The sequence below is a fragment of the Hippoglossus hippoglossus genome, chromosome 22 (genome assembly GCF_009819705.1).
Source record: "Hippoglossus hippoglossus isolate fHipHip1 chromosome 22, fHipHip1.pri, whole genome shotgun sequence".
NCBI classification, from domain to species: domain Eukaryota; kingdom Metazoa; phylum Chordata; class Actinopteri; order Pleuronectiformes; family Pleuronectidae; genus Hippoglossus; species Hippoglossus hippoglossus.
In genome coordinates this window covers 14,653,068-14,705,872 of record NC_047172.1, presented here as the reverse complement: position 1 = coordinate 14,705,872, position 52,805 = coordinate 14,653,068, and the positions used below count along the sequence as shown (strand labels likewise).

The 52,805-nt window shown below is 43.0% G+C and overlaps 1 protein-coding gene across 4 annotated transcripts; it reads left to right on the top strand.

Annotated features, from left to right (window-relative positions):
* Positions 1–2,743: 2,743 nt before the first annotated feature.
* On the top strand, positions 2,744–50,859 carry LOC117755632 (regulator of G-protein signaling 6-like). Of its 4 annotated transcripts, none has more exons than XM_034575599.1 (17): positions 2,744–3,176; positions 5,902–5,999; positions 33,265–33,364; positions 34,185–34,235; positions 34,337–34,443; positions 36,776–36,827; positions 37,315–37,379; positions 39,554–39,630; positions 40,505–40,586; positions 40,928–41,002; positions 42,224–42,325; positions 42,459–42,631; positions 42,769–42,894; positions 44,285–44,471; positions 45,727–45,816; positions 47,998–48,060; positions 48,335–50,859. In XM_034575599.1, the coding sequence occupies exons 2-17, from the start codon at positions 5,916–5,918 to the stop codon at positions 48,383–48,385; spliced, it is 1,485 nt and encodes a 494-aa protein (XP_034431490.1). In that variant the 5' UTR covers positions 2,744–3,176; positions 5,902–5,915; the 3' UTR covers positions 48,386–50,859. The 4 variants fall into 4 exon arrangements, 3 of the variants coding, with proteins under 3 accessions (XP_034431490.1, XP_034431491.1, XP_034431492.1); XM_034575600.1 differs by having other exon boundaries at positions 2,745–3,176; positions 48,001–48,060; XR_004612636.1 differs by lacking the exons at positions 47,998–48,060; positions 48,335–50,859 and adding an exon at positions 46,000–46,125 and having other exon boundaries at positions 2,745–3,176; positions 45,727–45,888.
* The last annotated feature ends 1,946 nt before the right edge of the window (positions 50,860–52,805 follow it).

Here is a 52,805-nt window from a genome sequence, read left to right as displayed (position 1 = left end):
AATGCTAAGTTAATGGGTCATTAAAGTACTGGACAATTTAAAATCCTGCCATGATGGTGAAATGTTGCACCAACACCACAGACTCGGCCTAAAGGGACCTGAAGGAACATCTGGAGTTTATCACCTCCGCCTAGAGGGTTATGTTTTTGTCTGCGCTTGTTTGTTTATTTGTTTGTTGGCAGGATTACGCGGAAACTACTCATTCAATTCCCATGACATATCCTGGAGGGGTGTAACATGACACTAGGAAGAAACCAATTAAATTTTGTTGCGGATCCAGGATTTTCTTTTTCTTTGCACTTTCTTTGCCAAACTGGAATTTGGGACGAATAAGACTGTTACTGGAAATTACCGATTTAATTCAACTGTTTGTATGTTGATCTGCACATTTTGTTATAGAATGTATCTCTTTACACATGTAAATTATAAGACATTATAATGTGTGATCAGCGAGTAATAAGCATCTGTGCCATTTGGTTCAGTCCGCTGAGCTGGAATTGAACTCTTTTAGAAAGCTATGCGTAGGATCATTGGCGATAAAGGAAAAAAAGGTAGAGTTACACACAACAATAGAATCGTCTCTTTATTTTCATTGTAAAAACTCCATCATTTAACATGAAATGTACTCACAGCAACAGTTTGCATGCTGTGACTTTACAGCAACACATTTCACATCTTTGGAAACAAAAAACTTAATATTTTGAATAGGTACATCACAGATTGTGTTTGTATTCAATACCAATACAACTGGGGAAGCACATCAAACTCAGCTGAACTCCTGAACACATTTTCGACAGATTTGACCTCCCCATCTCCCATATTGGAGTTGCGTCAGGACGGCATAAGGACGCCCGATGGGGAGAGAAAGAGGAACGTTAGTGCAACCGATGCATCTTTCATCACACATGTTGGGCTTGTACACGTCGTTCTAAAGCCGACTTCAAAGATCATGAATTTGCCCTTTAAATAATCTCCTGTGCATCTACACATGCTCAGATGCAACCTCCGCCTCACTGTATGTGTTTGTTCAGCTGATAACGACGCACGAGGCCTTTTCAATCACTTTGCATGCAGCCGGATCTCTGTCCTGTGTGTGTGTGTGTGTGGCCGGTGGTGTTTCTGTCTGGTCGTGGTGTGGCTGATCAACAGGCTGTTCAATAATTTAGCATTAATGCAGATTATAGCGTGGCTGGCCCCCTTAAAGCAGATTAGAGAAGTCCCTGTCTGTCTGCCTGTCACCTTGTTAATGACGGCCCTCCTTAATGCCAGAGCAGCTCGTGGGACAGGACGATATGCTGATCACAGGTCACTGCCGTCACTGTGGGTCGAGTGGTTGTAACCGGGGGGGAAGGGGGGGTGATATCATATTGCTTTATGGTTGATGCACAGAGGTATAGTTGTGATAGCAGAGCTCTGATAATCGGGGGATGGGGGCACATAATATGAAGTCCTGCTCTTTTCCAGCTGAAAGAAGAGAGAAATGTGTGGAGTAAGCACCGTGGGCCGACGAATGGTTTCACACTCTAATAGGCACGCCACCGCCAACCGTGACCTCGGTTTCCCTTGGTTACCACTTTTACAGAGAACAGCAGTTTTGAGTCGCTCAAATTTTAATCTGCCTTTTGCCTGAAGAAAAAAAAACAAAAGCCAACATTTTGTACTTGTATTAGTGAGAATTGGGCCTCGCAGCTTGATTTAGAAAGAAAATCAGCTTTCAAGGTCTTATCTGTGTGTGTGCAGAATATTTGAATCGCCTCAGATATTTTTCAAAAGCTGTGAAAATGGGGGGTTTACAGAGCCTGGACCTCCTCAAAGATAACAACACATGCACTGCTGGAAGAAAGGAACATGCAGTGTAGTTCTTTGACGACTGGTGAACTGGTTCTGTCAACACAAACATCTGTCTGTGTGTGTGTGTGTGGGGGGGGGCTGTGTGCAATGTGTGTTCATGCTGCATGCATGCATTCACAAATTGGCCATGCCATGTATTTCTGGAGTATCTTCCTCGGGGGCTTTTGGGATCTCATTTACTGCAGGAAAAAAAAAAAAGCTTCATTCGTCTGTGTTGCCATTTAAGCTTGAGTGAGTCCAGAGTTTCCATGAAGAGAGAGGAAAGAAGGAGGGAGGAGAACATTGACATGCAGGAGTGGAGGAAACATAAGAGCATGTTTGCCATCCCCGAGCACGGAGATGGATTTAATGGCGACGTTAAAAGATATAAGCTCCCGAAACACAAATACAAGTCGTGGGGGGAAATTGTCTAAGTTGGGATCAGAGGCTGCTTAAGAAAACAAGCTGCTTGCACATGCAGCTTTGAATGGGAACTTGAAAAAGTGTTTTCTCTCATTTATTTATAGTGTGCATGTGTGTGTGTGCTCAGTAACACTAACTTGTTTTTAAATTAGCATTTCAATATCCGTCTAATGAAATGTTTCTTATTTTCAGCATCAGTGGGCGCTGCTGCAGTGTGCATCTCCCTCTGTCCTCCTTTCCTCTCCACTGTGCATTCACTGCTCTCTCTATCGCTCTCTCTCTCGCACACACTCACACACACACAAACACACACACACCCTCTGTGCCTGTCTTTCTCCTCCCTCTGTTTTCCTCTTTATATTCTCTCTAGTTCCTTCATCCCTCCTCCTTTCACAACTTGATCTACCCCTCTCTATTGCACATCATCCCTCCCTCTCTCTCTCTCTCTCTCTCTCTCTCTCTCTCTCTCTCTCTCTCTCCCTCCCTCCCTCTCTCAACTGTTTCGCTCTAACTCAGACTGGAGCACATGCAGACAGAGGGAGAGGGGGGATGAACGAGGAGGTGCGCACATGTGAGGATCTCCTGAACTGCCGGGGCAAGGCAGGACTGGTGAAAAGAGAAGAAGAAGAAGAGAAGGAGGAGGAATAGAGGAATACTGCAGTGACCAGCCAGACTCTCTCTCTCTCTCTCTCTATTTCTCTCTCTCTCTGTTTCTCTCTCTCTCTCTCTCTCTCTCTCTCTCTCTCTCTCTCTCGCTGCTTCACTGCTTTCATCCCCCCTGTCTTCTTCTTCTTCTTCATCCCCTCCTCACTCTCTCTCTCTCTCCCCTCCTGCCAATTATACCATGAACCTGCCTGCTGCTTGTTGCTAAGGGGGAGCCAGCCGGGGGAGCAGAGTGGACCAGGCGTTATTTTGTTTCTAAGGTAATGAAGGCTTCAGTTATGGCAACTGTCAGGTGTCACAGATGTTGCATTGCACCGGGCTGCTCGCCTACTGAGAGTGAGTACAGGGCTCTGGGATCCACAGTCTCAGTGTGGTTCTCGGGTGGATCTGGAGCACGGCTTTGCTTTGTGCATGTTTGTGTGTGTGTGTGTGTGTGTGTGTGTGTGTGTGAACTCTTTGCCAGTTTGTTGCAGTTGAATGGACGCTTGTGGGGTTTGTTTATTTGGGCCATTGCAGGGGGTTCTGCCCTGCGAGTATCTGTGTGTGTGTGTGTGTGTGTGTGTGCAACCTCCTCGTGAATTGAAATGTGCAGTGTGCATGTGCAGGGACACAGGGATGCACTGTACATCAGGGCATGTTGCTGCTCTCCAGCCGCCTTTCAGCAGCTGTCAGTGTCCGTATCCTCACCGGTTCACTCTAACATCTTGCACGGGCCTTGTGTGCACTTTGATTTGCATGCCTCAGAAGCTCTATTTGGGAGGAAGTTGTTGTGTGGAATTACAGCTTCCTGTCCGCGGTGGGACCTATTGGACCTTTATTGTTTTCTTTAAGCAGGTGCTATGCAATCCATAGTCTCCTGCCTCTCTCTATATGGTCCTTGAGGCGCGCGCAAAGATTATCTGTCTAATGTGCTCAGGCTCTAAAAAGGGCACAGACGTGTCAGCCAATGGGGAGTGCTGCACACCGCACTTCTGGTGGCGATAACAAACAGTGAGGCGAGAGCGGATGATTACTTATTCACTCATGCGCATCACCATGTATCCGCGGTGTCACAGATTGAAGTGATGAAGCCACCTTGCATGTTGTGCAAGCCGGCGTCACGCTTACTTTTAGCTCAATTTTCATTTTCCTCTCTAATCTGCAGTCGCTCAAACTTGTAGCACGGCTGCAATTCAACTTCTCCTGATGCAATGCCAGCGTTCAGCCCTTGGCAGCATGCTGTGCCACCTATTCAGTTAATGTATGAAGATTTCATATTGTGCCTCCTCATGTGTGCCTTTCCTGAAAGGCTGTCTGTATCCTCTCTCTCCCCTCAATAGCTCATCACGGCTCTTTTTTCTAAAACACAAAAAGCTGTTGATGTGAATAGTGAGGCCCAGCAAGCCGTGTGATTATTATTATTATTATCTTTCCTGGTAGCTTTATCCTCTCGCACTTTGTCTTTCATGAGTACCAAAAAATTATGAATGTGTTGAACTGTGTAATCCCCCCCTTCACCCCTCTCTCCTCTTCACGAATAAAAGGACTAACAAGAGCTTTAACCCATTTACTACACATGCAGGGGCCCTCAATGGTTGAGGATAGACGGGGCCGAGGGGGGGCGTGAGTGTCAGTGTACGGAAATCCTTAGTTACACAGAATTAATTCTCCTGAGGGGGGGAGGCAGGGAGGGAGGGAGGGAGAAAGTGATGAGGACTGCGTGGAGGTTGTAAATGAATCCTTTAACAGCGGCTCTTAAACTATGAAGCCTGAGGTGGGGGGTGGGGGGGTTATGTGGGGAGTGCAGATCGGAGGTAGCCATCGTATGATTGCAGTTAATGGAGTCAACGTAAAAAAAAAAAAGAACGCAGCGGTCAGCATCAAGCACGGTTAGACCATCGGCATCAACCCACCGAGGTTTCATTCATTATCAACGTCTGTTTCATGTTTCATGTAACATGACTCATCATCTTCACTGCAGTGGTTCACCACTTTTCTTATCAGATCAGAATTTGGTTCTGGCCAATGGTGACACTCTCTAGAGAAAATACTGTATATAGACAATATAGGAAGAGTGGGGACAGTTGCAACACGTATAGCATTCCTCCCATTTATCTCAAAGACTATTTGGACTAGAACACATCATACTTCTGTATATTCTACTTACCTCCGTTCTCTAATCATCCATTGAAAGATAACATATCATCGATATATCACAATGTTTGTTTAAATGGAAGAAGTCCGATTTTGCAACATGTTGGAAATATTACAATTTTCACTGTTTAACTTTGCTTCTGGCTCAATAAGAACAGTAAAATGAAAATATGAATGGTTTTACAATAATATTATAGCATTATCTTTTAAAGTTAATATTGATCAGGTAACATTTATGGAGTTGTTTGTTTATGCGTCAAACAGACCTGTACTTTGAGTCATGTGCAGATGTTACAGATGCTATTCAATCTCTATATTTCAGTGTGAGAAAGGTAGAATGGAACAAAATCTTTTATTCACTTAAAATATTAATTGTGTGAAACTTAAACTTTAAAAATATTTCTGCATTTGTTTTCTATATAGCTGCTTAACAAGTTGTTGCATCAGTTCCACCCTATCCACAATAATAGGTCATATCAAATAGTTTTAACACTCAATAAACAACACATATTCTTCACGTTCTACATAAATACACATTTTCACTGTTGTATTTTATGATCATGATTTCACGTCATAGCTTTGTTATTATTCAAAATTCATCAGTGTGTACCTGTGTTTTCTCCTTTGGGACAATTGGGGACCACTGTGGCAGACGCCTCCTCTCCGAGACAGCAGCGTACATTTTAGCAGCTGAATGTCACGTCGATAAAGGGCCGGGGGATTTTTTGGGCTGCCAGGGGATAAAAGATAGATGATGCTGACTGATGTTTATTAAATTGTCATTTTGTGTCGCCCCACTGTCCAGGGGTTGTTGGGGGCTGTGTTCACGTGCTGCATCCGTTTCTTTCACAGGACCGAGTGAAACCATGGCCGAGGGGTCCAAAGACCAGGGAGGCGCGGGCACCACTGATCCTGAGGAGGACTCCCCCAATATGATCGTCTACAGAAAGGCAAGGTTCACTGTGTGTGTCTGTGTGTGTGTGTGTGTGTGTGTGTGCGCGTGCGCGTGCTGCAGTTTTTAAGCTATAAGGGGCTGCAGAAACATTTGCTGAGGAGTAATGACCTCCAGACAGGCTGATGACAGTTCACTGGTCTACTGTATATCAGTGTGTATCTCACACGCATGTTAAACTCATGTGTCAGTAAGCTTCTCTTTCAAACGTCTGCTTTACGTCACAAGGAACTCTGCCTGCCCTGTTGCAACGCCCCTGGTCCTCCCACTGTATCCATCACAACTCTGGCAAACTTCATCCCTCCAATGACTTAATAAGCTCTGAATCCCATCAGCGAGGGGTCCTTTCAGTGTCAAGGGTAATTACCTTGTCCCCATGGCACCTCACTTTCAATGGCTGCTATTTGATCGGAGAGGTCGAGCAGCATTGCTGGCTAATTATGTGGATGTTGGGCTTGGGAGGAAGTGGCTGATTCTCCAGGGCTCGGATTGGGAACAGCCAATGAGGGGGTGGTTATTACTCCTCGGCCGACGAATAGCTTGTTATTTCTGCTGCAGCGCTGTGACAGCCCACTCAAAAGACAAAAAAGAGAAAAGAAAAAGCTTCCTTTGATCAGATTTAAACCACGGGATCCACTGGCGCTGCTCAGCCTGCCGTCTTGATTATGGTAAAAAGTGCGGCGGCAGTTGACAGATCCCGTCCCACTGTCCCAAATCTGTTGTTTCATCCCGCTCCTGATGGTTGTGTGTTCACATAGCTATGTAAACACATTAGTGGGGGGAAGGCAATAAGGATGTGAAATAATTGCTGACAGTGGCAGCTTCGGTTGGTAAATCTCCCTTTTTTACGTGTGTTGTTAAGTGTGTTGTCACCGCGTACTGTGACATGCTGAAGAATTCCTACCTCCATCTTTGTGAAAGACACCTCCAATCCGCAGCTCACGTGGAGGAACTGTCACGACCTCCTTTGTGCTTCGAGACTTGAGAAATCTCTCGCGCCGCGTCGGACTGGGATTGTGTGCGATGAACAGAGTGTCACACGTCAGCAGTTGGCAGCACAAAGGGAAGTGGAAGTGCATCGACAGCAACAATTCACTGGTCCATTGTACAATATATACTGCCCCTGTTAGGGAAGCAGCGAGACTCACTTAAAGCCTCTGCCGGGAATCCAGGAATGATAATCAATAATCAAATTAGAGCTAGAACAGTCACAAGAGAAATCTCTCTCTGAATCTTAGATTCATGTCAGACGTCACATTACTGTCCAAAAATATTTGGATGATGCGTCCAGGTGCGTTTGATGTCGTGCTTGGTAATGCGTTCATCATTTATGCAGCATTGTCATTATCCTCCGTGTTTTCTAAGAAGCTGCCGCACACAGAGAACACAGTGTAACTGGGTGTATTACTAGGTTTCTTCATGGATTTCTTCATGGATTTAACTGTGCAATCTTCATTATGTAACAACATGCCTGGAGGCCACGCGTTTACCAGGCTCGTTGTTGCTTGTCAGGCCGCCGCCGCAGGGAATATTCATCATTTCATGTTTTAGTCATACGGAGCGACAACAGACAGATGATTCCGAGAGTGACGGGATATTTCTGCACTCGCTGCTTTGAACATTTTATTCATCCAAAGCTTTTGATGGAGAAAGCTGAGGATACAATGCAGATATGCAGAAGTATATTTCAGATAGAAAGAAATAATAATTTGAGCCACAGTATTTCTCTTTGATATTTAATTGCTGGGATTGCTGCACAAATGCAATCTCACTATCAGTTGGTCTATTCATCACCATATTTATTTATTATTCTACTACTCAATACACACAAAAGGTGACATATTACTTGTATTGGGTTCACTTTAACGGGAAGAAAATCTTAGATTTCGAGTGTGATATTCAAAGGATTTTCATAGTTTCTCAAGAAACAATGAAATTAGCCAGATTTGATCCAGACGGAGAGAACTCCAGTGACAGTTTCTCCTTTCCCAATTTATTTTTATTTTACTCAATTTATTATGACTATTTTATATATCTAATTAAATAAGGGCTTCATTCTAGTAACATTGACTTTCTTCTGAAAAAACGACTTTATTCTAAGAGATAAACTAATTCTTTATTGATCCCCATGGAGGAAAGTCAGGATAAAGACTTCTAGAGATGCCAGAGATGGAACCCAAGCCTCATACATGCAAACGCTTGTGCTCTATCACTGAGCTACATCCCACATTGTGCCTATAATATTATGATAATATCAGAATTATATTTTTCTTCAATATGTCCCTCACCTTCCTTCATGAATCTTTGAAATTATTATGTCATCTAATCTAAAAATAGGACTGACCCCTATTTGACTCCATGCACTTCTTACACTACAGTTTACATCCCTCTTCTCTTTTTTGTACCATTTCCAGCTCTTCTATCTACTTTAAACTGCTTTTTCATACAAATTCAAGTAAGCAGCTCATATCAACTTCTGCTTGTGCAGACGCCAAGAAACCTCAGAAATCACACTTTCTCGTTTAATTGATGTAGTGACTTAATTTCACCTCAGTTCCAGTCACAGCCTGCAGATGTCAAAGAGGCCACACGATAGAGAGGTGCTGGGGCTTCGAGGGCAGAGCGCCCACAGCCTCTGGACCCGGTGGGTGGGTAGCTTGGCGCAGCGTGGAGGCGCCGCTCGCAGAGAGAGGCAGATGGCCGCAAATATGCTCGGCCGCCTGGGAAAACACTGGCAGCTCCATCCCAAAGGCCTGAGCCCCTGTCAGCTGAATTATTTATAAGAGTGGGACGTATCTGTTTGAAAAGTACGGAAGGTTAGGGTTAAAATACATCTACTTACATTGCCTTATATGTTTCTAAACTATCAAGTTGACTGTGTAGGCAGTTAGACAAAGGTGAACATGGTGTGTTGAGCCATTAGAGAGGCCAAGTGCTGTGGAGGGAGATTGTCTCATGTCCGTGCAGTGTAGGTGCTGCTGTGCGATATCGTTCCGTCTCCTCCTCCCATGAAAAAAAAAAAAGAGGAAGTGAAGCAAAACAATCCAATAACCGCACGCCGTCTTATTGCCTCGAGAACTTGTAGGGGAAATGTTGGTGGAACCCCCCCCCCCCCCCCCCCACACACACACACACACACACACACAGAGGAAGTCAGACACAACGATTCATGCTGGCTTGATGCACATTACCTGTTTTATTGTTGTGAGTTCTCAGTGCTATGTTTGGCATGTTTACGAGGGAATATGGTGGGTAGATGAGACATAAACAAAAAGAAAACGATGATGAGCATATAGCTGTGCAGGGAAAGGCAATTAAGCTGCGTTCAAAGCTCTGATGGGCTGAAGCTAGCACACTATTAATCGCTAATAACTCTCATCCCGCAGTGCAGGTGTTTGTCTTCCCCTTTGTGACGTTGGGGGCTGGGGTTTATCCGAGCTGTGGTGACCGCCTGGATTTTTGACACACACAGTTAATTGTTGCTGAAGGACTAAAAACCCTCCAGTCCCACCACCGCCGCCACCCAGTGGGAGCCGAAGCATTCGTGCTGCATCCCTTTCTGCTTTGTTGCTCAGGCTATTAAAAGTTCGATTGGATGATTCTTGGCAGTCGACTCACAATGGGCGGTCGGCGTTACATCCGTAGCATGTGTGCTACAGTAGCGCGCTACGTTGGTCCAGATGGGTTTTCGGAGCCACTGGCGTGTAAATACTAGAAATGAGCCAAGCCAGGCAGTTCAAAGGCTCTGCTCGCTGCCAGTGGCCCTCGGTTGTGTGTGTAAGCTTTAGCGCGCCATTAGCAGGGAGAACAGTTTTACTGACAATTGCAACTGTGTTATTTCTTCTGTAAATGGATGTCAGTAACGTGTGGTAATTGAATAGATGAGTAAATCTACTTCTCAGCTATGTTAGCAATGTGGCTATTTGCAGTATCATTCTGTCATTTGGTCAGTCCCATTGAATGTTTGTAAAGATGGATGACATGAAGGCTTCTCCAAAGTGAAACCAAAGCGTCTTGTTCGCCCCCTGGTGGCTGGCGGCAGTATAGGTCATAAATCTGACCTCCTCCATGTTGTGGATGGGACATGGACCAAAGTAAAATGTCAAAGTAAATGTTAAATGGTCTGTATTTATATAGCACCTCTTTAGTCTTGATGACCACTCACTTAACAGTACAGTTGCCATTCACCCGTTCACACACACATTCATACAGTGTATCTATGGACAGCAAATGTACAGTACACGCCATGTCCCACCGATGATTGCGTCCCTCTTCCGGTTGCCGTGAGGCAGATTTTCTTAGTGGGCTTCCAGTTGTCGGATGTGTTCGACAAAAATAAAAACAAGCTTCTGGATATGCTACTCTGTCTTTACTTCATGTGTGTTCATTTACACTTACGTTACCATACATTGTTGGAAGCAAAGGGGTATTTATACTTCCTGTTATTATTATTATTATGAGTTTTCTTTATTATATATCGGTGCTGTTCTTACTACTTTTCCTCTTCTTCTTCCACGTTCATTTCTTTTATCAGCCTTTCTTCTGCTTCCTGCTGATAAATAATTGAATCTCATTTCAAGCATCCCATCCTCGGAAAAATATCTTGTCCTCTGGGACCTCATACCCCCCCCCCATTCATTTATTCATATTCAGCACTTGGTATTTTTTATCAGTGTATGTGGTCTTAAACATGAATACGGGAGCACTTGAGGAGAAAAGAACAATGGATGCAGGGAAAAGATGCTCTAATGTCTTAATAGAACATTTCCACTCACACAGACAGATGTGATCACAGTGTTGTGGTACTTGTTGGTGAAGCTTTGCTCCTGTAGAAGCAGCTATGGGGTGACTTACAGCTGTTGTCACACCTGGGTCACCCCTTCATACTAACACACCCTGAGTGGTGGTAGAGGAGGAAATTACCGTCAACGCCAACCTTCACCTCCCACACTCCCTCATGAGCGGCTGTCAGCTGGCTGGGTTTAGGATGATGTCAAGTCGGGACACGGAGGGAGTTCTCTCCCATCCTACGGAGCGGATGATATGGAAATAAAGTAGAAAATTACAGCAATCACACTCCCAGTTAAACACTGACTCCCCCTTGAGTGGCAGGAGACGAGGACATTTCTGTAAATGACAAAAATCCCACATTCGCCTACCACCGACAGCTGGCAGGTTTAGAGCGCTGCAGCGGTCAGAAGAAAACTCGCCTGCCTGTCTTCTCTCTGCCGTCCATGAGTCACACTCTCTTCTCTCTCTTGAGTGCCCCTGGGGCCCACGGTATATCTCTCCTCTTTAACGGCTAAACCTCCATGCGAGGTGTCTACGGGCCACTATTCTCTGTTCCTCTGTGCACTTAAGATAGCACAGTCGGGCCGAATGCTCTGGATATCACCTCCGCAGCTTTAGGACGAGCTCTCCTGGCGCTTTATCATGTATGACCATTTTTAACACCGTCTCCACTTGCGCCATGGGAGCCTTTATCTGAGGCGCTGGTATGGGCTGAACTATCAGGGTCACGCTGAAGCCTGTGAGTCTGTATGCTAAGTGCCAGTGTGGGTTGCTTTCCTAGTTGGGTCAATAAGATAAAACAACAGTAACAGTGCAAAGCTCCATCTCTTATATAACCAACTCCTGTCTGTTTAATGTGCTGGCCTGTCTCCTCTTTCCAGTGAAACAGAAGCAGCCAACACATGAAAATCCTGGAAGTCCAAGGAAACATAATGGGATAATAATTCACAGTGTTTTGGCAGTCAGAGCTCTGTGTTGACAGGATTATTCACCTCATCCACCGAGAATCACTGTGGCTGCAACAAAGAGCTTTTTCTCCTGTGAGTAAAGTCCTTTCCTGAGCCAGTGTCTCTCCTGTTTGCTGACAGTATGCTCTTAAAGGAGCACATTTAACAATGCAGCCAGTGTTTCTTCTCGAGTCGATGCATGCTTAGGCTGATGTTAAAAGGGAGCGTGGTGTGAAGGGAGGGGATGGGGCATCGGCTGGCACCAGTGTGTCCTACTTCTAAATACCCTCCAAAGCCCCTGAGCTTCCCACTTATCGCTGGCTGAAAAGATTGCTTGGAATTGCACTAGAGATGCAGCGCGCCTTCAATGCCTCCTACTCTGCTGCGAATAACCTCAGCATCTCTGCAGGACACTGACTGGCGCTCGGCGCTTTCCTGCAGAGCAGATGATATGAAAACACAGCAAATATCTGTGAAATTGGGACATTTGAATTGGACGGGTCTTTGGACTGATGTAAGCGCCAGTGAATAAACCGTTGACCAGTTAAGCGCTTGTTTGTGATGCTGATGAAGAATAAACTCTCATCTCACCATGTACTGTAAATACTAATGGGTTATTGGAAGCCGCCCTGACATTAGTAAGTTAAAAGCTGCTGGTGCTCAGGGGCCTCGGGGTGACACTCGGACATGTTTGACAGCAGTGACTCGCTGGGCAATCTGCAGCCCCGCGGTACTGCTGACACACTGAATTAGTGAAAAATGGCATGTGAAAAAGAAAACAGGCTTTTACAGCCCCACATGGTTTTGTCACATTTTTTCTAAACAAAACAGCATCAGTGATTATAATTACACGCCTGTAATGCACTTTATGTCAGTGTACCAGTAACACATGAGGAGCAACGTGATGTAAAGAGATGGAAACATGAATCCAAATAAAATCATTCTAAAGTGGTGAAGTAATGGTAGAAATATTCCATCCTTCTATCCATCATTATCTATATCGCTCTTCCTTTAAGGGTCGTGCTGGGGCTGGAGCCAATCAAATATTAAAATACACCTCAGGAGCCTCAGCAGCCTGGACTCATACAGAAGTGAAGCGTCAGCAATGTATCGACCAGGCCGAGCCTTGCTTGTTCAGGAGTGATGCTGCCGACAGTGAACACAGAGACAAGTAGGAACCCGACAGGTCACATCTGCTGAATATTGTGGTTTCACAGCAGATTCTATTTAAAAAGTGGGATTCAGCCCAAACTAATCCACCAGGTATAGTCAATTTAACTCACATCAGCAGCTGTGCTGAACACTGCCATGCAGCTTCAAAATGAGCAGGACCAAAACATCTGCTGTTAGACGCTGTTTTTTTGGCAAACTTGGGGAAACAAGCCGTGAACAAAACACTGACTTATTACCACGGTGTAATTTTCACATCCATCGAATATGAAGCAACATTAGCGTTTGTGCAGTGGGTATAGAGTCACTACGAGCGATGCCTTTCACGTTAATCATTTTTATGAGAAGTTTTAGAAATCGGTTCTTTAACTGAATTTTAAGATCAAAATTCTGGCCATTATAGCAAACAGCAAAAAAAGCTATTGTTCCTTTTAGTTTATCTAAATGATGATGTTTGAAATTACTTGAACAGCCAATCAACGTATTGAGTATATACTGGCCTAGAAACAGTTATTATATATCATAACATTCTAGAAAAGGAACAAGCTAATGCTAATGCTAATAATGATCATAGGCCGTATATAAAGATGGATGACACGTATCTCAGATGTGAACGTTGCCGTCTTGCACTGAAAAGGTTATTTGGAGTCTGTGCAGTAGTGATCAGGGGATGGAGCCGTGGCATCAAGGTGCCACAGATACTGTCAATCATGATGTTTAACCCTGCATTTAAAGGATCTAATATCTAATTCAAACCAAATTTACAGGAGAAATCAACACTTTAACAAACATCAGTGTGATAAGAACTAACCCAAATGATAGCCACAATCTTTCAGAAAAATTTATTCAATGTGAACTTTGACTTTTAATTTGTTCCATATCACATCCACTTACATGGAGGAGGCAGGATGTATGGCCTAGACTACAGCCAGCCACCTGGTAGGAATTGAAACACGTTGGCTTCACTTCTGGGAAGAGGTCATGTCGTCCATCTTTATACACAGTCTATGATAATGATAGGATTGTAGGTTAGGAAAAAGCCATCAATGTCTTTCAAAATGTAAAATATATATTATAGGAGGTTAAGTTTCCTTTGTTTTTTTTTTTACAACCGGTGTTGCGTTATTAAGCCACACAGATGGATTCATGTTGTGAACTGATCTAGTTTTCAGGGACTGCAACAGTGTCCAACACCGATGAGCACAGGTCTTTTAATGGCTCTCTGAATCATTTGTGTGTGCAGCACAGTGTATGTGCAGAGTGAGGCTAAGTCTGCTTTTACTCAATTCAGGTGATGAAAATGTAACAGTTGATTGAGCATCAAGGTTGCCGGAGCACAGGGGGCGTCTCTATTGCAAAAATAACTAAGACCATGGAAAACCAATACCCTTATGATCAGACCTTCTACATTTATAGAGAGTGACTGACTGTGGTGACTGAATCAGATCATCTGGAAACTCAAAGGTTTCCATCTTTTAATCTTTTAGATAAAGGCATTGGAATAAAAACATCATATATATATATACACACATAATTATGTATAGTGTTCATTTTACTGGAGTGATAAATTGCATTATATATCTCACCCTACCATGGAAATCTCAGCACTGCTCCTCTTCCTCTTTTACTACTTCTTCAAGTTTTCACTTTTGGCTTCAACTTCAAACCTCAGGGATCATGATTCATGTCCTCACCTCCCCCTGTCCCATTTCCACCCTGACTACATCGCTAATCAAAGTGGAGTATTTTGTCGCTGCTGACACGTTGTTCCTTTTTGTCTGTGGTGTATTTTCTCTTTGTGTTGGCAGACCAGTCGGTGATGAGAATGTTTTTAATATGCTGAATAGGGCTGATAAAGTACGGTTTCACTGATGAACAAAAGCTGCACACCGCTTGTCCAATTACAAGATATTTCATGGTGTAATCTTTGAATGCTTCATTAGACGACCCTGTGTCTGCTCAGAAACTAGAAGAAGTTCCCAAAGAATGAGAAATGACAGAAGAATCTAACCTCACTCATTTGAAAGAACTGGTAATTACCTCTGACAAAGACAAAGAGCATAGCAGAGAAGAATACAGCTTCACACAATGAAGACTGTAAATGGAATACGCTTATCAACAGCGCTAGAGTTACAGTTACAGAACTGTCAGCCAACCGCCCGGTTTGTGTTGTTTACGGAGACGTCAGATAGGCTGATAGATAGAAATGAGTTTCCCCCTAAAATAGAAGTTCTGATGAGCAGGAGGCAGACAGAGAGGGACAGAGCGTCATCTGTGCACTATTGAACCACAGGTAACGATGGCGGATGGAGTGGCTGTCGCTGGAGTGGTGTGACGCTCCGTAATTGTCTCTGGGTTGAGGCTGAGGCAGGGATGAGTCACCCAGGCCCCAAATGTTAATCACCCTGGCCAACGTGTCGGACTAGACAGCCCTCGGTAAAAGACACCATCTGGCTCCACTCCAGAACGTGGACCTGGAACATCACCTCCCCAACCTCGGATGACTTCCGACCAACCTGACTCTGTCACTTAGGGGGTTTCTTAAGCTGCTTTCAGACAGGCACTGAAGACCGCACAATTTCCTGAAATTATCCGCAGGGGCTGTATATAAAATCCGGAAAATGTGAACCCATGTGAGAAAAGAGCAGCTTTTCGATTTTGGCAGCTGAATTTCTACGTCCTGCCTCCTAAATGCTCTACCCAGGCACCACTCCTCACCCAAATGTTCTGGAAATGTTCCTGTTGATGTAAACATGTCTGACCTGATTAAAGCTGACAATGTCCTACTGCGTTCATATGTGAAAGGCAATCTCCAGGAAATGTCTGGATCCAGTTTTCTGAACATTTTCCACAATTCACGACTGAAAGCAGCTCTTGTTGAGCTCGTTAAGCTTCAACACTGTCGCTGGTACTCCAACATTTAGTATTTAATTGGACAAATGTTGGCGTGTGTTTGTCCGATTCAGTCATAAAAGGTCTGAAGAACCCATTCATCAAAACGGTGGTGCTATCCTCTAACACGCAGCGAGACTTCAAACTGAATTTGTGATGTTAAGGGCGCTGTGCTGTCGGGCATTTTGTGAGTGGGTTAGATAATCAGCAGAAGATTTCTGCCTCTTCAGCTTGAAAATAATAGAATTGTCCTTGTGGGAGACCTTGCTGCGTGCCGACTCCCATTTCCACTCCAATTGTTCTGTCAATAACTCATATGGCAGAGGCCAAATCCATAACAAAGCCGTGATTACTTTCATCAGACTGAGTGAGTGAAAAAACCTCAGCAAAGGAAAATGCAGAGACCCGGAGTAATCTTTCTGAGCTTGTCTTTGTAAAAGCTGCACCTGCTTTTACACATTTATTTTGGCATGTTCAGATTCCAGGTGCAAATACAGAACACCAGAGAATCCTCTCAACCCAGTTTCCTGCATTTCCTCTACCAAAGCGAGAAACGTTAATTTATTCTCTCTTCCTCCTCACCGACATGTTTGATGCAACGTGAGTTTAATTCATTTAGACACCCAGCGATGAATTTAACACCCCTGCGTTCACTTAAAATGGAAATTGGTCCTCATCAACGGAAAAGAGAATAAGAAGGGAGCGCCGGAGCTTTTAAGCTGGTAATAATCATCCGGATCGCAAGGGGCTGAGGCCAGAGAGAGAGAAGGCAGTGATGATGCTGCAATAGGGTGGTAATATGAGATGGGGCTAACATGGTTATTCCCTGTTCCCTGACATGGCACAGCTGGTAGCAGCAAGCAAATGCACATTCATCAAGTGTGTGGTTCCTTTTTTCCACGGTAAAGGTTGTGGGTTTTAATATTGCAGTGATAAATGAATGAGGTGCTCCTGGTTTGAGTGTGACATACATGTTCTGATGGGACCTCACCCTGAATGCTTTCCATGAACTCAAAAGCCCAAACTCCGGAAGTGAAGTTACTTTACACATTTGAGTTAAAGTTTTCTTTCCTCTAGTTTGTTACATGTTTTTTTTTGTAGGTAAAACGTTTTGTAAAAAGTTACATGAACCCAAAGATCAGTGGGTTGCCATATGACATCCCAGTGGCCAATCAGAGTAGACTGGGCTTCAGACTGGGCTTCAGACTGGGCTTCATTAAGATGGGCCTTAAAGAGACAGGAGCTAAAACCAAGCGGCTGAAAATTAGTTACATAATCTGTTGAATGATTGTGCTTCTCTATAGGTATTGTTATCATGCTGATGTATGTCTTAATTGTCTTAATGTAAATGTTTCCAATTAGTTTGGTTATGATTAGTTATTAGATACTTATACCAAAATGGGGTGAAACATCATGATCAACAGCTAAGACTGACTCACGATTGGTCCAAAGCATGTTCATAGACTCTGGCTCCAAATGATGTCATCAGCGCAAGATGGAGACGTTTTAATTCAGGATATTTTGGCTTAATTTCTGGATATTAGGAGGAAGTGGAAATGCATCATCTATCTTCAAAGGATTGGCATTTTATCATAACCAGTGTGATATTTTTCACATTTACCACAGTCAAGGCCCTTCTTGCTTCTGATTGGTTCGATCATAATACCATGTTGACACCGTGAGCTGTACTAAGCCAGCATGTGTAAATACAGCATGTGTGTTCAGAAGGCCATGGAATCCTTTGAGCTGACTGTATCTCTTCGTGTTTATTTAACACTGACAGTCATATGTGATTTTGTCCATTTTACAGAAAAGCATCAGTTTTTGGAGACTCACTGTGATAAACTCAATCCTTATATACTTATTAACTGATGCTGTTAGGGAATCAATGAGTTATGACACTCAGCCTCAGAGAAAAAGTATTTTTGTTGCATGAATTTCAATCACATAATTAAAAAAATACTTTAAATCTTTTGAACGTTTTGCACGTCAGGATTCTTTAATTATAAATGCACTTGAATAGGGAAGAAGGACCATTAGCACATGTTAAATCTCTGTATAAAACAGGTCGTGTTTTTTTTTTTTTTTGTGATCAGCGCCCTAAGCTTTGAAGAGTTTCATCTCAATAACACAACATCATCAGATTTTTGAGGACAGTCTGCGAACTTCACACTGCTGTGGTGTGAGTTTTCCATGGGCTTTCACAATCCACTATTTTCTCCTTCTGCCTCTTTTGTAGAGATATTGCTTCATTCTGTGAAATATTTTATTCATTGGTTGTGATCGCAATATCCCGAGCCCAGGTCAGAGAAGTGCTTTCCATAGACAGTGCTGATGTCTTAAAGCAGGTGTGGCAGAGCAAATCACCGCCACAAGCGCTTGCTAAATTACAGCCTGCTGTCACGTACAGATAGCATACAGCCGGGGATGAAAGCAGAAAAGGACACTCCACTTCATTTTGAAATATGTTGAGAGGATATTAGATCACATACCATGGAAGTCTATTCAATAATTCAAGGGGGGTGTGATGGTTCGCCTGCAAATCCTGGCTTTTGCTCGACATAATAGATGGTTCATTTCTTGGTCCCTTGAGGTGAAAGAATAAAAGATTCATAGGTGAATTTTGGTCACTGCGTAGAAATGCATCAGCTGTCACTGAAGGTGGTCTGTCGACATCGCAGATAATCAATCAGCAGTGTGGAAGGATTTGAGGCCATAAAACAACCCTACTGTGGTGCTCAAGCTTCACTATCTATTGATTATATCATTCAGTCAATCAGCCATTAAGGCAACAAAACCCCTGGAACATATCCTGTTATTAGCTAGCCATCGGCATTGGGTCGATTAAGGCTAAGTGTTGGCTCCCTTGGCTGTGATCTGTCAGTGGCTCATCTAAGGTGAACAAGCTCCAGTAATGTATGTTGGATTCTGGTATTGCATCACGACAAGAGGGATTTGGGTTCGAATCCCAGTTTGCTTGTTTTTTGTGTACTCCGGCTGGGATGAGTTAATTTGAAGACTTTAGGTGTGAATGTGAGTGTGAATGATAGTTTGTCTCTATATGTTGGCCTATACGCTGGGGACATGTTCAGGATTGGCACCAGCTGCTGGATGGATGGACGGACGGACGGACGGACGGATGGATGGATGGATGGATGGATGGATGGACTTGGGCTGATTTTGACTGAGGACTGGCACATCATACTTGTATTTAGTCCAAGTGACCATATGGACCCAGAACAGTTTAGGTTGAGTTTTTTTGAGAGATCCTGGGTTGGGTCGTAGGTTTGATGTTTTTTAAGAGGGTCAAAGCTTGTCTGAATTAATTATTCAATTATTCAATCAGGTCTATTGCCTGAATCACAAAATTATGAAAAATTACTAACAGATAGTATATCATGAAAAAACTAATAAAATTATCTCTGCCAAGGGGATTGTTTTCACAGCTGTTTGTCAACAGTACTACGCAAAAAACTACTGAATGGATTTTGATTAAATTTGGTGGAATGATGGGGTATTTGTCAATGAAGAATCCATTTAATTTTGGTGCAGTTATGGACCAAGAGGCGTATACAGGATTTTTTTTTGTGAGATAGGGGCTCTTTTCACTGATTTTCCCGGGAATAATTTATGGATCTTATTGAAAAAATTTCAGCCACATTAAGGTTAGTGATATCTATTTGGTGGAGCTTTATTAAAATGTAAAGGGACTGTTGAGCCTTGTCGCAGGTGCCATTTTACTTTCGCTATTAAATAATGACTGGTAATGGTCATTTTTAACAATGAATTAATTCAATATTTGATATTAATTTTAGGATCATTGAAGGGGTTAGAGTTAATAAACAGTCTTTTTCCCTTTAATTAAACAAGGAGCTTCCCTCTGTCACTTTAGTCAGTTTCATTAAAAAATGATTAGAGGGTTTTAATGGGACAAGAGTCGCACGAGGGAGAGGATGACAGCGGGACAAAGGCCAGCACTGCTTACTTCTCCTCTGCCGGTCTCTATCATGGAGAGGAGTCACTCCTCCTAGGCCAGGGTGCAGCAAAGCACATTACAGGTGTGCGGTGCTGCCAGCTGCCCTGCGGCGCTGCGAGATGAGATTTTCCCTCCACATGTCGGCCCTGCCGCCCGAATTACATTACCTGTACCAGTGAGTTGGAAGTAACAAGGCTTTATTGCCAGCATTGGAAATCTGTCACCCAGCGAGAACAGAGTTGTTTTCATAGCACCTCGCCAGACTTGAAATGATGCTCGGAGAAAAATGTCCTGGAGCCCGGCATCACACACGCAGAACTGCCCGGCAAGTGTGCCGCTTGCTGTCTGACAGCAAGGTTCAGCTCGTGTAAGTTACAATGAGAGGGTCCAGAGGCCCGCGCAGACACACACACACACACACACACACACACACACACACACACACACACACACACACACACACACACACACACACACACACACACACACACACACACACAAACAAGTGTGTCTCAATGACTTAATGGGACATTACGTTGACTTAGATTGATTTCCTAGAGATTTACTCTGACCTTAATCATTTACACAACCACCTTGACTACTTGCCTAAACCTAAACCTAACCTTAACCTAAACTTAACCCTAACTTAAACCTTAAACATGTCTTCACCTTAAAATGTAATGATTTACATGACTGCATCAGAGGTAGGTCCCAACAATATGAGTAATGCCTTAACCACACACTCTCTCTCTCTGTGTCTCTCACATTGTCACACTCCTTTCCCTTAAAAGCCCGCCAGCATTCTCACACTGGCACAGGTAATAGGCTTGTAGGGGCTGGGGTAACAGCTGTGTGTGTGTGTGTGTGTGTGTGAGTGACAGGAAAAAAGGGAAAGGGATGGAGCCTAATGATGCTCAGTGGAGATATAAAAATCTCCCCTTATAGTAGCCATGACAGGAAATCCTTGAATCTTGAAAGGTCAAGGTCCTCTCTTACTCACTGATTGCATGCGAGCACGAGAGGAACAGAGCTGAGGAGCAGTATAACTCTGAGCTGAGGCATGAGATGTGCAGAGGACGGAAACGCACAGCGTCCCAGGAGTCAGGAGCAGATGGTGTTATAGCATCATGGCATGAAACGGAAAAAGGGAAGAGAAACATTACTTTAAATCAAGAGTTGACTAAGCTGATTAAGATGTGATGCATCATTTGGCTTCAAAGTGACTCTACACACACACACAAACACACACACACACGCACACACGCACACACACACACACACACACACACACACACACACACACACACTTGTCTCTATCTAGTTGTGAGACACTCATTGACATAATGCATTCGCTAGCCCCTTACCCTAAACTTAACCATCACAACTAAATGCCTAACCCTAACCCTAACCCTAACCTAACCCTAATTCTAACCCTAACCCTAAAACCAAGTCTTAATCCTCAAACAAGCCTTTGAATTTGTGAGGCCCAGCCAAAATGTCCTCACAATGATGGTATTGAACCAAAATTGGCCCTCATAACTATAGATAGACACGCACACACACACACACACACACACACACACACACACACACACACACACACACACACACACACACACACACACACACACACACACACACACACACACACACACACACACACACACACACACACACACACATGTTAAGCCATTCAACAGTTTACTAATGACAGGCTAAAGAACCATCTGTGTGTGTTGTAATGGATGGAGCCAAGCACAGATGGGAGAGGCTGGATCTGCCTACCACTTTTATTTTATTGTTACTGGAGAACACATTTTGTCATTTAAATAATCATCTCAGATGCAGCCTCAGTGTCCTCTGTGGCTGCGTATCAGGCCTAATAAATATCACGCATCAATGCCTCAGATACGAGGACGTAGATTAGGGAGCGAGGGGAAATTACTTTCCATGAATGGTGTAAACTATTTGTTTGGAAATGTATTATTTTCTTGGCCTGTGGTAAAGTTCCGGTACTACTTTAGAATTATCGTCATTAGTGAGTTCTCCTCAAACTATTCTACAGTAAAGTGTAATTTATTATTGTTTACGTGCTGGACTGTGTGACAGAGCTTTTTATAAACATTCTATGGTTCAGAGTGAAACTTTGTATCTATCCTACCTGGGTTATTTGCATTGAAGATTTTATAGTCTGTGTTTTTTATAAAATAAAATAAATTTACTTTATTACTGTTCACGTTTGTGGCTTATATGTAAATTTGAATGATTTTCTTAACTGCTGATGTTTTCTCACACATTGAACGTTGGCTATTTCAGAGGTTTGTCAAGCAAACGACACGATCTTCAAACCCAAGTCTGCACTGCACTTCCTCAGGCCATTAACAATACACATGGCAAGTGTGAAGCCGATAAGATGAACGGTTCATGAGTTATGTGAGCCACATACAGACAGACAGAGATTTCTGGAATTAGAAGATATTGAAAGGAAGGAGTTCTGAAGCATTCCTGACATGACTTATCCTCTCCTGCGATTAGAGTTTGTCTCCTGTGTCTCAGACATCAAGAACAGACTTGTGGGCCCAGTGAGGGCCGAGGCAAACCTGGGCTTGATGATGCTTCCTCTTTCCTCTCTCCCTCTCTCTCTCTCTCTCTCTCTCTCTCTCTCTCTCTAACCTAATTACCACCAGGCCTCAAGGAATGGGACCAGCAGGAGTGGTGTGTCAGGGGACGATGCCAACATCAGGACAGATGGTCCTGAGGTTTTACAACTTCAAACCAATCTCTCGTAGATATTATTACATGATTAGTTGGTGCAGTGCCCCACATAGGAAGCCAAGATGAAGACGTATTGATCACAAAAATGGAAAAGAAAGACTGAACGTGAATTCAGGATCACCTCTTTCTCACACAGACAGCAATGGTGAGTAAGAGCAGCTTCCATACAAGCTCTTACATTGGCTGCAGCAGGGAAAAATTGTGCCCAGTCTGAGGCCCCCATGGGGGCTTTAAACAGTGAGGATCCTCAAAATAGACAGTGTTATCCACTGCCTCTCACCTGACACTCACACCATTGTTGATTTCCACTTTCACATTTTAGCAGCTTACCCTCGGTCTTGTATCACAGTGAACACCCTGTGACCTTGAGGTGAGACTTAGATTGCTCTTGTAAGTGAGACTAAGGGACAGTGTGCCTGTCTAGAGAGAAGTTTAAATCTGACAATCAGGCAGATAGCAGCAGCAAATGTCATAGAGTCTCTTCTTTTTTACACTTTCCAGAATCATGCCAAGTCTTCGCAGTAACGATCAGGTGATGGAACCGGGTTAGCGAGGTCCGATCGATACTCGTGCTTGATCAATCGCGAGTCAGCCTCAGCTGAAAATCATGACGTTTCACCCCAACTTCAAAGCATCAAATAAGTTATTAAAACCAAAGCTACCGGAGAAATTAACACTGGACGGAGCCTTCTCCCCTTTGTTCTGCGTTCATTTAATTCGTATTTGTGCACATCTTCTAAAAGCTTACTGATACGGACGAAAAAGACAAAATGCAGCAGTACTAACAGAAATCATGGGGGGGCAGGGTAGCCAAGAGTTCAAGCAAGAGGACCATAGGATACAAGGAAGGAATCCTGACTTTGCAAGGTGGTAAAGAGGCACATAATCACAGTCTGCTCCATGTTGCCATGTTTGTTGTCGTCAGAAGCTCTTCCCTCATAATGGTTGCATGGATGTATGTTGGCAGTGATGGTTACATCATTTTAAATGGACATATCACTTTTTGTAAGTAAAGGGAGTATAAATGAGCCTTCACAGCTGGTGGGGCTTTTGACCTCTACTGCAGCCAGCCACCAGGGGGCGATGAAGATGCTTTGGCTTCACTTTTGTGGAGCAGTCACGTCGTCCATCAGTTTATGGCCAGGTGCAGTCTTTAAAATTCCTGTCGCATCCCATCATCCCTCCACATGTTAATACCCTTCCTTTGCTTTTTCCCTCTAATCACAGACCCGTGGCTGTGAGGACATTGAACCATATTAGAGTCTGAACCTTTCCAGAGTCCCACAGGCACTCAACATGCAGGTGCTGTGAGAGGTGTTTGCAGTGAACGTAGCCTCCCTGCATGTGAATTGCTGTTGGTGGATGTTTTTTTTAAGGTGAATTTTGCCGAGGAGTGAACTGCAGATTAATGCGATTCTCCCCCTCCGGAACAAAATGACCTTTTGTTGCTTGTAGCTGCAGCCGTGGTTCATTTTTGACATGTAATGAAAGCAGCACAGTAATAAACACACACAGTGCAGAGAAAAACCAGCCTATAAAAGCAACCCTCATTTCAGACAGCGTCTCTCCCCCTGTATCTGCATTGGCCACTTTGTTTTAGAGTGGACTATCTGTGCAGACAGACTCCGGTTTTTCCTGCACTCAGGCCCTTAGCAACACGTGGAGTATCTAACAACAGACATTTACAAGAGGGGAGATGATCTTTTTCTGTCCTCCTTGAGTCTCATCAACAGAAAGGTGACCTGATGAGTCACTGTGGCTCGTGGCTTATACTCTCCGGAGTGTAACCTGTCGTAGCCTCAGTCTTTCCATTTGCGGTTCGCTCACAAGAATCTGTGCCAAAGCTTTGATTTTTAAGCAACCAGGACGCTGTTTAATTACAGTAAATTCCTCTTTTATGTATTTATTTTCAAAGCGAGTCAAAAAGTCTGACAACAAGATTATTCCCTCCATCCAAAGAGCTCGAGCTGTTATTGTAATTTAGTCAAGCTGGCACGCTGCCCAAGCCGGAGCGGAACTTCACTAACTTTTAATTGCTCAGCACCTCTTGCCACTGTGTTGCCATGGAGATAGAGAGAATCTCTGACACACACACACACACACACACACACACACACACACACACACACACACACACACACACACACACACACACACACACAAACTTAAAAACTCCTAATTAGGACTTTGTATTGACTTCCATTCATTGTGGACAGCCGAACTAAAACTATATCCCAGGGGCGGATCCAGGTGCAGGCCGGGGGGGGGGGTAATGGCTCCAGCTGAATTCTGATTGGCCCCTGAAGTGCCCCTGTCTTGTCAGTAGAATTTAAAAAAAGATAAATTAGACAACTATCCCCAAACATTTTTTTTTATTTCTAAGCCTTCTAAGTTCACAATGTGCAGTTTGCTAAATAAATTAAATGATGTGTGGTTTTGCTCAAAGCTAAAGAACTAGGCGTCAACAAGGAATGACTTAAATGTGAACCTTACAGACTCAGAAGTGTCAGACATATATATGTCAGACATATATTTGTTAATGCGTTAATTGTGGCCACCTTCTGGCCCCTGATTCTTCCATTCTGCCACTGCTTATCCATAATCCTCACCGTGACCAATTCATGCCTAACTCAACCCTAACCAGGACCTTAGAATTGATGTTTTACCTCATTAGGACCTGACAAGCTGTTTATGCTGGAAATGGTCCTGAAGAGGGAACAAAAACAACGGACACACACCCTGTGAGGGTCCCTTCACAGTTACCATACGGAACTGGCTCAAACCGGCAACACTCATCATCTCTCTCTGTCCCAACATTTGGGTGCGCCTGCTTCAAAGTAAAGTGCAGCATCACAGCTGGACACCTCTGGATCTCAGCATGCCCCCCCCCCCCCCCGAGGAGCATCCAGCTCCTCATCAGGCTGCGGCTAATTGGACTCTCTGTACAGTTGTGTACCTCCGAGGCTCTTTGTCAGGACAGGGTCCGTATTGCGCTGTGACCACTTCAGCTAAAGAGGCTGTTAATTGCTGGTGTTGGATTAAATTAAACATGAATCCACAGGGCGACACCCGACATGAGGAAAGAATGTCACCGAACCCTTTCACTTAATTACAGGAGCTGATTGGCAGAACTGGATGAATATATGGTGAATGTCTGTGATGCATTATTTACATGTTTACCCACATGAAACCGAGAGCGCCTCCTGACCCTCGCTATGTGCGGCCTCATCCTTGAGAAAAACCTGAAGACTCCATTCAGCGGCTCAACACACAGACGTTGTCGAGCACACACTTAACCTTCAGCAGGTCGAGATGATGCCACTCGAGAGAGGCCAGATTTGACTGAATGGGATTTCCTCTTCTCCACATTCAAACAATCAATTTCAGTACATCTCCAATCCATTCCCACTAACGATCACAGGGGTCACATCTGAGAGGTATTGGCAGAAGAGGAAAATGGCTTTGCTGGAGTGGAAAAAAGGCATTTTTTCAGCTGCAGGGCCTCATGGGGAAAACAGTTGTTCATGTCAGAAAAGAAACAGCTTCTCCTTCAGGGCATTCCCGTGGAGATGGCAATTAGGGGAAGAGATGGATCAGCGAATGTGTCTCTTTCAGAGCCGTTAGCTTTCAGTTGATGCCTCACTGAGACGCAATATTAGACCTGGCAGGTGATTTGATGAGAATGGCCAAGAGCTTTTTTTTTGCATGTGTTCGTGTTTGAGGAGCAAATATCATTCACACGTCTCCACAGTGGTAGGTTTCCGACCACTGCACGCGACCGCTCGTTGGGGAGCTTCTCCAGTCCGCCATGTTGTTCCTTGCTCGGCCGTCGGTGTCTCTCTCCACCGGTGTGTGAGATCTCACCGCTCCCTCGCCGTGAGTTGGCATTTTAAGAGAGGTGGCAGAGGGGAGGAGAGGGAAGGGAGGAAGAGGGGGGTCCTCTCTATCTCGCTCTCTCTCTCTCTTGCCAGCAGGCTTTATTCTCACCTCGTTCCCCAGGGCTCCACACACCAGCTGGAACTCTCTTAATTATGCACCCAGTATGGCACAGAGGTCAAAGTGACACTGAGAGAAAAGTATTGTGCGACAGGTTGTATACTTGGGAGAGTTTAGTTTACGATGCGTCACCAGCCAGGACAGAGTCCATGCAGTGAATATACACAGAATATACAGTTCAGTCAGACGAGTCACGTTCAAACATTTATTGCAACAGTAGAACAGGTTATTGTTTAGAGTCTAGGCTCCGACTTAATCACTCCCCCAGATATGATTACATAGATATGCTGGGAGTGATGAGCAAATATTTATAACCCCCGTCGGAGCCCACAGGTGGATGCTGGGGTGGTGGAGGGGCTGAAGCAACTGGCAACAATACTGAGGCAGCAGTAGGGCAAACAAAGGGAGTGATGGGACATTTTCTCTGCTTAATATCAGTGTATTGTAGATGATTGTGGAGAGTGATTATGTCACATGATGTATGTCACATGACGAGTTGGCTGCCTGAACTTGCTCGCAGGCGTCGCTCCATATGTGTCACATTTTGCAGTATCATTTACAACACAAGTGGACGTGTAGACAAAACTACAGTAAATCAGAAAGATTGTAGGTTGTGTCCTTCAGTTAATTTGGTTGTAATTAAATGAGGAGAAATTAAATATTTTTAGAAGCTAAATAATCCTCAGAGGTGTCCATCTCTCCAAAAAGACAGAATAAAGCAGTTTCATTATAATAATGAATCTGTAGGGAACGCTAACATTTGCTCAGCTTATTTCTCTGCCGACTTCAGATCCAGATTGATCAAAAACCTCAGCTGTGGGATCGGTTCCGACCGGGCCCTTTGCTTTGTCTCCCCCACTCTTGTTCTCCATCCCACGCTTGAACGGTCCTCTCAATATTATCTAAAATGTGTATTGTAAAAACATACATTTGGATAAATAGGTAAATAGTAGGTAGTAGGTAGTTACTACTACCGTGCTGATGCATTTGCAAAGTGAACATAACATCATTGACAGGTGTCCAAATAGAATGGATTTCTGTAGGTGTGAAAATTGCAGGAAACAATTGGGATAATACACGTTCACAATAAGATATAAAACATAGGTCTAGTTGTAAATATAAAATGCACATACAATAAATATATCTGTTGAAACACATTAAACACACTTTCAAAGTAACAATCAAAAGTTGAATGCATCTGGAAGTTTTAATGAAATTGCATTTAAGGCATCACTTAGCATTCCAAACAAAATACAGGCAGAAAGAAAGTTTAGCTGCATGTTTTAGGCAATGAATTAATTTAAAGTATATAAAGCAGTTTGTAGCTGTAGGGCAAAGCAACACAGTTCATTTAGGTCTAAGCTGACACAGCAACGGATTTAAGGCCAATTAGAAGGCAATGCAAAACAAGTAGGGGACTGTAGGGCATGGCAACACTGCAGCTACAGAAAAACAAATACTCCAAGCAGAAAATGTACTAATGCAAACACATCAAGTCCCGGATTTGGAGTTTGAGTCCAATCAGACCAGTCAGCAACAGATCATCTGCTCAGAGGTTGAACTGGTTCATGCTGTTTCCACATTCTGGCTCCATACTGTTTGCCAGAGGTTTTGATAAAGTGTGTTTGTGTAAATTCAGAGGAGGCATCCTTGGTCAGTGTGGAGACGGATGTGGCCGTGACTTCAGGAGATGAAGCGATGGAGCTGCAACAAAGAGAAGCACAGGGACAGATTCTGTTTGTCCGATGAATTCCTGATTTGCCACTTCAGCACCACGGCGTCCATCGTCTCTGGCGTACGACACAACACAAATCTGATGATTTTTGTTTTCTGTCTGACCCGTTTGAAACTGGATGCTGAAATGTTCCAAACCTCTGTAGTTAGACTTAAGCCTATAATTCACACTACAAGTTTTTTTTAGCCCGATTTCCAGTTGATCTGAGTTGATTCAAGTCCAGAATGGAGCTTAATCTGCAGTCCCAGTCGCCAATCCCAGTGTGTAAACTCTTTAAAGACACAATTCACAGACTGGGGCTGGATATCATGTTAAATATCTGGATGTCTTGGCCACACCAACAGCCAATCAGAGTGCAGAATGGGGTGAAGGTGGTGGTTTTGCACATTTCTTTAATGTGAAGTAGATCCTACTTTAGAAATGAATTTAGTAGTAGACTGAGTTTGAGCCACACAAAGTATGAGTGTGTAAACATATTATGGGTTGGTAATCCTGGAAAAGCAAGAGTAGGCTATATTTTGATAATATGCAACTGATACTTCCTCCCACTGACAACTGCAAGAAGATGACTTCCATGACTCGCTCTCTAAATTCTGGTCACGTCTTTATCGTCTCAGCGGTAAATGTCTCCCCAACTGAAGACTCCTGTCATGAGCAGGGAGAGCACGGGCAGGCAGGTCGATTAGTGACAGACAGGTACACCGAGCAATCGTTTCATTTGGTCTGAATGAAATGATCGGTCGTGTTCATTTCAGTCCTGTGAGGAACACAGTTTTTAGTTTTTCAGACGACTTTATTTATTTATGGCAATCGGGACGTGAAGAGGATTTCAACAAATAAAGATAAAAAGAGTTTCGGAATCAATTTATCAACCATAACTTTAAGTTATTTCTCCTGGCAAGTTCAGACTACAAGTCATCAGATTGACATAGGACTGATGTAACGTTAAAATGTAATTTCTCATTCACCTTAACATTCTCGAAATCACTTCCCAAACTTGAAAACTTTTCAAAGTCTGACCACAATTCAATCTTCGCAGGTCCCAGTGAATAAAAAATGATCGTGTCCCCAGTCACCTGGACATCTGTCTTCTCCCTCACAGACCCCAACGTCTTTCAACAATGACAAGTCTGCCCTGCGATGACTGCTGAATCATTGATGACACTATTACTGCCTGATCCGTCTTTTAGAAGCAACGGTCTCATTTCTGAAGATTGGGACAGTTTTTAATAGCTTCATCTCGGGCCATTTTTGGAAAGAAGAAAAATAGAAAAGAGAACACCGTCACAGAGTTTCAATTAGGAGTGGATGTTTCCATCAGGAGCTGCCTACCAACATGTCACATTTAGTTTATGGTTATTTTTGTCAGTGATGCTCCCATTTAGATGGTGTTATTTCATTCCATTAAGTCCAATTACAAAACCATGAAGCAGGAAGTGGGGACATCTTGAGACATTAAGAGCGAACCGTCCTGACATTAATGTGGAGTAAATGTTCAGGGGTAGTGGCCTCTTGTTGCTTGTACATCCACATCCCCCCAGGCTGCATCCTCCCTTCCCCTCCTGCATGTGTTGTATACAGAGTGGCTGCTGCTGCCCTCTGAGCTATAAAAGATAAGACAGACAGATGACACACAGACAAATACACAGACGTGCTGTGCCACAAATTTGAACACACGTGTGCTGCAAATGCAAACACACGGTGGCAAGACACACAAGTGTTCTCCTGATAATCATTTATAGAGCCGGGTGCAGCGAGGGGCAAAGTGCTGTTATCACGGGCGAGCAGCGACGTTCTCCTCTCAAAAGCCCTTCACACCGAGCTGCAAACGCCATTAGCTTGTACACGCAGGAGATACAGTGTTCACTTTCTATAGTTGTTCCTAAGTACTTCTTGTCTGCCTTCATCCTATAGGCAGATAATGAGTCCCACCGTTCCCTCTGTGCCGCTATATAACCCGCCCAAGGTCCGTTTTTACATGGGAGCAGAAACAAAAGGACTTAATCCTCTCCATGTTGTTGTGTCTCAGGGGATTTGAGGAGTCCGTCACAGTTGCATCGAACTCAACTGATTTCAAAGCCTTGTCTCCATTGTTGTGCGTGGAGAGGTTTATCTTCCCACGAGCGATTGTGATGTTTCAGTGCTAATCTGTTGTGCACCTGATTGTTCTCGTGTAAAACTGCTCGTGCTCACATGTAGGCTGAAATACAAAGTCTTGCTCTCTCTCTCTCTCTCTCTCTCTCTCTCTCTCTCTCTCTCTCTCTCTCTCTCTCTCTCTCTCATGCCCTCCTGTGAGAGGTTTATCAACAGACTTGAAGCAGTAATTCTCCATAGCCGGTGCACGTTCAATAATTCATGCCAAGACGTTCTCTCAAGCTTATGGTGCGAGATTGGTAATTGTCTTGCCACGCACTGCTCTCCGTCTCCTCCCTGCTCTGCATTATGTGTGTTATTAAATCCATATACATCTGGCTGCTTTGTGTTGGATTTATGGGGCCCTTGTGCGAGTCATCCACTTAATGCTTTTCCCAGGTAGAGTGATTGCATTTGATTGTAATGGTGGCTGGCTGAGTAAATGTGCTGTAGTTGGATGCATGCTCCGCTTGTTGTTCTCTCTTTATCCACTTCTCCAAAAGAGTGTGTATAGCTTTGTCAGTGACTGTGACTTTAAAGCTGCACAATCCTGCAGGAACAAAGGACGACTGAGGATGAATATTACATTAGTTTACAGGTAAAAACACACAAAGAGAGGTACCGAGAGAAGTGCTGAGAAAGACACACAAACACACACACACACACACACACACACACACACACACACACACACACACACACACACTTCAAGACATTGTTGTCAGATTGGCCTTTAAAAACTTGACGCCTGACTTGACTGATGTGCTGCTACTACTGATTTCCAAGGGAATAATTCATGGTTCTAGATGGAAAAAATAGGGATATTTAGAGAGCTAATAGCTATGAGTGTGTGCAATTTGGTGCAGCTTGATTGAATTTAAGATAACTGTTGGCAGAGATGGAGTGTCATTCTAATTTTGGCTTTGTTGACAGTAAGAAAAACTTGAAATAAATAAGCCTTCATTATCTAAGAACATGTAAAAGTGAAGTAGTCACCAAATGTAACGTTGTTGGATGACAGATGAATAACAGATTAGGATTATGCATCAAAAAAACTATAAATCATTAACATAACCTCCCACATCTTAATTCAGGGCTTTAGAGTCTGTATTCTTTCCACAGTGGAAGAAATTCACTCACAGATCTGCTGTGTTCAATGATGAATGAACAGTGGAGGAAAGAGGAAAGAGAGGAGCGAGAGAGAGAGAGAGGGTCCAAAAGTGTGCCGCAGCGGCACGAACTGGAGCGCAGCGTGATGCTGTGTGCCTGCGATCGTGACGTGAAGTAGACTGTAACTGTGGAGGGAGACTGAGGGAACATGCTTCAGCTGAGAGGAATCAGAAGAAGCTCCTTTTAAAATCAGTGTGTTCTGCTGAGCCCTGGAGATGAACCCTCGAAATTCACTTAATCAGCTTTGTTATACTGTTGCAGGGTGTGTGTGTGTGGGCATATGCGGGTGAGTGTGTATGTGTGCAAGCGTCTGAGTGTACTTCTAGACAGATGCTTAGGGAGCCATAAAGAATTTAATAGCCCGACCTTAGCAGCCACTGTAGTGCATACGGTTGTCTGCTGATAATACAGCTAGGTGTGCAGAAGCAGGGTCTTTTTGATGTCGATTGATTTCTAGTGAGACTCTTCTAGGCATCGGAGCACTGGTTGCTCACATCAATATTTGACCTGAGTACATTTTTATGTTCCACTCTTTACAGGTCTATATTGTTTTTTTTCTGTATGTCCATGTGTGTGTTTAAACATGCGTGTCCATGTCTTTGAGTGACAGGGTGTCCGTTATTTACTGTCTGTGTTCTCCCCCGTGTGGAGGTTGAGTGGCGAGCCGTGCCGGGCCTGATTTCCGGCGGCTGATGTGTGATGTGTTTGGGGCTCTGGCAGCTTCCGAGGTGTGATTTTTTTTATCTCGGCCACTCAGGAAGAGCAGTGACAGCCTCTTACATTTGGCCCGGAGCCTCTGACCAAAGCACTCCATACATCGAATTCACCCACAATGCAGCAGTGTTGCCATGAACATACACAATGTGGAGGTGTTTCAGTAAACTGGTCAATTCTCTTGTATTTTTAACCAGAACTCACTCTGTTTTCAAGGCCTGATCTTTGCAGTGGAGTGAAACATCCAGTAGTCACTTTATATGATGATCTATTATGATGCCTGTTTTCACCCCTGATCTTCCCAACTCTTGATGTCAATTGGGCTTTCTGTTTCCATCCTCTGGTGTCCACTGCATTTATTTCCAAACCTTTAAAGCTGCTATCTGTAGAATTTAAAGTATTTATATGAAGCTTTTTCAGTTTTTTTTCTTCCTTTAGAGCGTTATAAAGGTTTTTTGAGGATGTCAAAGAAAATCTGTAAAAGTTTCCATTAAGTCTCCCAAGCACATAAAACAACAGTGGAGGAAAACTTAGCCCACATTAGTGGAAGCCTTTGACCAATCACAGGAGAGTGGACCAGCTGGCCAATTAGAGATGACTGGGCTTTATCGAGAGGTGGGCCTTAAAGAGACAGGAGCTAAGACCAAGTGTTTTAGACAGAGGCTGAAAAGAGGAACTGCAGAAATGTCCAGTCTGAGGAAAGTGATGTGTTTGATGAGAGCATGTAAAGATTTTCAAGTAGTAACCCAAATTTTAATTAAGAACGTCAATATGAGCAGAAAATGTCTCAATGCAGATGATAGTAATGGGTTAAAATGAAAGTATTGCGTTTTTTTCTATTTGATTGTCCCATTTTTCTACAAACAACAGTAATGAATTGTTTGAATGAGTAAATAAATTAAAATAAAACACGTAACACTTGGGATTGAAATTAAAAGATGACCTCCCTCTGTCCTCACTGTAGATTGAAGACATTGTGACACGAATACAAGATGAGAAAGCAGGAGGTGTAGCCATCCGGACCGTCAAAAGCTTCCTCTCCAAGATCCCCAGTGTGGTATCAGGTTAGTACCTGTGTGTGCATGCGTGTGAATGTGTGTACTGTCTATGTCTGTGTGTGATTGTTATCTTTTTCCTCCTTAATAATCCTTAATCTCCCCTGATGAGCTGATAATTGTGTGTGCACATGTGAGAGCGCTGTTGTCTTTCCCAGCGAGTGTGCTTTGGCGAGACCGGATGAGTCCGAAACTGCAAAGCAAACATGACCTTTTGGGCTCGTTTAGTTCGCTGCTGCCACAGTTGGAAGCAGATGATGCCTTTGCAGAGAAGACCTCGGCCACTGGGGGGAAACTGCCTGTGGTGTGACGCTGCCCTTGTCATGCCACAGATATGCTATTTTTCTCTGCCTTTTTTTTTTATCTGTCTTTACCCATCTGCATGCACAAACTGTACTCCTCCGTGTGTGTGTTTGTGCATTTGTGTGCTTGTGCATGAAATGAGTCACCAGTGTTGGATGAGGGAGTCGCTCCCGCTCTCCCAGAGGCTGTTTTTGAGTCACTCCTTTACACGGCTCCTCCAGGCCTGACTGCCTCACGCTCGCTCTCTCTCGGCAGCCTCTGCCAAGCGCCACGGAGGGGCCGCGGCCAAACATTGTGCTGTCCAGGAGCAAAGAGAGTGTCAGAGAGAGTGGGGACTGCAGACCTGTTAACATTATGTTGACTCCTACTCAGCTCTGACAGCTCTGACCCTCAGCTTCTGAGCAGAGACCAAGCACAAACACTTCCTGTTCAAAGCTTGTCTTTTGTTTGTAGATCGTAGCTTTTGGTTGAATCTGTTGCAGATGAGTGAAGTCACTTCTAACCAATGTCCTTCTCTGAACAACAGGGGCGGACATCGTTCAGTGGCTGATGAAAAACCTCTCCGTTGAGGATCCAGGTACGGCTGCTGAGAAATCTGTCATTGCATGTGGGCACAGTAGCATCTCAGATGAAGTGACAGGCAATTTTAAGTCTGTGTGCCACCTCTCGTGTCAACAGCTGAAGCCATCCACCTCGGGAGTCTGGTCGCTGCACACGGTTACATCTTCCCCATCTCTGACCATGTCCTGACACTTAAGGACGATGGAACCCTTTATCGCTTTCAGGTACAGAAACCTCCACCACGTAGAGTCCTGCATATGTTTCAGTGGACAAACCTGCAGTGTCCCTTACACGACCTCTTATCACCACTGTGCCTCCTGTTAATTATTATTACTTGCATAATATGTGTGAAGACATCAGCCAGCTATTACCGATCTTTGTTTATACTCTGTATATTTGACTACATATTGTTAGGCCTTCTTATCATGTAACATAATATAGACCATAGGTTTTTATTATTATTATTATTATTATTATTGTTATTGTTATTATTATTATTATTATTATTATTATTATTATTATTATTATAATTATAGTATTACAAAACAGCTCAACCATTATAGTATTCTCTAATTCATTTCTATACTAAATTCTATATTGCTATTATATATACTCTTTCTATTCTATTTCAAGTTGGTAAAACTTAAAAACAAAAGCTAACCTGCTGCCTTAAAACGTGAGTAAACTCAACTAGAAGAAAAGTTTTGTTTCAACTCAGTCAGTTAGGTCTTTAAGTTTAAAGCTTAAAATGCAATCCCAGTACAACTTCAATCATATTCATAATAATAACAGTGAGTAAAGTAAACAAGTAAAGTGGAGTAAAGTTTTTACATTTTAAATTGTTTATTCCTTATCTTTATATCCTTATCTCGATGTACTCTTTGTTATACAGTTTGAGTGGTAAAGTGACAATTGTACTATCTTTGTATTATATATTAAAATTATACGTACAGTAATCTTATGGGGATATACATTGCCGACCAATGTTTTTTTGTTCTTTCTGCTCTTTTTATAACTTGTTTAGTATTTATTAGTTATTCTGCCAGTCCTGGCTAAGTTTGACTGTGTTGGGTGTGCACACAGAACCTCTCCCACCAGTGTGTGCAACACCCACCATCATAGCCTTGTGGTGTCTTTATGTTGTATGGTTATATGTTGCTTGTTTTGTTGCCCTATTTCTGCACTTCTGAAAAACATCATTTGGCTCAGACGTATACTTTGGATGAGTAAGTCAACTTGAACTTGAGCTCTTTGAATACAGAATAGCAAGATGATGGCAGTTTATCAGAGGGATATGTTTGTTGCACGATGGTAATGAGAACAATCCCCGCTAAGCCTATTACTCATCCCACCAAGGTCGATATTGTACATCTCTGCTGGACGCAGCGTCGCAGCAGGAGGTGGGCCGCACTGAAAGGCCTGTGGACCGGCAGCTTGCCAGAGGGGTGTTTTTTTATTTCTTCTTCCCTCCATCTGATCCAGCATGAACTTTGACAGGTTGCTACTGATGGCTATGGGCTTCGTGATGACTCATTGCTGTGACTGAGCCATTAGCGTCTTAATCCAGCCAGCTACAGTAGCCAGAGCTCCCCTATGGGAAGCGCTGAGCTGGCTGCTCGCTGGCTCTGCACTTTTCCCTGTCACCAGCCTTCCCCTGCTCCTCCTCCTCAATCTACCTCTGAACGCATTTATCTTCACCTCCATTGCTTGAGATTAAAAGCCATTGTTGTGCCCGCGCAGGGAGGCCAGCGTGTGTCACACTTGCTCATTCAGCGGCGGCTAAAAATATTCCCTCTGATGTTGTCGTGATGCAACAAGCCCGCGTCATCAGAAGCTCTACAAAATGAGTCCACGGAGCATTTGAAATGTATTTGGCTACTCTCCATTAGCTGTGCTGTGAGGCAGAGTGACAGCCGAGTTTTTGTTTGCTCCTCTAAAAATAGACAGGAAACTGGTAGAGGACCTAGATTTAATGACAACTGTCTTCTGCCGTTTGTCACAAATGTCTCCAGTTTGTGCAGAACAGATGAACCTCATCCTCTTTGAGACGCACGGTGCTAAACAGGGGCATGTTAACCTTTCTGTTCATTAAACAAGCACATCCCTCACCATCAGCCTTTTTGTTCTTAGGCTAATTATCATTATGAGTAATAATGGGAATGAAATATGTGGTCGGGTTCCGTCGAGTTCTAAATCTGGCCCTGTTATTAAGAATGCATGATAGATGTGAGTGATCCATTATTAATGGGCTCGGGAATGAACTTTGAATGTGTAATATCAGTTGCAATAGACAATTAAATATGGATAGAGAGAATATTGCTACCATTGCTCCCCAGATAGTTACGTGCAGCACATGGACATCAAGGATCATTATCAAACGAAGAGTCGTCTTTAGAGTGTGGAAGACAAGTGCAGAGGGGGTGAGGGTGGTGGGAGAACCGTACTGGAGAATATTATTGTTTTTCTCTACTCGTATGTAAAAAATCGACGTATTTCTGATTATACAAGCAAATCAACCAAATCTGTTTCTGTTTCCTCCCCTTCTGCTTTCATCAGTCTCCATACTTCTGGCCGTCAAACTGTTGGGAGCCTGAGAACACAGACTATGGTGAGTCACACTCTTGTCTGTCAGTTTTTTTTTTTATGTCTGCATTTCCCAACCAGTGAGATCCCGCTAAATCCTTCAGCTGTCAGTCTTCCTCCGGAGCTGAGACACAGCTCACACTGTCGGTCCGCTGTTGACACTCCCTGAGTATTGATCCATGGGGGCCGTTCCCTATAATGTAACTGCTGCCCCCTGAGAAGGGTCCAATGGGATGAGATTAGCCAAACTGAGCAGAGACAGTCACAGATACAGCCTCATCTCCATGACATTTACGTGAGGCTTGTTATTTCGGAAGACGATACAACGCCTGCCTGCTCCGGTGTAACATTCATTAGTGTTGGTTCACACAGCTGAGACCTCAGTAAATAAAGAGCACCAGCCGTCAGAGACACATTTGTATTGTTTTGTGCAAAGCAAGTGATCCATCTCTCCACCTCTATTGTCCCCTTCATGTCTCACCCTCTCTTTCTCTCTCTCTCTCCCCCGCCAGCCATTTACCTGTGTAAGCGCACCATGCAGAATAAGGCCAGGCTCGAGCTGGCCGACTACGAGGCTGTAAGTACAGTTACTGTCATTTTGGTTTGTGCCTATTGCCAGCAAGCTAATCACTTCTAAGCTGCCATTGTGAATGTACCATCATATGATGACCCAATGAATTTCCTGTTTCCTGAGGAACAAAACAGCTGATATCCAGTCCTCAGAGCAAAAAGCCTCTATCACATTACAGACTTTGACACAGACTTGATGAAGGTCGCTCTTCTTTCTCTCAGAAGCAACATTTGCCAGAATGACACACAGTCATTTACTGTCTCCAAAATGTAAACAAAGGTATCTGTCAGCCTACTTTGCATCAGCAGATCGATACAGTCTCAGGGGAGGTGTTACTGCAGAGCTGATCGCTTGTTACACAACAGCAATCCACTGCACTTTCATATTCTGAGTTACTCTGCAACTATTGTCCAGTACACTTCCTTTCTCCCTATTCAGGTCACTTTATGCCTCCGGGCCTCATTGCTCTCACTGTTACACGCCTGTTAGTTGGTCCTCAGTATTTTTTCCTCTGATTGTAATGAGGTCATGTGTTGTATCTTCAACAGATGCTCATTTAGGTTTGTTATTGAGTGTACACACATTTTAATACGTAGCTTTGATGTGTGAGTTTATATGCAAAGCAAAATGCCTCATGCAGCTCTGGATTACACTCTGTGAACTCACGAGTTTGTGATGAAGCTTTGTTAGGAATCATCCCTTGTGGTCTCAGATCAGAGATGATATAAAAATACAACTCTGGAATAAACATTTTTTGTATTACTTATTACTTATATAACTTTTTTGGGAATATTAGTGAGAATTACAGCAAGAAGGTTCTTGGTTCAAATCCCATTTGACACAGCCAGGGGTCTTTCTTTGTGGAGTTTGCATGTTCTCCCTGTGTTGTGTGGGTATTCTCCGGGTCTTCCTCCAACAGTCCAAAGACATGAAGATTGGGTTTGGTTTAATTGGAGACTTTAAATTGACCATAAATGGTATACACTAACGACCTGTCCATGATGTAGCCCGCCTCTCACCCAATGACAGCTGGGATTGGATCCAGTTCTCTCCACAACCTTTAAAGGATAAGCAGTATAGATAATTTTAGCTAAGCTATGTCGACCAAATTGTTTTAGAACCTTTATTTTCATAGTTCAAAGAGCCCATTTTACCTGGCAACAGATTTTCAATTTTGGAAATCAGTTTGTTTCCCCTATTGCAGAATTAGATAGGAAGACTGATACCATTTATATTATATGTGCTAAATTTGAAGCTTCAGCCAAACAAAAACTGAGTTCATATTGAAACAAAGACTAGAAACAAGGGTAAGGATTCTGATTCTGAGCCAAAGTGTCAAGGCTCCAGAAAGTGACTGGTCCCAGCTATGAATTACTCTGACACATGAAACCCTCATAAGAAACAGAAATATGTCATATTTACACATAGTTTTTCTGGATTAAAAAAGTGAGATATGTTATAAAGTAAACTTTAGCATTGCTGGCTTTATGACAGAATTAGAGCTGCTGTTTCACCCTGTTTCTAGTCTTTGTGCTAAGCTAAGCTAAAATAAGCTAAGCTAACTTGCTGCTGGCAGTAACTTCATATTCACTGCAAAAATTGTGTCTTCTCACCTATGGCACAGACAAGAAAGTGAATCAGCATATTTGGTAAACTATTTCTTTAAGAATGCATTAATTAGTTATCACGTCCGCCAGGGTGGTTATTTTTTTTACCCCTGTCCATTTGTTGTTAGTTTGTTTGTTTTTAAGCAAGATTAGGCAAAACGGTTTACGATGAAACTTGGTGGAAGGTTGTGGTGTGGGTCAGGGTAGAACTCATTACATTTCGGTCTGGAAATCCAGATCAGAGAGCTGAGTCAGGAATGTTTGTTTAATTTTCTTTCAAATTGCAAGATATATAGTATTTTTTTTCAACATTTGCTTTCATTTCTCAAAGAAAGGAGATTGATTAAAAAAAACCATTGATATTTATGAGTTCGTGCAATTTGTGCATATATCTAGTGAATATAAATGGGATTTCAGCTCATTGACTTGTTCCTCGGTGAGTCAGAGGTCGTCCCATCTCAGCAACAGTAACGTAAAGACACAACCCAGCCTCACAGGGAACGGATAACGAAAATCATCTAAAGGTCTTGAATTAAAAATAACCTGTCTCTCTGCCCTGATTGGTTCCTCCAGGAGAACCTCGCCCGGCTGCAGAGGGCCTTTGCCAGGAAGTGGGAATTCATCTTCATGCAAGCTGAGGCTCAAGTGAAGTGAGTCACGTTGTGTACTTCACCAGTGAATCACAACACGCCGCCTGTTGACGTCAGTGTCACACCGATGTGACAAAGAAACAGGAGGAGGGCTGTGGGGAGAGATGTTGGTGGATACAAATGAGGATTATACATTCAAATATATGAAACAACAACCTTTGACCATATGCATGAAGCTCGTGTTATTTCCCCAAGGAAGAGGAAATAACCTTCACCCTCACCGCAGCTGGGCATCAGACCCGTTCTTTAATTCTGAATGTTCTTATGTTATGCTCTGCTTTGACTGGAGGGGTATACAAGCATTAAATACAAGTATTACCCTATGGAATTAGACACACACACACGCACACACACACACACACACGCACACGCACACACAAACACACAAACACTTTTCTCCCTAACTCCTGTGTGATGTAATACCTCCATCTGGTGGCTGCCATTTGTAAGCACAGCCCTGTCACTGTGTAATGTTAGAAGGTTCCTCTCTTGTCTATAGAAAACATTCAGAGAAATGACATTGACAAGTGTCTGCTGTTTTATACGACTGGGGGGGGGGTTAATATGGGGAGCAATACGCCTTCAGGGGGAGTATACACCACCTAGAAAGGCCCGGTTGGTAAATGCCAGTTATGTAAGAGCTCGGCCTGACCAGAGGCAGCACCAGGCACGGCAGGTGAAGTGACCAGACAGGTTAAGACCCACACTCATCAGCCTTTTTCTCCCATGTCTGCACTGTCAGTGGTTTCAGTGTGTGTGTGTGTGTCAGAGAGTGTGTGTGCATTCATTCAGAGGCCTGGTTTGTTGAGTTTGTGCTGTTTGACCTGATATTTCAGAGGTGTGAGGGAGCGGCCTGTGTCCTCTGTTTTTGCAGGATCGACAGGAAGAAGGACAAGGCCGAGAGGAAGATCCTGGACAGCCAGGAAAGGGCATTCTGGGACGTCCATCGGCCTGTGGTGAGTTTGTTGGGTCACAAAAAAAGAGAAGAGGAAAATAAGGTCAGATGCTGCAACAAAAAAAAGGAAATAAACGAAGGGTTTGTTATGTAGGTTGACAATTTTAGCATTTAAAGCCTGAAAAACCGCAGATTCAGCAGGGAGGCCTGTTGTTGTCGCTGGTGGCAGAATCAGATTTGGTGCCAGTCACTTTGCATACAAGCCTTCAGAGAGCGTGGCATTGGCTGAATGGAGGAACAGTGTCGTATTGTTTGAGGAGGACAGGCGCAGACAATGCACTGCTGGAGAAACCCTGTTATCTGACCCAGAAACACTCAGCTGTCTCCTGCTGCCTCCCACAGCCCGGCTGCGTCAACACCACGGAGATGGACATCCGCAAGTGTCGAAGAGAGAAGAACCCACACAGGGTGAAAAAGGTGAGCAGAGGAAACCGAGAGGGTGGCTTTCCAACCTCGATATTATTGTCTTTTATCGGCGTTATCTTCCCACCATCGTCCCACACAGGATTGTAGAACTGCTGAGGTCATATTTGCAAAACCTTTAGATTTTTTGACCAAAAACCAGTATCAGGTTTAGTGGTGCATAAGGTGAAAATAAAAGATATTTAAGTGATAGGCAATCTGCATTCAACAATTATTTTTATTTTTATTTTGTTATTAATTATTATTATTATTATTATTATTATTATTATTATTATTATTATTATTATTATTATTATTATCATTATTATTATTATTATCATTATTATTATTATAAGTAGTAGTAGTAGTAATTCTTTGAAAAACTTTTTGGAAAAAAATACATAGACATTCAAGTAAAATAATAGACACAAAAGTAATATACAAATATTTTTATAAGAATAAAATCTTTTTAGAGTTAATTTTGAATCGATTGTTTAAATTTTGCAACACATATACAATCTTAGAATTTTAGCCTTAGTGTGCTTTGTATATTTGTGAGGACCAGTTTGAGTTGTAGATCTAACAAAGTGAGGACATACAGTATAGGCTGGATTCAGACTATAATGAGGTGGAGGTCAGGGTTAGAGGAGGTGATGGGATCAGGAATGTAGTTGTCATGGTTACGGTTAATGTAAGGGACTGGGGAATGTAGTACGTCAATAAGTGTTTGTGTAAATAGCATATAGTCTGCATTTATACAGCACTTCTCTAGTCTCAGTTTTACGACCACTCAAAACACTTTACATCATTTACAGCTCACATTGACCTATTCACACACATTCAGGCAGCTTGTTCTTTACTCAGTACGTTTTCTCTCAGTCACAAATCCCATTTACAAACTCATGGCACAGCCGTCAGGGGCATTTTGAGGATCTGTCTTGCTCAAGGATACTTTCCCTTCCAGACTCGAGGAGCTGGGATTCAAACTACTGACCTTCTGGTTCCGTGTAGATACTGAACCCCAAATTGCCCATCCCAGTGTGCTATTGATGCACATAGATGCAGTGTAAATGTGTGAATGAACTGAACTGCAAAGTGCTTTGAGTTGTCACCAAGAGCAGAAAATCACCATAAAAATACAGCGACCGATATCATGACAGCAAGTTACAGTTCTGCATAGAGTTATAGCAAATACAAATCCCATCAAAACAAAGTCTCTGCCGTCGCTCTCTCCAGTCGGTGTATGGGGTCCCAGACGACGGCCAGAGTCAGCCCAGTCCCGTCCACAGCAGCTCGCAGCCGACCAGGAAGCCCACCAAAGAGGACATCCAGAAGGAGGTAACTCTTCTCCTTAGGTCACCACCAGCGACACCGCCTGACACAATCCATCATGATGGCAGTCAGGGATGCAGACCGATGAGCTGCTAGATTATTTATCCTCCTCATTAGTCTCTCGTCTGCTCCCCATCAGATCACCTTCCTGAACATGCAGCTGGACCGACACTGTATGAAGGTTTCCAAAGTGGCCGACAGTCTGATGAGCTACACGGAGCAGTTCATGGACTACGACCCCTTCGTGTCGGCCACGGAGCCCTCCAACCCCTGGATCAGTGACGACACGTCCTTCTGGGACTTGGAGGCGAGGTGAGGGTGTGGCGGGTGTGGCGTTGATAATGCTGGGATCTCAAACGAGAGGAGAGGTTGACTTAGATCTGACATTTGGAGAGAAAATATCTCTCTAATTTGATCTCTTCTTGTCTGATATGTTGTATTGGGAGCAGTCGTGACCCCAGCCAGCAGCGTGTGAAGAGATGGGGCTTCTCTCTGGAGGAGGCCCTGAAGGACCCGGTGGGACGAGACCAGTTCCTGAAGTTCCTGGAGTCAGAGTTCAGCTCAGAGAACCTGCGGTGAGGCCGCCGTCCACATCTCATTTCAACATTTTATATTCATCCCACCGGTCCCCTGTGTGGGTAATTGAAGCATGAGGGAAACTCCACCCATTCTAAACATCCAAGTCCAGTTACAGGCAGTGAGTATGAACTACTGACAAGTTCTCTCAAGGGATTCAGCTCTGACTTGAGTCAGTGTCAGTTTGAAATCTGAGGTTGAGAAGTGAGAGAGTGAAGATCTCTGTTGGCAGCTCCTTGTGTCTCCAGTGTTACATTAGTGGAGCCCACTTTTGATTCAGTAACACAAGAGCTATAGAAATTTAAACAGAGTTAAATTTTAGTTCATACATCTGCCAACTTTATGAAACCACATTTAAATTCACTAGATCCACGTTTTATTTGGATCTGCACCAAATTACACACACTCATAAATATCATTCTCCTAAATGAGCCTGATCTTTTCATCAAGATCCATGAATTATTCTCTGAGTCAACGAAAATATTGAAAATCAACAATTCCTTGATCCGCATCAAAATTCAATGGGTTCTCTCCTGTGGTAATCTATCCAATAGTTTTTGCATAAATACTTTGAATCAAAAAATAAACAAACAAACGCAGATGAAAACGTAAAATCCTTGGAGAGATTTTGCTGAACAAATTCCTAAAACCATGCAACGTGGTGGAACCATTTACTGAAATACAACCCAAATACATCTGTAATGAACCTGCACTTTACTTAGTGTGTGTTCATTTACTGTTCATATCACAGATTATCTATAACTCACTGTAACACAGAAACCTGCTACAGGGTTAAAAAAACGCTGCTTACATGTTGGAGTATTATACTGTAAATAACACTGAGTACTTACAATTAGCACGTTAGTTTATTTAATACTGCTAGTGTAACATACTCTACTGTAAAATAAGATGAGATTTTATTAATAAGACTTTATTAATCCCAATGGAAATTAGTTATATTACAGTATAGAAGTAAATTAAGTAGATTAGAATACAGTAAAAAAAACACAAACAATAAAGACTTAAGTCTAAAATACAAGTGTAGATAAATAAAAGTATAAGTACAAGTGTATTGCAAATTAAATCAAAATTAAGTGTATACTGAGTAATGCAGAAGCAGTGCCTGTTAGTAGATATAAATAGAAAAGACAATAAGATACTAAATACAGTAGCAGTAAGTAGAAATGAAATGATAAAGGAGTAAGTAATGTGGGATATTGCACATTATATTACAAAAAATATTTCAAATCAACGTATTAATTATCTGCTGATAATGGCATCACCCGCCAATATGACACATAGTGAAAACAAAATCAGCTTTTATATTTACTGTATCTGTATTCCTGGGACGTTGATACTGACTGGATGCGACAATGTGACACTGTGTAGGTTCTGGTTAGCAGTGCAGGATCAGAAGCGACGGCCGCTCCAGGACGTCCCCGCCAGGGCGCAGGAGATCTGGCAGGAGTTCCTGGCTGAGGGGGCGCCGAGCTCCATCAACCTGGACTCTCACAGCTACGAGCGCACGAGCCAGAACCTGAAAGACCCCGGACGATACAGCTACGAGGACGCTCAGGTGGACTGTGGCGTTTTTCTTCACAGCTCTCACAACCCAAACAGATACAGTGTCAAAACACCTGCAACTGTACACAGAGATAAAACCTCTAGTGCCACATAGGAAGTCATAGAGAGGTGTATATATACTTAAAGGGATAGTTCACCCAAAAAGGAAAATTCACTCATTATCTACTCACCACTATGCCGATGGAGGGATGGGTGAAGTGTTTGAGTCCGCACAAACTTTTAGAGATTCAGGGGTAAACAGCGTTGCCAGAGGTGGCAAAAGTACACACATTCTTTACTTGAGTAGAAGTACAGATACTTGTGTAAAAAAAGACTCTGGTAAAAGTAGAAGTACTGATTCAACTCCTTTACTTAAGTAAAAGTAAGGAAGTACAGGCTCTGAAATGTACTTATGTACAAAAGTAAAAAGAGAAATTGAATTTTTAACTTCCTTTTGTTAACAACCTGCTGTGTTGTTACGTCTTTTACGTTGTCTTGTCATCCGTGGAGGTTGAAACAAGTAACGAGCCAGTTTTGAGAATGTAAGGAGTAGAAAGTACAGATATTTGTGAGGAGAATATCAGAGGACATTTAGGCTAAAAACTTGGTGTAACTAACGCCATTTCGAGTCGACACTTCACCCACCCCTCCATCGTCATAATGGTGAGTAGATAATTAGTGAATTTTCATTTTTGTGTGAACTATCCCATTAAAATGACAGTACTTTGTGTTGTGTGTTGTTTCATCTAAAAAGAAGATTTCAGCCGTACAAGATCTTTTGCAAGTAAAAAAGCTCCTTCAGAAGTTCAGATGGGTTTATCCAACACTTCATTCCCCCACACACACACTTCCTGTCTCACACACTTGCCCCGCAGAAGCACTGAACCCTTCCACCCCGCTCACGTTACACAAGTGAATGAATGCGAGGGCATGGAGGAATAGAAAGGAGGGAGGAGGGAAAGAAGAATGACAGAGTGTGTTTGTGCCAGGGCCTAATGAGGCGAGTAATGGCGTGAATAGGTTGTTCACCGTGGATTCCTCTGGTTTCAACGTGGGCCGCCGGTGTGTGACGTGCGACGCCTCTCACTGGCAGCACATTACTCAGCTCCGTCTCGCAGGAACTCCGCCGCTCATGTCAGCACGATCAGTTTGCACACACCCCATCCTCCTCCCCTCTAAAATCACACAATGCATGAAGTGCATAGCTACAATCAGACGTCTCTTTCTTTCACTTTCTCATCTCATCACTTTTCTTCTTTGTCTTGCAGGAGCACATTTTCAAGCTAATGAAAAGTGACAGCTATGCACGCTTTTTGCGATCCAACATCTACCAAGACCTCCTGTTAGCCAGAAAGAAGGTAAGCTGCGCTCACTGACCTCGACGCCGCCTCTCCTTTTATCAAAGTCACTTTTATTGCATTTTCTCATATTGATTTGATTCTTTTTTTATTATATAAATACATTCTAGGTTTATATCTATCATGTGTTTGTGTGTGTGCAATCAAGAAGTGATTGATTGATTGATTTGATTATTGTGTCCCAGCCTAAAACAGAAAAAGAAAAAGACCAAAAAAAGGGAAGAAATAAATAAACCAGAGTAGCAGCATCATTAACGAAACCATATAAACCTCCCTGATGTTTGTTCCAAGATTTAGAAACTAATGTAGCTTAGAAGCATTAAAGTTGAGCGGCCATTCCGTTCTGTCATCATCAGCACACTGGGACATTTTCTCTGGATTTCAAACAGTGATTTCATATAATATAAATATTGTTAACTCTGCAAAATAAGAGCAGCACAGATACAAATGTGATTAACTAATCTCAATTCACTCGATTCACACAACCTGTCCTCAGGGGTGTTTTTAAATCCACCAACTTCAAAGTTGTAGCAGTAGTATCAGTATTACACAGACTACTGCTGGAGACTTGTTGAATTTACATGTACTTTACTTGAGTATTTCCATTGCTTAATACCTCTTCTACATTTTGGGGTAAAATATTTCACTTTTCACTCACTGTAATTTAATTCAGATTAACTCAAACTGTACTGGCTGCAACATTAATGATGCTGACATATATATGTACATTACATTATTATACATTATTCTGAAATCGGCCATCCTGCCTATCTAGAACTTTTACCTCAGTACATTTGACGCTGATACTAACAGTAGTATTTCTACTGTATACTGTGGTATTGCTACTTTTATTTAACTAAATACATCTTCCAGCATATGTTTTTATAATATACTTAACATAGGGAAAGGAGCTCAAGGTGTAAGACTTTTTCTTTTAGTTTCAAGTTTTTATTTGTCATATGCAAGTTAACACAGGGTCAACAGTACAATGAAGGTGTTGGACAAGAAGAAACTGGTCTATATATATAAATATATATGTATATACATTCAAAGATGCGGGGGATCTGATCACACTTGCATGTTACAAGGGTGGGTCGTCTTAAAGGTTCAGTGTGCAAGATTTAGGAGAAAGGGATTTATTGACAGAAATTGAATATAAAATAATCCTGGTGTTTTCTGTGTTTTCTTTACCCTAGAATTTATATTTATATACTTTATATTTACATTGGGATCTGGTCCTCTCTATGGAGGCCACCATGTTTTTTACAGGAGCCCAGACTGGACAAACTAAACACCTTTTGAGTTTTTATGACAACTGAAGGCTACCACAGGTTCTCATTCATGTTTGGAAGGGGAGGGTGAGGTGAGAGGTATTCAGCTGCAACATGCAACTTCACCACTAGATGTCACTAAATTCTGCACACTGAACCTTTGCTGTCTGTTAGCAGCTTTCATCAGCTCTTATTGTCGGCCATTATTATGATCAGCCAATCAACAGTTTGAAACTGAATGTGAGCTTTCAAAGCATCATGGCACAATCTTAAAGAGTAAAAACCACTGTGCAGCTAAATTAATAAAAATGTCAAGGGACAGTCGGGAAAAACACGACACAGACAAACTGCTCTGAAGAGAAGAAACCAAGTCATTCTGTGAACAGAGAGTAACAGAGAGTAACAGAGAGCAACCAACATATACAACATATAGATACGACCAGTAAATATATAAGTGGTTGACAGATGCAGCCCTATATGCACCAGTGTTGTATTAGGTGGTGATTTTGTTTGATTTGATTGTATCCACATCATGCAGCTTGTCAGTGTCATGTGAAGACGTGCACAGCTCAACAAACGCTCATGTAGCTGTTACTGTGTAATATGGAGCTTTTCAGCCAATCACAGCTGCCTCTCTTCATGCTCGCCCTTCTGCCCTTTCCCCCGTTTGGACACTGCTCCTTCTTGCGGGCCTTCCACTCACACCACTCCCCCCTTAATATGCAACCCCCACCCCCCCCACCCCCACCCCCCACCCCCTGCATTGTCCTTGGCCCTCATCTCTGCAATGCTTGGCCCCCTTCCCCTTATTTTTTTTCCTCTATCCTCACTAACGACATCACCCCCGACTCTCCCCCGTCGACACCCGTACCTGACCCAAACACTCACCCTGCTTCCCCCCCTCCCAAAACAGCAGCCAGCAGACACTGAACAGGGCCGCCGCACCTCCCTGGAGAAGTTCACCCGCAGTGTGGTAAGTCATTCGGAGCTGGGGCTGTTCATATCACAAACCACACTGGCTGCCTCACTATCAGTGGCTTTTGCAGTTAAAACCATATTACACTCTGTTGTGGCTTTAAAACCTGTACCAGGATGTGAATGTGCGTAAGATAAGTCACGTGAATGGTTGCAGCTTAGCATTTTAAATCAAATCACCTTGTGGGCAGAGATTCTGTGTGATTTACAAAGTACCGCCTACTCTCAGCATCTCAGTCTGTTGATCCGTGTCGTCTGAATTGACCTTTCAGGGCAAGTCTTTGACAGGGAAGCGCCTGACAGGCCTGATGCAGTCATCCTGACACAGCCTGTGCTGGAGGGGCCCAGCCAGACCCTGTTGGGGGGATGACCCCCGCACAGTGGCCGGGGCACGGACAGCGGAGCCGGGCTGGACGGGGCTGCTGTGCGGAGGCTCGCAGACGCTGCTCCGAGGACTGTACTGGTAGAGGAGCACCGGGCCTGCTGGGGTGAACGACCCGACGCAAACCACTGAGGAAAAGGACAATGCTGACAAGGGGAACCTCAGCCATCACTACACATGGCATGCAGCATCCAGTATAAGCACATCCAGACCAGCGCTGCCCTCGTTTCATCACTTAGTCGGCAAATCTGTTTGTGAGGCCGTTTGTCGACTAAGCTGATTCGTTTATGTTGTGTTCATTTTCTTTTATATTTATGTTAATTGGATATTAAAAGCAACACTATTCTTTGATTAAAAAGCTACATTTAAATGTTATTTGCAATGAATTGACTATTGCTTTAAAACAGCTGGGGGACATACCCTAAAATAAAAAGTCAAAGAGGCAGAGACATCAACAGAGACATAAATCTGTTTAACGTTCGTCTCTATGCTCACAAGACAGCCAGCAATAAACAAAGCATGACACCACTTTTTTTTTTTAAAGATATATATATATATATCCAACCTCTTTTTATAATCTTGAAATTTCTATTGTATCTGTTTCTTATAAAGCACATGACATGTCAGTTAAAGGTTGGGCCGTTTCCAACATAACAAAGTTGTGTTTTATCTCCCATAGATTATATTTAATGACATCTACAAAACTGATATTTAAAAGTTATAACCTTTCATGCTTCATTACATTCCAGAATCTGGCATAAAGGGCTTAATGTAGCATCCAGACACACTGTCGCAGTTTCACCCAAGTCTTTGTTGGAGAATCAATGTTTTGTCTCTACAACACTGAGACTTGGGGCAAAGATGAATTTATTCCAGTTGGCAAATTGGTGTTTTAAGCACCGGGCTTTAAGGACACTGGAGGTAGGGGTGCTGAAGGGGCTGAAGCAGCCTCTACTGGTAAATGGCTGTAACAATTCATTTTCTTTATTTCATTGTAGAGCATCAAGTGTATTTTCTCTGTAGCCCATCTGATCACACATGTAATGTGGATTGTAAATGCAGACTGATGTGAACTGACAACCCCTGATTTTGTGAAATATTCTAAAACTGGTATAAAATGTTGTTGGCCATTCAGATTAATAATGAATTTAATATGACAGCATTATTTATCTCAGCACCCCTAACTCTGACTCCTGACTTCACGTTCATAAACGTTTTCAGGCTGCACAATCAAATTAATCATTTTCAAGCATCTGTGTGCCGGGGAGAATAACAGAGATACTTTAAGAAATGGCCCCACGTGGCTGTGAAACAGTGATTTGAGGTTTACTGTAGGTGTAGTGTGCACAGTCACATGTGTTATAGCCTCCACATGCTCCCACTGTCATGTTATTTTTAAAGTTTCCAGTGCCATGGGTTCATCTGGTGGATATGAAACCAGAGAAACAGCATCAGAGTATTTCAACAATGTATTCACATCATACTGACAGACGTCATGATGTCAAAAATATCTGTTCTCCAATCATGGAGCTGTTACAAGGCCTGCTGCCCAATAAGGGATCATTTAGGTTGTTTTGTTTTTGTACTGCATGATTATCCCATTTTTTTTATTTCTGAAAACAATGAAAACTGCCCGTTCTTGCTCGGCCAAATGTAAACCACAACTCTCCATCTACTAGTGTCTTGTGTTGTAATGACTGTGGGGAAAATGGAGCATGTTATTGGATCATAACGGAGTGTTAACTTAGAGGAAGATGGTTTGATTCTCCAAAGACGCACACAGATGGAGGAAAAAAAACCCTGAACTGAAGCAAAACTCCTCAATGACAGGACATCAAAGCCCTAAAGTGCAACTGGGAACAATTTTTGAGCCGTCATGGCCGCCGCACTCTGAACATTAGGGCCTCTCTGCTCCACTGTGGCTTCAACCTTCTTCTCCAGACAGGAAAGTGCTCCGACTGAAGAGATATTAATCTCACAGCTCCCCCTGAGGCAAGCAACTGCTACAGTGACGGACTACACTGCTGAATGAGTGAATCATCTGTCGTTTTCTATTCTTTGTGATGCGACACACTGTACAGGTCATATTAATAATCAGCATTATTATCATGAATCAGTAACCTCTTGATTATACGGTAGAGAAGAGACGCTTAACTCCAGTCGATGTACCAAATGTTACTCAGCACAAACACAATGACACTGTGTACAAAGTGCATTGTAGATGTAAATTGGCAACGTTTCATTATCCAAAAGCACACTTTATTATTATATGGGCACATAACTATGCATGTAACATTATCAGGGCATTTTGTGCTTTTAGTTTCTCAATCAGCCAAACGACCACTGGCGCTCTAAAACACTCAAGCACCTGCTATCTGTTCATGGGTACCAAATAATAAAAGCTCTGGACCTGTCTGTGTGTGTGGCCACTGATCTCACTGGTGTTTCCATCTGCTCCAATGTGAACAATGAAATATAAATGTGTCTTCTCTCTTTCACTAATGAGTACTCAACAAGTACAGCTCAGGCTGGTGGTAAGTACACAGAGAAATATTAATTGTGGCCTGATGATAGCACTCAAGATAAAGAAAAAGGGGTTACCATAGTGATTTGGATTATACTCCAGGGAGACTTTCCTGTGCCATAGACCTTATAGTTATATAGCAAATTCCAAGGCATCAATAGTTGAAATACTTTAATCGGGACGAAAGAGTTGGACCATCGGACAGAATGATATGCTCATCTTTAAGCAAACAAAATGGCATTGCTCAAATGAATGCTGCGTTATATCTTCTGTGGTGCTGGAGGAACTTTCATTAGGTCTGAAAAAATAACCCTGCTGATGTCATCAGGGTTTTTGTGGTTATTTTAAACTACTAAATTTGTAACAGCAGTTTGGAAGACTTGGAGGCAAGGATGGAGGTTCTGATGAAAAGGTGATATAAAGTTACAATATAGGAAATGTAGACTATAGAATTATGGATGATTTGACCCATATATAAATATATATATAAAGATGGACGACATGACAGCTCCCCAAAAGTGAAGCCAAAGTGTTTTGATCACCCTCTGGTGAATGACTGCAGTATAGGTCACAACTGCCGTCTCGTCGATGTTGTATGGGACATGGAGCAAATTAAAAAGTCAAAGATGGTGTCAAATCTGGAAGTGTTCATTCATGTCCTATTAAGTTTGGATTGAATTAGTTATTTGATGCTATAGAAACAGGTTGAAACATCATGATTGACAGCTGAATGGGTTGAGCATGTGTATCTGCACAGCCTTGCTACTATCCAGGATATTTTGGATGCATTTCTGGTTAGTGGGGGGGAATGGACACTTGTTCATCCAACTTTACATACAGCCTGGATAATTTGACCGCTGTGGTTTCAATTTTGACAATTATTAGGGCCCGAGCACCGACGGTGGGAGGCCCTATTGAAATTGTAAGGATTCTTATTAGGGCCCGAGCACCTCCGGTGGGAGGCCCTATTGTATTTCGAAGGATTTGTATTTCCCTTTTGGGGGTTTTTCAGGGCCTAGCCATGCTCAAATTGTTACCAAAGTTTGCAGGGAATTCAAAACCCCAAAAAGTCATTGTATTCTGGAGTAATTTGAAATGGGCGTGGAAAAATGGCTCAACAGCGCCATCTAAGGAAAAGCCCCTCAGTTAGCTTTCACCGATCTTCACAAAAATCGTAGCCCAGGTGTATCATGACCAGACAAACAAAAAAGATCGGAGGTGCAATTGGATAAAAGCAACAGGAAGCCCGCCATTTTGACTTTAGTGGCCATATTGGCCATTTTCCACATTTTTACTTTGATGTACTTGTCCCAGGGCTTTCATCAGATCAACTTCATATGGAGATGCGTGTCATCACAGCAAGATGGAGATGAAAACTACCCCAAAGATCGATTTTTCGTCACACGGTGTGACCGTGGCGTGGCCTCAAAGTTTGATTACACGCCATCAAAACACGAGGTTCTGTATCTCGGACAAACATGGTCCAATCGAGTCCAAACTAGACATGTAAGACAAGAGTCCCGGCCTGATGACATCTATACAGAAATTATGACTTCAAATCACAGCGCCCCCTGGTGGAAACGGGAAGTGACATGTTTTATACTTTGATGAACTGCTCCTGGCTGCTTTACAATATACAGCTCAAAAGAGCTCAGTCAAGTCATTGGATCATGGTCAGAATTGTGACATTTCCTCAAACCGTGTAAACATTGAGGTGCGGCGAAGGTTCATCCTTCGCCAAAGGAGACAATGTTGTCATAACTCCAGTGTGCATTGTCCTATCACTACCAAACTTCTGTCTCATGATCAGAGACCAAGCCTGAACAGCTCTATGTGT

What these genes read in the sequence shown, in the direction of transcription:
- LOC117755632 (XM_034575599.1), top strand. Translation starts at nt 5,916, where the DNA reads ATGGCCGAGGGGTCCAAAGACCAGGGAGGCGCGGGCACCACTGATCCT. An exon ending in GGGACGTCCATCGGCCTGTG is followed by an intron (nt 40,587 to 40,927) that starts GTGAGTTTGTTG and finishes TGCCTCCCACAG; the next exon opens with CCCGGCTGCGTCAACACCAC. An exon ending in ACCCACACAGGGTGAAAAAG is followed by an intron (nt 41,003 to 42,223) that starts GTGAGCAGAGGA and finishes CGCTCTCTCCAG; the next exon opens with TCGGTGTATGGGGTCCCAGA.